Consider the following 72,089-nt stretch of genomic DNA (forward strand, 5'->3'; position numbering starts at 1 on the left):
TCAATTTATATATTAATTGTTTCCTCAAAAGCTCTTATTACTTTGCTATAACAATGACTTACTTCTCAAAATATATTTTTTCATAAAAATGTACTTAATTAATTAAAATTGAAAAATAAAAGGATTACGTATCATAAAAAATGATGATCTTTCAAGAGTGAAAATGCCTTGAATTGAGCAGTACATCCAAGCACGTTTATATGGTAAATTCTTAATCTTTAACATCTTTAATATTTAGTTTAACAAGTATATTGGTAATTATTTAGGAAAATAGTAGGATAATTAGTTCGATTCATACTTATAAGTTTTCCACATTGAATGAGTTATTACTAGCCGTGGTATAAGAAGGGTTCATTTTTTATTTTTTTTCTAGCTGTGGTATATCTTATTTTTTGTTTCATTTTATTTGTTGTAATCTTCTCTCTATAACGCTAATATTTGTATGCATATTACAAGTGTATGCATGTCTTTTCCTTTATTATTACTTTAAATAAGTTTTTTCCTAAAATAAATTGTATTTGCTTTGGTAAATATGACGTGATTTAAAAAAAAAAAGTAAAAGAAGAAGAATTGCATGCAATTAAAACCTATGTGTTCTTGAATGTACACGAGTATATATGAATTAAAAAATTGTAATGGTGATAATAATTTGATGAAAAATATGTCTTGCACGTATGAATATGTTTGTGTGGATTTAAAATCAAGTTCAATCCATCATTTTGCTTCCAATTCCTATCACTCTATTAAAATTACAAAATGAGAATGCCAAATTGGAAATGTGAAGGACTTATATCGTCATTTACAAGGGGAAGTGACATAAAATAAAATCCATGACTATTTGCTGGTCCATTATTGTTGCAAGAGAATAAGCCAATAAGTAAATGTTCAGAGATCATGCAAACTGGAGGAGGGGGATGCAGGGTGGGGGATGAGAGCGTGGGAGTTGGATTAGATGATGTTATTTATTGAGAAAATACGTAAAAAAAAAAAAAAAAAAAGAGAGTGAGAATGAGTTATTGCTCATAAAAACTATATTATGAATAAGACCGCATAACGGAAGACTCAATAAATAGAGCCAAAATTTAAAACATGGAGTATAAAGAAATTCAATTACCACATTAAAAATTTAAAATATAAATAATTAAATTTCTCATGTGGGTAACTCAAAAACATAACAGTAACAAGTTCTTTGCTTTTCAAATAATTATATAAAATAAACTTTTTTTTTATAATCACATGATTTTTTATATGTCATATAACAATAATTAATCAGGATTGTGTAATGAACAAGGTTAATCATCACAAGATGATAATTAACTTTTGTTAAATTAATATAATCTAATGTGTTCAAATAAGTAAAATTCTAATTTAATAGTTCAAAAATTTATTAATTTTAAATATGTCAGTGATATATGATAATTTTTTATTATATCTAACAAATAAGCAAATAATTTTCTATGATTAGCTTTATTCGATACCAACCGCGCATCGCGCGGGTATGAATACTAGTAAGTAAAATAAAACAAAAGACAAAAACTCAAATAAGCGGACAAAAAAAAAAAAAAAAACAGAAGCTTTGCACTTCTTGAATGGCGTTAGTGAAAGGGAAATTAAAGCCCTTTGAATTTAGACTTTAAAGGGAAAAAGTAGGATATCTAAATTGCTCAAGATTTGAATGTTGGAAGAAGGATTCCACCATTGGAGTTATTTATTACTCAAAGTTTCAACTTTTTGGGAACAAGACAGTTCATCAATAACAAGTTTTTTGGGTTTCTTAGGTATCTACAGGTATGTGAAAGCACAAAATTTTGGTTTCTTATATAATTTGATTTGTGTAAACTAGATTATGGATCAATATCCTCCCAGCGGGAAAACTAATTTTGCCTAATTTGTGAATGCTGTGTTGTCTCATTTATTGTTTCATTAATGTGTTTTGCAAATTTATTTGAATGTTTTGAGTGTTACATATATGTAACCAGCAGGTAACACTTGCTTTTTAGGAGTTGTCATTTGCACAAGTCAAAACAACTAACTTTTGTAATTGGTTTGTTCAATTAATTAAGGGCAAAGGGCATATAGGTATTCATCTTCTACACAATAGTTTAATAGACCTACTATTTATTAATGTTCATATATTAAAGTATGATTCTTTATTTATTAATGCTTTTTAACGATCAAACTTGTAGTGTTGTGTATAGTCTGCAGACAACTGTATGCTTGAACAAAATGTACTGTTTTAGCTAGTTAGCTAGTTGTGGATAAGTATATAGCTAGAAATGACTGAAGGACTAAATCTTTCAACTCTAGCGCATTGATTGTAGATATCTCCTGTAGGTGGGAAATGGGAAACATGATCATGTACAAGCTACTAGAGACTAAGGAACACCATATAGGTAAGTTTTTTTTTTTTTTATGAGGAAAAGTAAAACGGGTTCACGAGACTCTTCATTTCCATAAATCTTAGATTCGGAAGTAAAGCAATGTGAGAATTCACTTCAAGCCCTTTTTTAGTTGGGCCTACGCAGTGCCAATTTGGATTAGTCATGCCAGTAGGTTCTGAATATCATATGGTTGTACCAAAAAAAAAAAAATCACTTCAATTATGGAACTACTAGGTGGCTTGAGGGCCATTATCAACCCAACCTGTGAAATCCTCCTTTTCGCTCTCCTTACATTGATGTCAAAAGAAGGAACTACTCGACTGTTAAACATGTGGTCACTTTCCTGTATTCTCAGAGGACTAGCAAGGTTGATGGTTGTCATGGCCATGTTTTTCTTTCTAATGAGCAACTGGTGAGTTTTGCAAGAGAAGAATGTGGCTGCACTTTCTTTCTCTGTCTAATAGTTTGTTGGATAAGTTTTGTTAATCTGTAAACAACACAGCAAAAAGGGGGTTGATCTAGATCCTGAAAGAAGTCATTGGTAAATGATAGTTTAGTTGTTTGTTGTGCATAAGTTTAGGAATGATATATCTGCAACTAATCATGTTCCTCCTTTTGATGGTGCTCTATCTATCTGATCATTTTCAAATGGATAGAATCATGTTCCTCCTTTTGATAGTAACTCTATCTATCTGATCATGTGCATATTGAAATAGCATGTTTATCACTAAACCTCGTTGTTATTGACTTTTATTGGTGGATCCTGTGGCAACCAGATTTTTGATTTCCCTATTGACCTTTAGGAACTAGAATCAGACTTTTGGGTACCATTTTCCCCCATCATTAATAGGAGTAGTTGTTTTTCTTGTAGTGAATCTCAAAAGCCAGCTCATCCTGGGGGTTGTTGGGGGGGGGGGGGGGGGGGAGGGGAGGGAAAGGGATTGTCCTAGACCATATGATGAGACAAACAACTCATCCCTCAACCAATGTGGGACACAAAACACCCAAGCACGCCCATGCCTACCAGCTGGAGCGTGGACGACCATGTGAGCCCAACATTAGGACACGCAATAATAGGGGAATGGGTCACGTTAAGAAAATGGGTTGGGCTTAACTCAAACACAAAAACTAGTTCATGCGGGGAGGATTGTCCAAGACCATGAGACAAACAACTATCCATCAACCAATGTGGGACAGTTAACATTGGAAAATTGTAGGTAAAAATGACCCATTCAAACGAAACAACAACACACACACAATCTGGAACTCTAATTATGAAGAAATTTAACAATGAAAAAGATGCAGCCGTGGAAGGCTGTTTCAAGGAAGGAGAATACACTAATATAACAAATCCAGTGTTTTGGACGGCGCACGGAGACAAAAGCCGACAAGGGCCTGCCTCGCCTTAAGGCGCCGCTTGCCTTTTTGAAGTGCGGTGCCAATAAATACCAAAAAATTAAAATATTTAATTGCATATATAAATAATCAAAATCTCACTAGCAATAACATATTAGTAAATATTTCAATCCAAAAATTAAAAGTAGATAGTAGATACTAAAAGTCTAGAAATTGAATGACTCAATAATTCATAAGTGATAAGACAAGCAATACTAAAATTCAAGCGATAGTGCAATACTAATTCATAACCTACTATTTATAACAAAAGTTAACAATTATTGAACAAAAAAAACAGGAGCAAAGCAGTCACTGCCTCACTGGTGCAGTTAAGAAAAAAAAACAGCGGAGAAAATAGAAAAAGAAAAAAACAGAGGAGAAAGTCGCAAGTTGCGTACAGAAAAAGAAGAAGAAAATAGAAGAAGGTAAAAAAAAATGCAGAAGATAAAAAAAACAGAGGAGAAGTCGCCGGAAACAGAGGATAAAAAAAAAAAAAGAAGAACTTAAAAAAACACTTTAATGTTACCAATTTCAAAAAAAAATAAAAGAAGAAGAAAGAAGAAAAACTAAAGAAGAAGAAGAAGTCAAAACCAGAGGAGGAAGAGAGAAGAAGAACTGAAGAAGAAGAAGGAGAAAGAGAGAAGCGTACCTGAAGCCTGAAGGCAAAGAGAGGAGTAGAAGCAAGTACAAACAAAAAACCCTAGCCGCTGCTATATCATTTAAGTTTCTTCAATTCCTTTTAATTTTTTTTTTAAAAAGGCAACGCCTTCACTGCGTGCCTCGCCTCAGCGCCTTTAGTGCCTTTGGCTCGCCTTTTCGAAGTGCCATCACCTTCACGCTAAATGGCGGCGCTGCCTCGCCTCGCCACGCCTCGCGCCTTTGGCGACGAGGCGCTCGCCTTTCACAACACTGAACAAATCAGTGAGGAGAGATTTTGTCCGAGTTAGAGCTCCATGTCAACAACAATATTAATTCTAAACCTGGTTTTATCCAAGTTGGAGCTCCGTTAGTGGGGAGGGGAATTAGTACTGCACTTGACTAGCGGTGAGGACAATTTTGATCCAAAAACGAAATGGAGGATAAGGTTGTGCTATTTCGAATAGATCAGGGGTATCTTTGACCATTTTCCAAATATTCGACGATTCTATTAAAACAAATGACCATACTAAGGCGTGGAAATTAATTGTCCCTCACTTAGATCTAGGCATCTAGAGTAAAAAAACTGCCCAGGTTAAGAGGCATTGTTATCAAAGAACAATTTCTACCTTGATAAATGAAAGACTTGTATAAGCATGATTTTAATGATTTTAAATAGAAACTATGACATGAAAAATTATGATTACGAGTCAAAAGAAAAAAAGAAAATAATTGGAGTGATGTGCTGAAAGGTAAAGAAACCACTCAGACATACAATTTATTTCATTTGGGAGAAATAGGATTTTAATGTTAAGTTCTTTGCCTATGAATTTGTAGTGCTTGACGTTGTGGTTGACGCGCCAAATTTAAAGGCTGACCTTCTTAGCTTTTCTTCTGTGATACGATCCATTCTTTCTATCATGTTAGGTGTTAGATGATTCTTTCAATCTCCGGGCTTACCCTTCCTGACAAAGGCGCTGTTATCTATCTGGAAAGAGGCTGTTGGCCGACCCTTCCCGTTCTTAATCACCTCCAAATTGCTCAAGTTCTCAAAACTACACAATTTCACAATCCTTTCTGGTACCCCCTCTCTGTCTTCGTCCTTTGAAAATGGTTTCCCCATGAACTCAACTAATTTTCTCACGTAGAACAATGCGTCTTTTGTTAATTCTTCGTATTTGAGAAACAATACTGATTCTGGCTTTTCTAAACTTTCTTTCCAATACCCCAAAACATGATCCCAGTATGGTCCCCACATTGTTTTCCCTTCACAGAACAGCTCGAAATCTTTCTTGAAGGAAAAAAAAAGTTCAGTTGCTCCATCTGACTCTCCTGGCTGCAGCCATGTAAATATTTGCATGAAATTGTTACACCTCGGAAAATTTTCGTTCGTGTACAGTGAATTGACTAGCGAAGGACAGTTACGAGTATCGAATTAATGGTGTCTTAATGAATTATTGGAGAAGAATTATAATTCCCCTTACGTTGGTAATGAAGTGCCAAGTAGGTTTCAAGAAGGACCCATAAGCCAAATATGGGCATAAGCCATCCAAAAAGGGCGAGTTAAGGAAACACTTTCGGAGGATCTGGTTTGGAGGGGCCAAAACTCCATTTTTAAGTCGGAATTTGGGAAAAACACCACATGATGAAAGTTGTAGATAATTGAAATAGCTTTCCAACCATAGGTCGTGATCCCTCACAGAATATCGGTATAAAAAGTTATGGCCATTTTACGACAGACAGTTCATCACGTTCTGCATGACATGCGATTCGCACTTGGTGTCGCATGTTGTGCCAGTGAGAACCGATCGACTGGCAAGACCTGCGACACAACATGCGACTCGCATGTTCGACATGCGACTCGCACATGGTGTCGCATGTGGTGCCAGTCCAGAATTTTCTGGGCAATTATATAAAGACCCAATTTCGTTTTTAACCCATGTTTTCACCATTTTTGGTCCTAAAACCCTCTAGAACCCTCTCTAGCATCTCATCCACAAGAAAATCAAAGGAAACCAAGATTAACAACATCAAATTCAGGAATCAAAGTGTATGAAACTCAAGTAAGATTTATCTTCTTCAAGAAAATCCTAAGGAAGGTGATGATGTAGGGTTTTGGTGCTAGAAGGGGAACTCCACTCAAGACTTGTTCAATCACTATCTAAGGTAAGTTTCATAACTTTCTCATGATGATTAAAGTATTGATAAGTTAAAATGCTTGGATTGAAGAAGAATGTAGGAAATGGGTCATGAAAGGTGAATAGTGTCATGTTAGGATAGTAGTTGGATTGAATCATGAATGATAGGGTGTTGTGAGTATGAATACGTTATAAATGACATGTAAACCATGAAATAGGTGTGATGTATGAGAAAATATGATGATGAGCTAAAACCCATAAACGTGAGTTAATTGGAAGAAAATGGTGGATTTTGCTAAATGTACATAAATTACGATTGTGGATTGTGTTATTGTGAGTGTTGGGAGTTGAGATATGACATGGGAAAAGTAGTAGAAACAAAGGATATGCTACCCAAATTCTCCTAGAAATAGTGGGCACGTTTAAGTAACCGATTGGCTAACGTTCATGCGACTTCTTGTGAAGGTAGAAACGTGAGCATCGAAGGAGAACAAGCGAGTGACATATATGTTAAACGACAAAGGTATGTTAAGGCTCGTCCCTTTCCTTCAAAGGCATGATTCCTATGTTACGACTTCATGAATGCTTCCATAGCTTTCTCATTTTCCAAAGCTAAACGTTTATGATTCCAAGGCATGATTCCTCTCTTGATAACCCGCAAATGTGTCCCAAAATGTCCGTATCTTTCCAAAACAAAGGTTTATGATTTTATAAGCTTTTATGATCATAAGGATGGACACGTTTTGTAATGACAACGATGATGTTGAAGATGAGAATATTTTCCTATGATGACTACGATGATAACAAATTTCATGTTTAAGATTCCAAGTTATGATTTCAATGACGATATAAGAATGTTGAGCTATTTCTTGATTTCTCAATTTTATTCATGGATGACGACTACATTTCCTTAAAGATTTCCAAAAGTATAAAGAATGACTTATTACAAGATTATGACCCTATTTTCTGTCCCCTTTTTATATTAGTCTTCGTTGACAGTCTCGCCTTAAGATGATTGTCCCTTCAAGGTGAGATATGACGATCATGATTAATCCATAATATAATCGGAGGTGTTCGACCTTACGTCACTCCGATGGAGTTATAGCTTTTCCTTGGGCTCTCCTGCATGCTATGTATATATATATATATATATATATATATATATATATATATGATATGAAAATGTTTACAGGGGAAGTGGGGAAAGGTGAGGCGCTATAGACGCATAGCCACCTGTACAGCTAGCATATCATGATTTCATCCCGGACGCGGGATAGATGGGTGATGGATCGGGCTGTACGTTCCGCGGCAATATAATTATATATGATGAGATATGGATCGAGCCGTACGTTCCGCGACAATATAATTATATATGATGAGATATGGATCGGGCCGTTCGTTCCGCGGCAATATATTTATATATGGTGATACAGGGATCGGGCTGCACGTTCCGCAGCGATATATGGTATGAAGTAAATCAGCATGTGTTATTTCTTCTACACGTGACAGTCATATACAGTTGCTCCTTAATGATGTTTCCTTTATCTCATTGACATATTTCCATTGTTATGCCTTACATACTCAGTACAATTTTCGTACTGACGTCCGTTTTCTTTGGACGCTGTGTTCATGCCCACAGGTAGACAGAGAGACGGCGCCGACCTATAGGAGCTATCAGCAGATTTACGGGAGCACTCCACTATTTTGGAGGTGCTAGTCGAGCTATGATTTTGTGTATATATGTATATGTCTAGTACTCCAGTAGAGGCTCGTAGATACGTAGTGTGGGTTGTGTGGTCTCCCAAGGTTGCCATTATGTAGAAATTTATATGCATATATGTGCACATTATTTTGATAGCCTAAAGGCTTATGTTTACAAAAGTATATATGTTTTAAACAGAAGATGATTTCTTTATGATTTGAATATAAATTGATTAAAGGAGTATTAAATTAGCAGGATAAGTCATAGAATGAGTGGTGCTCGGTGGTTAGCCCCGGGTACCCGTCGCGGCCCCTAGCTGGGTCCTGACAGAAATGCCAAAGAGAAATGAAAGTTTCCTTAGGTTCCCTACACAAGTAAATAATCTTTGTACCATCCAAGGATTGGACAGATTTGGGTAAAGCAATGAAGGGCAAATGGGTGGCTATAAGAGGAATGTTTTGAGCGTCCGTACTGGAAGGATGTTTTACAGAATCAAATTCCAAAAGAGGGAAGAGAAAGTGAGGAAGATTTGTGAGCAAAGGGCTATTTTCCATGTCAAAAAGATCTCTGGTTGTAATGGCATAACACAGAGCTTTGAGCCATGTGCAACCGGTTTTAGGAGCACTGCACAGGTATATATCGTTCCGAAAAGGCTTAAAGTTTTCTTGAACGGAAATGATACCTTGAAGGGTTTGAAATGTATACCAAAATCCTTGGTACTGATACAAATCCATGGAATCATTCGACCGTTTTTCCTTTGGAATCGTTGATATAAGCTTCTTGAATTGAGAGTTGACTTTTTGTTCAACAACATCACGAGAGAGGTTTTTGGCCATGTTCTTGATGGAGGAAGAATCCATCAAGGTTGAAGCAAATACTGGCTAGCTAGCTTTTGAGGGAATGGAGAGAAGATAATAGCTGGATGAGGAGCTATAGGGGATTTTGTAATGAATTGGGGTTGAGAGGATCGTTCTTTTCTTTTCAAAATACTCTTCGATTTATTAGTTTGTTCTTGAAAGAATGACACTTTGTTTATCTTCGAAAATTGTTTAACTTTGAACTTTTTATGTTACTCTTAATAACATGCTCACTGATACGCTCAAATGCTCACTGATACGCTCAAATTACACTTATTAGTGGCGTAAAGCAGACGTTGTCAAATATAGTAACCTAAACAAGGTTGGGGTCGATCCCACAGGGAATATGGAGAGAAAAAGGTACTAATTATTTATGTAACTAATCTCTAGAAACTTTAATTTTATTCCGAATAGTGTAGAGGAGAGGTTTGGTTTGTATTCGCTATTTTGAAGTATTTGGAATTTGTTTGGATTGAAAGAACCAAAGTTGTGTCCCCGCTCTGATTAGATGTTTTGCTATGGGTATCAATATGATATATTTCTAATGGGTCGGGGTTTTATATGCACTTAATCTCTAATGCACTTCCTAATATTTTTCAATAGTTAGAAAGTATTTCTTTTCTTGATTTTCCCAAATGTAGAAAAGTTGCAAGTAAGACCGATTAAATATGCCAAGTAGAACTCATCTTATCTCTAAGTGAGTTCATTAAACGAGGGTTAGCGCCCGAGTCCTTGTTATATTATTTCAACTCACACCCTAGTTCATCTTTCCAAACAAACTAGGGTTTATGCATAAGCAAGTGTTTGCAACCACGAACTAACAATGAATATGAGAAATAATAAAACACATCACAACCCATTATATATATATACAATGTTAGACACCCATTACATAACACCCATCATTTGGGTCCACAACTTTGATTAAAGAAACTACTCACACATAATGGTCACAAAAGTAGTAGGCAATAAATGAGACATAAAGCTTACAAAGTGTGATAAAGATTATGGAAAATGGAATCTTATTGTCTTCACTAAGCTCCAAAAGTGGAGTAATCAATGCTCACCCACCAATGGAACTTTGTTCACGTGCACAATAAAAATTGGCTCCCAAAAATAACCTAAAATGTTCTTTAAATAGGCTCCAAAAACGCACAGCAACGACTGACAAAATTGCTCCTGATAGCAAGATCGACGGACCGTCGATCGTTCGATGATCCGTCGATTCCTCCGTCCTTTATTTCTTCAGCGATGTGATCCATTCAACGGTGTCGTCGACCAGTTTGACGCTCCGTCGAGTGTTCCCGTCTTTCTCTCTTCATGTTGACAAATCTTGGTCGACGACACAAACGAGGAAGCGTCGATCAGTTCAACGCTTCGTCGATAGCTCCGTCCTTTGTTGTCTTCAACTAAGGCCATCACTGGAAAATCGAGCTTATCGACGCTTCAAAGGACGGTCCGTCGATTCTTCATTTCTGGCCAATTTTTCCTTCATTCTTTGTTTTTGCTTTTGGGCCATCGTCTTCCTAAAACACAACCAAAACATATTAGCATGAACCAGACTTACTTGAAAACAACCAAAATTCATAGTAAAAAGGCGTCGAATGTGCCCCAAATCCGCGACACATCAACACCCCCAACTTAGGATCTTTGCTTATCCTCAAGCAAGTCAGACAAAATAACTACAAAATAAAACTACAACTATACTAAAAATAAAGTAAAAGTGGCTACAGTGGTGTTTGCTCATCACAACCGGCATGTGCATTTTCAAATCAACTCCCTCTTTCCTCATTCCCAAACAAGGTTCTTTCATAATAACTTATTAGAATTGACCATGATGCTTCAATCAATGACATCACATTATCAGAAGCATTTATGTGTGCGAGCATTCACCATTATGCCCTTACTTAGATCAGAGAATGTCCCACACACAATTTTAAGATGAGAACCGGGACAAGGATGGATGAGAATAGAAAGCACTCGAGCTCACAAAGAAGTTCATGATTTACAAGTGCAAATACCATATGCTTGCCCTTAATTTCAATGCCTAACACTTTCGGATGGTTCAGTTGTGATCACTATAGGACTTGTTCTCGGGTTGTAATGTAGGCTCGGGGACGAGTAGGATACTCATTTGGAAATTAGTGACTCATCCTCCTTGACACTATACATTCTCACCTCACGCCAATTCTATTCATTCTTCAACTCATGGCTAAAATGTGATTTTATTCTTACGAGACTTTACAATCTTTTTATGAGATACTATATATATATATATTTATTTTATTTTTTATTTTTTTATAAAACACTTTTTTCAAATTTGATTCCCTATCACATCCAGTTCTGGGCTATGTAACTCACACACCCCCAGCTTTAGGCTCTTGGCCTCTACTTCACACATATACCACCCCCAGCTTAGGCGATTTGCCTCTTTTATCTAGTAGTGTCAAGGAGGGAACGGGTGCAAAGATGGAATGAATTCATGAAGCGGGGAAAAGATTTGTTACGGCTAATCAAGAAAACAAGTCAAAGGTTGAAAATGGGAACTAATGATATTCATATAGAACGAGCTTTGGGCTTTTTAAGGTTAATGTGACTATTTACAAGGAAAGCCTATGATCACTTCACAATCAATTATCCTAAGCAATATAGCATAACCTACCAGGCAAGTTCTAGATCCACATATGCTAACAATGAACATAAGAAGTTCTCACACGCAGAATGGCATAAGGATTTGAACACTCAACTCATACACGCTCTAATATCTATGATGTCACAAAAAGAACCATACATGTCAATTCATTACAACTTACGATACGCAATAAACTTTCGGAGGGGTCAATTTCAAATCAATCCATTTTCAAGTTCACAAATATCCTTTTCATTCAAAATTCATGCCACAAGTTCAAAATGCAACAACTATAAAAGTCACAATTACTTTAAGCAAGATTTAACACATATATATACCACAAGACACATCAGGTTACCCCACCCCCAGCAAAAAGAGGATGCATTGTCCCCAATGCATCAAAAATCATACTATCAACCCATGGTGAAGGGGCCCGATCTGAGATGCTCTAATCCTGCTGTTGCTGCTGAGGTGTCTCCTCCGTATCAGTGCGAATGGAAACCCTCTCTACTGCTGGCTCAGTGGACTCAAGAGGTGGAGCTAACTGGCCCTGTCACTGCAGGTCCTGAGGAGCTATCGTAATCGACCTGACTGATGCTGTGATAGCACTGGTGCTGGAAGATGCTCCGGTGAACCTCGTGTCCAGGTGCGACCGCCGAATAACCTCCTGAAGCTCGGGGTCCTCATCCTCGTTATCCTCCCCCTCACCATCATCATCAGCCAATATGTTAGGCCTCTTTCTCTTGCGACTTTCCCTAGGCTCATCCTCAGTCACTAAGTCAACTACTCTGATCAAATCTGAAATGCTGGTGACTGGAGCAGGTGGTGTCGGGTTATCCACAATAACCTGCTCTCTTGCACGAAAGGCTTTAATCTCAGCTCTGAGCTGGTTAAGCTCGGTCTTCAAATCTCCCGAAGTGCCGCTCTCACTCTTCTTCTCAATAGTGAGTATCCGCATCTCTAAACTGTCAAGTCGTGCATTCACCCTAGCGTGATGCCTCTTCATAGCCTCCTGAAGAGGCTCTAACTTTGGGCCAATCTCTTTGCAAACAAACCTACCCAACTGCTATAATATCGGGGTAACCTGCTGATCAGCACGCTCTGCCTTGATGGCAAACTCTCTGAAGTTGGCTCTGTTGAGGACAAAGAGATCCTCGGAGGCCGATGCTGCGGCTGAAGGAGGAATATGAGATGAAGATGGGACAGCAGGCCGAGGTGGTGCCTCTGAAGAAGGGGTAGCATCAGCTACAGATGGTGTGGAGGCCTCTGCGGTGGACAGTCCCTCCGTGCCCAGATCAACTGTGCCCTATGGCACTGAATCCATAACATGCTCAGTTTGCTCATTCGTGAGATCTAGCAGTGAAGTACTGGTGGCCTGAGATGTACGGAGGGTCTCATCCTTACTCCGTGTGATGTCACACACTTTTGTTGCGGGGAGAGTGACCGCGAATGTATCAATGTGCCTCACCTGGGCCAACCTACACAACTGTGTGATAAGGCACGGAAATATCGAGGTTGTTGCCTCCTGTGGTACATGTGCCCAAATGACTCTACTGATCAACTCGCCCAAGTTCATTGGGTACCTGGATAGCATAGAAGCCACAACCACTGCTCTGTCTGATGTGACTATGTTATCTGCTCCCGTAGGCAGAACCCGATATATGATGAAATTCCACCAAAATTTAGCTTCCAAGCTGATATTCGCCTTATGTATTTTAGCAGCCAAGTTGCTCACCCATGGGGCCTTGTCCGCCCGCCCTCTAGCCATCACTGTCGCAAACCATTCCCTTACAGATTGCTCAGCTCTTCTTTCAAACTTATCATCATATTCCACTGTGTTCGGTGCCATGAAGTCATCCCCAAAAATAAAACCTGTTGATTGTGCGGGCTGAGATATCAACATGTACACCCCGAACATACACTGTGTCTAATGGAAGGGAGGCTTTCAAAGCTCTTTTGTTCTTGTGTCGCTGCTCTAGCAGCACTCTGTAGGTAGCATAGAATTCCCGAACCATGGTCGGGTAATAATCCCCTGGAGGCTGTGTGAATGCCTCAAGATGATAGTGCTGGATGAGATCAGTAATCCGAGGGTAACTCTCTAATCTGCTCATACTGATTTGTTCTTCTTGAATATTCCTCATCGGATTACCCCCGCTGACTATTGTCGCCCCCTTTATGTAGTACTTTCGACACCCTTCATAAGGGAATCAGATTGCAGCTACCTCTATCTTTTGCAGCCGCGCTTGTTCCTCATCTGAATTAGCAGCTGGTTGCTCTGTTGCTGCCTCGCTAGCACTAGCGGATGTGGAGGATGAAACCCTCTCTTTAGACTGGGAGGAGTGTGGGGCAGGTCATGCTGCGCGGGGAGTGGTGGCCTGTGCACTCATTCTAGTCTTTGGGACCATCCCTTGACGTTCAGAATCGGAGGGTTCATCCCTAAGAGTAAGGGTTGTTTGTCCCCGACCTCGGCCTTTTCTAGGACCACCACCCCGCTTGACTGGATTCTTTGGAGGCATATCTGCAAAAAGAACATCCTTTGTTGTTGAGACAACCATAGAAATATAACAAAACCAGAAAATGGTGCAAAACATGTGATAATGTTAAAGCTACCAGCGGTCCGTCGATTTGCTAAAAGTGTCATCGAACAGATCGACGGAGCGTCAAAGTGTTCGTCAAACCGATCGATGAGCCGTCGATCTCTTGTTAGCCACTGGAAATTGCAACTTAAAGATGGTGGGAAGGACGCCCCGTCGATTGACTCGACGGGTCGTCGAGTCCACCGTCGAGTTTGTTTTGATTCCGACTTCTGAGAGGACTCATTCGACGTTGAGAAGGACGGTCCGTCGAATGAATCGACGGACTATCGAACTGAGCGTCGAATGATTTTGTAGACTGCTGCTAACAAATTCAATACAATCCTTGGGCCGTGGTGCAAATCCTCATGTAGTTTGGGGTAACTCAGACTTCACCCCACGTTGGCTTGGGTTAAAATAGGGGAAACAATTGGCGGGCAAAACAACTCTGTGGTCGTAATGCCTTCCAAGCCAACGTTACAAACAACACCACACTTTGGCATTTTATCAAACAGGTGGCGGGAAAAACAACAACAATCTTATGAATGAGGTGTGTTTGTCATAATGCCCTCCGACTCAGCGAAAGACCAATGAATCAACATCCAAAAACAAACCAGCCCCAGCAAAAAAAAAAAATGAGCATCCCAGACGAAATAATAGAAAAACATGGAGCAATTGGAAGGCAAGCAAAGTAATAGAAAAACATGGAAGGCAAGCAAACAACTAGTATGAACAAGTGAACAAGCAATGCATGATTTATCATACCTTAAAATTTAAAGGAGACTAGAGTGTAGGCCCTAAGGAATGATGAACACAAAATATGCACTACTAGGGTTACACACAACAGAGGGAGAGAGGAAATTAGGGAGGGAAAAATGGTGAAAGCGAGGGATGATGGTGCAAGGGTGTCGGTTATGGGAGAGGGAGAGGTGGAGAGAGAATTGGAAAAGAACTGAATGAGGAGAGAGAGAGAGAGAGACGACGCCGGGTTATATTATTATTAACCTGAATCGATGCGTCAAAAGGACGGAGCGTCGATTGGTTTTGGATTGACATAAAGCCTTTGAAAAGTGATATGACATAAAGTCTTTGAAAAGTGATTTGACATAAAGCCCTTAAAAAAACGATTTGACATAAAGTTTATTAAACTTGAAAAAAGGGAGATAAAACTTTTTTTGACCCTATAATTGGTGTAGTAACACGGTGTAAGAATGTACATGTATATGATATATGTAAAAAATATAAGAATAAAAAAAATGAAAATATATGTAAATGTAAAAATAATGTATAGACAATGTAGAGAAAATATAAAAAACAAAATGTGTAAAAAATAATAATATAAAAATGAGCATGTAATGTGATGATATTGACAAAAAGGTAAAAGAAAATGCTTGCAAGTGTATGAAAAATATTTATAGGGGAGTAAAAAAAATGTATGCAAATTTAAAGAAAAAGTAGAGAAAATGTAGAGACAATGTATGAATAAATATAAACAAAATGCATGAACAAATATAAAGACAATGCATGAATAAATGTAAAGATAAATGCATGAATAAATATAAAGATAATGTATGTAATATATATAAAAATATAAAGGCTATGCATATAATGAATGTAAAGACAAGGTATATAAAAGCGTATAGACAATGTATGAAAAAAAGAAGAGAAAAAAAAATTAAAAGAGAGGAGGAAGATGTTAGTCCTTCTATGAAAAGAAAATATGGAGAGTGTAGAGAGAAGAAAAATATATGTGAGGTAGTGTGAAGTGGTGAAAAAAATGAGAGGGGAAGTCCTCCCTTATATAGGCAAAAGTAAACCACTTTTTATCCAAACCCATGTGCTAAAACCATGGACTTCTCAAAACCATGTGCTAAATCTTATCTGTGTTTAAAATTAGTTCCTCCGACTTTCATGTAATAATAGACTGTAAAAATAATAAAGTATAAAAATATATTTAAGGTAATTTCGTGAATAAAATAAAAAAAGTGATGTGAATTTAGGAGACCTGCTAATTAATTGAAGTAAAACTATATTAGCATGTTGTTTATATACAAACGACTGGTAACAAAATAATTATTTAAAATGAAAAAATAAATTGATAAAAATTCCTATTATTTAAAAATAAGGACAATCATCAATAAATTATATTAAAGTTAAAAATGTATAAAAACAGTATTTTGTGCTATTTAATGACTAAGAAGCCTAAAGAAGTTAATTTTTAAATACAGAGGGCCAAAATTAGGTGTCAACAACTTGTCCCTTTTCGACTGGAGATGATGAAAGAGTTTTCGGACGAAGACGTTCACGTGTAGTCAATTTTGGCTCGGCAAGGGATTGTCAATATAATATGTATAGAGAAAGAAACCAGACGTTGGTAGAGCTTTGACAATACTCTCCGTTCGTCAACGATGTTGTTATAAGAAGAAAAATGAAAATGATAAAGAGGGAAGAATTGTTTGATAACGAAAAGCATTCACGTACCTTTGGCATCGCTTCAAAAATTGTCCCAGTATCGAGTTACGAGACGCTGGGAGGATGTAAGGTTGTATATATATGCTGGGGGGAAGAATGACACTTGCCCTGATATGACCGAACTTTACATAGAGCTTCCTACATATCTCGTCCATCACAAGAATCAGGTCAATGTAGTTCGAAATGTGGTAACTAATGGATGTTGTGGCAAATTTTGATCGTCCGATCAAAATTTTGCCCCAGTGTTATTAGAATGGTCCTAGCAAGTGTAGGACGAAGAACATTCGTGCTCGAATTCGAGCTACCTACGTATCTCTGAGATGGGATTCGGACCGATTGTAGTTCAGGAAAATGATTTATTACTATAGGGGCAACCGAACTCTGAGCCATGGATTGAAATGGACTACAGAGTTGTGTGTCGGGATCCTGATGAAACTTCGGGTTGTGTGCCGAAGCTTTAAATGGAGAGGGGTCCTGGATAGTGTATGAGGACCTTGATGCATACTCCGGCTTGTGTGCCGGAGCCTTGGAATGAAATGATATCTCGTGTTGTTTGCCGAGATCCTGATGCATACTCTGGTTTGTGTGCCAGAGCTTTGAAATGGAATACCTGCATTTGAAGGTGGGCGTCTGTAATTTTTTTTTAAAATACTCGTATTTGAAGGTGGGTGCCTGACTGAAAGTAAAATACCCGCATTATAAGGTGGGTGCCTAATTGAAATTAAAATACCCGCATTAGAAGGTGGGCGCCTGACTGAAATTAAAATACCCGCATTAGAAGGTGGGCGCCTAACTGAAAAATTAAATACCCACATTAGAAGGTGGGCGCCTGACTGAAATTAAAATACCCGCATTAGAAGGTGGGCGCCTAACTGAAAAATTAAATACCCGCATTAGAAGGTGGGCACCTGTAAAAAATGTACTTGAAATGAAATACCCGCATTATAAGGTGGGCGCCTGACTGAACTTAAAATACCAGCATTAGAAGGTGGGTGCCTGACTGAAAGTAAAATACCCGCATTAGAAGGTGGGCGCCTGACCGAAATTCAAATACCCGCATTAGAAGGTGGGCGCCCAACATAAATTAAAATACTCGCATTAGGAGGTGGGTGCCTGAACTGGAATTAAAATACCCGCTTGTGAAGGTGGGCGCCTAACTTAAATTAAAATATCCGCATTAGAAGGTGGACACCTGACTGAAATTAAAATACCCGTATTGGAAGGTGGGCACCTGACTAAAATTAAAATACCCGCATTGGAAGGTGGGCGCCTAACTGAAATTAAAATACCCGCATTAGGAGGTGGGTGCCTGAACTGGAATTAAAATACCCGCATTAGGAGGTGGGCGCCTGACTGAAATTAAAATACCGGCATTCGGAGGTGGGTGCCTGAACTGGAATTGAAATACCCGCATTAGGAGGTGGGTGCCTGAACTGGAATTAAAATACCCGCATTAGAAGGTGGGCGCCTGACTTAAATTAAAATACCCGCATTAGAAGGTGGGCGCCTGACTAAAATCAAAATACCCGCATTAGAAGGTGGGCGCCTGACTGAAATTAAAATGCCTGCATTAGAAGGTGGGCGCCTGTAAAAATGTATTTGAAAATGAAATACCCACATTAGAAGGTGCGCGCGCCTATAATTTTTTTTTTTGATGCATTTTTTGTTGTTTGTTGTAAAGAATATTGGAAAATGAAGAAGTGATAGTAAAGTGCTTGGTATTTGTGTGCTTTGACGCTAATCTGCTTCGTTTTGTTGTCCCTTTCTTTTGTACCTGTGCGACTTCTTTTGCAAGTCGGAGCTTTTTTTTTTTGGAGTTCGGGGTTGTATGCCCGAGACTCTGTGGGGATAAGAGAATTGACCTGGGTTGTATGCCCGAAGTCTTGATGCTAATTCTGAGTTGTATGCCGGAATGTGAAAAAATAAAAAGGAATAACGGATTGTATGTCCGAGATCCCGACTGACTGGTTTTTTTTGTGGGCTCCTTCTTGCTTTGGAGGTCGTTCTTCGTCTTTGTTTTTATGGGAACTGTGTCTCTTTTCGTCGTTGGCAACTTCAGCTTGGATCTTTATCCGCGGTTGCACGTTTTTAGTGCGCTCAGGGAGGTTGGGCCAAGAGAGAGATAGTGCATGTATGCACTCAGAAATTGTATAGGCTTATGAGGTGGTTGTCAAAGAAAAGGCTTTAGGCTCAAAGGGGGAATGCTAGGGAGAATGTCATTTGGTAGGCTAGAAAGGCTCAAACGGGTCAAAGAAGGCATACGATCCTTTCCTATACCAAGTGTTACTCATAATTTCGCCTCAACAGACATTCAGGCCAAATTCTAGATCACAATGCAATGCAATTGAACGTTATCTAAAGCTCACCACACAACGCACATGAAACAATGAGGTTGGTTTTGTTCTTGTCTTAAATACATGCAAGAGAATTTTTCAAGTGTCACTTAAGGTGTGAATGAGAGGTACCAAAAGAATCTATGGTTTACCACGAAGTCAGTCCTCTCCATCATATCGATGGACATTCTTAACTGTGTTGGTACCAACCAAGTCAAAGATATGAATCTAAAAAATATATTTGTATTTTTTGAATAAGGGGTACCGAACCCAAGAAGGGTTGCCTACGTACCTCATCTTTAATGAGAATCAGGTGCACATAGTTCGTTCAGGGAGGTAAGACTAAAGAAAATATTTTTGGGACTCCCAAATAAAGGATTTTCTGATTTTGTTTTTTCAATAAGGAATACAGAACCCAAAAGGGCTGCTTACATATCTCATCAAAGAAGAGAATCAGGTGTGTGTAGTTCTTGCAGATAGGTAGGAAGAAAGAAAATATTTTTGTGATTTTTCAAATATAGGATTTTTTTTTTGTGATTTTTTGAATAATGAATACCAAACCCAAAAGGGCTTCCTACGTATCTCATCAAAGAAGAGAATCAGGTGTGCGTAGTTCTTGCAGATAAGATATAAGAAGAGGTGTCGATTGAAGACAGAGTTTTGCAATTACTCCGACAGACGGCAGAAGGGTGCGTCGATGGTAGGCACGGGGCTTTGAAAATTATTCAGGAAGGACCAATCATAGGATCAGAGCTTGGACAATACTACAGCTAGGTGGCCGAAAGAAGGACCGATCGTAGCCAAGCTTTGAAAATACCTTGACAGGCAGTCGGAAAAAATGAGCCGATCGCAGCCAGAGCTTTGAAAATACTCTAACAGGCAGCTGAGACGAAGGATGTCAACCGCAGATGGAGCCTTGAGATTACTCCAGTACGCTGACAAGATTGTTATGGAGGAGAAGGTCGGACGTCTGCAGAGTTTTGACACTACTCTGCATCAATTGGCATGGTTGACTATGAGGAAATGTCAACGTCGGCGGAGCTTTAAAAATAATCCGCATCCGCTGGCAAGGTGATAAGAGGGGATGCCGACCTTTACGGAGTTTCTAAAAATACTCCGCGCCCATCGGTAAGATTGCAATGATTGGGTGCTAAACTGTTTGTGGAGCTTTGACATTACTCCTTGTTAGTTGGCAGAATTATTGTATAGTTGAGGGGGAAGGATTTACTTGTGACGAACCCTTGGGGTTGAAAAATAAAGGTCGATACGCCAAAGTTCCATGGCCTGCGCTGCTTGGTAGAATAAGAAAAGCTTATATCCCAAATTTTGGGACCAAAGCAAGGTAATGGTTGGGGTAAGGCTGGTATTGGCACTATTGTGTTTTGGATTTCAAGGGGTTGATTGACGCTTTTAGAAGCCTTTTTGAAGAGCGTCTTTGAACTGCTCTAAAATAATTGTCCCAGTTTTTTATTCTGGTGAATTATTCTGAAACAGTGGGGAGACTGAACCCTTATGTAGGGTTGCCTACGTATCTTGCCAGGACAAGAATCAGGTCAGGCGTAGTTCGGGTAGATACGGTGTTGTATGTGATTTGTATGATTTCTATGAATTGGTGATTGTATTGAAAAGAAGTGAGGCTATGAACAAGAATTCGGACCTGGAAAAGTCTGTTCCGGAGATGGAAAGAATGTACAAGGCGGTTTTGTATTAAAAAAGAATGGTAAAGTCAAAATGATGGTAGCAAAGGCCGGAAATGGGTATGAAAAATAATGTGGCTGTGAGGGTAGTCGTAAAGACCAAAAAATGGGGTGAGGGTTTGGAAATGTTCCAAGCTCAACACAAGTCAACCAAAATTGTCCGATAAGGCAGACGAGGCAGAAGAAGGTATGTCTAGTATATATGTACAACTAAAGAATGTCTAATAAATACAGTATGTGAAAAAAAAATAAAGAATATGTAAGATACAAAGAGCATGTAGCAAATAAAGGATATGTGACAAATAAAGAATGAAATTAATCCGGCTAGAGCACTGATCAAATTTCTACGTACAACGGCCTAAGAATTCTAAGAGTAGATTCACCTAAGCTGATAAAGAATATTCGGACAACTGCGAGATGGCAAGTAGTAAGATTAGCCCACCAATCTCTAAAGCTAAGGAGTTTGAAGAAGGTTCGGAGGAGCGCAAAGCACAACATGCGTGCAAAATGTGTGCATGTGTACGGCCAAAGACTCAATTGAAAGTGCGATGACATAAAAAAGCAGTAACATTTAGTGTCGTCAAACAATTAAGGAACACAAGTTTGGCTTTGGCTTGCGTCCTTTCAAAGATATTATTGTAGCAGTTCACGATATATATAACAAGCAATAATAATAAAAACAGATAAATAATCACATATCCCTCAAGTGCTCACTTAAGCTATGTCTGTTAAGGTCAAAGCCTAGGTAATCCCCGGCAGAGTCGCCATTCTGTTACGCCCTATTTTGAACGGATCCAAGATAGTTTGCAACTTCCCGGTTCTTCTAACTGGTTTAAAAGGGTTAGAGTCGCCACCTTATTTTTTAGGAAAATCAGGAAACCTATATGTATTTGTGTGTCTACTCCATTTTAGTCCACGAAACCTATGAGATTCTAGATAAGGGTTTTATTTACCCCGAGGGGAAGGTATTAAGCATCCCTCAGAGCCTCTTCGAAGACAGTCCTTAAACTTAATTTAACTGAACACTAGAGGGGGGGGGGGGGTTATCTATCCGTTTATCATTATTATTACATGTTTTCAAAATGTTATGACTTCATGGAAAGCTACACTAGGTGATAATATACTAAGTATATACTGTGTATAAAAATATATTTATATCAAGTATCAAATATATATATATAAAAAAGGGAATGTATAAAGGAGTATAAAAATGTACATTGTAAGTAAAAAAGTGTATCTGTTGGTATAGAGAGTGTACATCTATTGGTATAATGTTAGTGTAAAGAATATAGACAACTATTTAAAGAATGTATAAAAGAGTATAATAGAATATGAAAGAATATATGTATATTAAACATACAAAGAATGTAGTGTGTATTAAACATATATATATTAAAAAAATGTGTAAAAGGTTGTATAATAAGTATATAAGGAGTGTATATTGTTAGTATAAAGAATATATATTATAACAAAAGTAAAAAGTGTAAAAGATTATGTAGAGTAATGTATCAAAGTATATAAAGATATAAAACGTTGAATATGAGCGAATATAAATCGTATAGTGTAAAGAACTGTAATTAAGAAAAGTATTTGAAAAATGGGAAAGTTAATTTAGTTGTATCTTCTTTCATGTAAAGGGATGATTTTGTTTTAAGAGCTGATCAAAGAATAGAAAAAGCGTATTTGAGAATTAAAAAATATTTATGAAAGAATTACTTGTAAAAAGGTTGACTATTTAAGGAAAACTAAAGATATATGTATGAAAAGTATATTGATAAAGAATGTGCTTTGAAACAAAGAATGAACTAATGTTTTTTTTTAAACGTCAAAAGTGAGTTAATTAACCGAGTGTTTATATCGAGTCAATCTAATCAATTTATGAAAGTGTGGATGGCCTAAGTCTTGCCTAAAGTGACTAACGAACTTTAAAGTTAAACATAGAAGTGACAAGTAATTAAATATCCCCGCCCAACATTAAAGTGAAGTTTTCACTACTCTAAGTTTATGTTTTGTACAATTTTAAATAATGCGCGAAAGTAAATACAAATAAAGATTCGATGAAGTCTTCGAGATGTATTTCCCCGTACCTATATAAGCACTTGGTAAAAATGTTAGTAAGAAAATAAATAACTAGCTAATGAATTAAAGAAATAATAAATGAACTTAAAATAAAAACCCGTCTTTTGTACTTGGGAGCCCTTAGAAATCGACGAAAATTTCTTCATCGACCAAGAGTGTAATATTTGTAATAAATTATAAAATGAAAGAAAAATATGTTAGTTAAAGAAGTTTGAAAAAATTCAAAAAATAAGGGATGTGACATAAAACTTTTAAAAGGTGATTTGACATAAAGCCTTTGAAAAGTGATATGACATAAAATCTTTGAAAAGTGATTTGACATAAAGCCCTTTAAAAAAGCGATTTGACATAAAGTTTATTAAACTTGACAAAAGGAAGATAAAACTGTTTTTGACCCTATAATTGGTGTAGTATACACGGTGTAAGAATGTATATGATATATGTAAAAAATATAAGAATAAAAAAAATGAAAATATATGTAAATGTAAAAATAATGTATAGACAATGTAGAGAAAATATAAAGAACAAAATGTGTAAAAAATAATAAAATAAAAATGAGCATGTAATGTGATGATATTAACAAAAAGGTAAAAGAAAATGCTTGCAAGTGTATGAAAAATATTTATAGGGAAGTAAAAAAATGTATGCAAATTTAAAGAAAAAGTGGAGAAAATGTAGAGACAATGTATGAATAAATATAAACAAAATGCATGAACAAATATAAAGACAATGCATGAATAAATGTAAAGATAAATGCATGAATAAATATAAAGACAATGTATGTAATGTATATAAAAATATAAAGGCTATGCATATAATGAATGTAAAGACAAGGTATATAAAAGCGTAAAGACAATGTATGAAAAAAAGAAGAGAGAAAAAATAAATTAAAAGAGAGGAGGAAGATGCTAGTCTTCCTATGAAAAGAAAATATGGAGAGTGTAGGGAGAAGAAAAATATATGTGAGGTAGTGTGAAGTGGTGAGAAAAATGAGAGGGGAAGTCCTCCCTTATATAGGCAAAGGTAAATCACTTTTTATCCAAACCCATGTGCCAAAATCATGAACTTCACAAACCATGGGCTTCTCAAAACCATGTGCTAAATCTTATCTGTGTTTAAAATTAGTTCCTTCGACTTTCATGTAATAATAGACTGTAAAAATAATAAAGTATAAAAATATATTTAAGGTAATTTCGTGAATAAAGTATAAAATGTGATTTGAATTTAGGAGACTTGCTAATTAATTGAAGTAAAACTGTATTAGCATGTTGTTTAGATTCAAACGACTGTAATAAAATAATTATTTAAAATGAAAAAATAAATTGATAAAAATTCCTATTATTTAAAAATAAGGACAATCATCAATAAATTATATTAAAGTTAAAAAATGTATAAAAATAGTATTTTGTGCTATTTAATGACTAAGAAGCCTAAAGAAGTTAATTTTTAAATACAGAGGGCCAAAATTGGGTGTCAACAATACTAACAAAAGAAATTCAATTTACCACTAGAAATGATAATAATGTTGGGCATCTATTCTTTAGTTTTGTATAATTGGTTTAGAGAGTGAAAATAAATAACTTAAGTTTTTTTTTCTTGTCATGTAATTAATACTTATTAGCCGTACTTATTTTATCATGACTTAGTATTTTTAGATTATGATAATTTTCTTTATGGCTTATTAATTAGCAATATTTGTTTTAACCGATTTTATTATTTTTTGTTGAATATTTTAATACAATGTCATCACTCTTCTCACATTTTGTGTTATTTTCTTACGAAACACCTTAATTGTATAGTTGTATCTTATTAGGACTAAAGAAATATTTGAACTAAATGTTATATGTTTTGTATCAAGACTATTCCGGAAAAAAACCCGAAAAAATCGAATAATCCGCGAAAACCCGAGGATGAAAAAACCGAATTTAATTGGTTTGGTTTGGTCTATAAATTTAAAAACCCGACGTAATTGGTTTGGTTTGGTGTTAAAAAAATCCGAACCAACCCAATCCATGTACACTCCTACTCATAGGCATGATACCGAAACTCATCCATTTCATTCATTTGAAACAACCGCAATTTGGCTGCTTCTTCCCAATCCATGTTCAATTTTTTTAATGCCCACAACGCTTTGTGTTCAAGTTCAACCAGTAGATGGCAAGCTTTGCCGAATACCAACCGATAAGGAGAAGTACCAATGGGCGTCTTGAATGCCGTTCTATAAGCCCAAAGAGCATCGTCAAGCTTTAATGACCAATCGGTTCTATTTGCATTAACCGTCTTGGCTAAGATACTCTTTAACTTGCCCACTAGTTTGGGGGTGGTAAGGAGTTGCCACCCTATGCTTCACTCGATATTTCTCCATGAGATTAGCGAATTGCTTGTTGCAAAAGTGAGCGCCACCATCATTAATGATTGCCCTCGGAGTGCCAAACCTTGTGAATATGTTCTTTTTGAGAAAATTTGGGACACTCTTGCCGTCCTTGTTGGGCAATGCTACAGCTTCGACCTACTTGGAAATATAGTCAACCGCAACAAGGATGTATCGCATACCACATGAACTCACAAATGGGCCCATAAAGTCGATGCCCCACACATCAAATAGTTCAACCTCCATCACAAAATTCATAGGCATTTCGTGCTTCCTCCAAATTGACCCTTGTCGTTGACATTGGTCACAAGATTTCACCATAAAATTTGCATCATGATAAAAGGTGGGCCAATAATAGCCACAATCAAGCACTTTTGCCGCTATGCGGTTCCCACTGTGATGACCCCCCACGGGAGAGTCATGGCAAGCTTTCAAGATTTTCATGGCCCCGGATTCGGCCACACATCGCCGAATGATATTGTCGGTGCAAGTGCGGAACAAATAGGGCTCATCCCAATAGTATTGACGACTATCTCTCAAAAATTTCTTCTTTTGATAAGCCTTGATGTCGTCGGGGATAAGACCCGTCACCAAGAAGTTGGCGATATCTGCATACCAAAGACCAACCTCACACGATACAACCAAAAGTATCTCATCGGGGAAAACATCATTTAATTCAAGATCTCCACTCGATCTCCCAGCTTCCTCAAGTCTAGATAGATGATCCGCAATTTGGTTTTTACAACCTTTTCGATCTTTGACCTCAAAGTCAAACTCTTGCAACAATAATACCCAACGAATCAACCGCGGCTTTGCATCTTTCTTTGTCATCAAATATCTCAAGGCCACATGATCCGTGTGAACAACCACTTTGGATCCAAGTAGATAGGACCGGAACTTCTCAAACTCATAAACAATGGCTAGAAGTTCTTGCTCGGTGACGGTATAATTCATTTGAGCTTCATTGAGGGTCTTGCTAGCATAATAAATTAGGTGCATGATTTTGTTGTGCCTTTGCCCAAGCACTGCACCAATAGAAAATCGCTCGCGTCACACATGAGCTCAAATGGCCATAACCAATCCAGAGAGACAATAATTGGAGTAGAAATGAGCATTTCCTTCAACTCATTAAATGCCTTAAGGCACTTCTCATCAAACACAAACTTAGTCTCTTTTTCCAGAAGCTTACACATCGGATTGACGATCTTTGAGAAATCTTTGATGAATCGCCGATAGAAGCCGGCATGTCCCAAGAAGCTACGAACTCTTTTGACAGAGATAGGTGAAGGAAGCTTGGCTATAACATCAATTTTTGCTTGGTCTACCCCAATACCCTTTTCGGAAATCATATGGCCAAGGACAATCCCTTCCTTCACCATGAAATGACATTTCTCCCAATTAAGTACAAGGTTGGTTTCTTCACACCGCTTCAATACCTTGCCGAGATTGGCCAGCATTCGTCAAAAGAGTCACCCACAATTGAAAAGTCATCCATAAAGACTTCCAAGAAATCTTCCACCATATTCGAGAAAATAGACATCATACACCGTTGGAATGTAGTCGGGGCATTGCATAAGCCAAAAGACATTCGATTAAAAGCAAAAGTGCCATAAGAACAAGTGAAAGTGGTTTTCTCTTGGTCCTCTAATGCAATGTTGATTTGGTTGTACCCCGAATAGCCATCCAAGAAGCAATAATAAGATCTTCCGGCTAGCCGATCAAGTATTTGATCAATAAAAGGCATAGGGAAGTGGTCTTTACAAGTTGCGGTGTTGAGCTTTTGATAGTCCATACACACTCGCCATCCGGTAACTGTCTTTGTAGGAATCAACTCATTCTTGGAATTAGGGACAACAACCCCCTTCTTTGGCACACATTGCACCGGACTAACCCATGGACTATTTGCAATTGGGTATACAACACCCGTATCCAACCATTTGATTATCTATTTCTTGACCACTTCTTGCATAGGAGGGTTTAGCCTTCTTTGATGCTCTACACTTGGTGAACTATCCTTCTCAAGTTCGATTCTATGTTCACAAATACCGGAGGGAATCCCCCTAATATCCGCAATAGTCCACCCAATAGATCTTCGATAAGCCCGCAACACTTCAAGGACCTTTTGAGTTTGTTTCTCATTTAACAAAGATGAGAGAATAACTGGTAAAGTATTATTTGGGCCAAGAAAAACAGACTTCAAATGAGAGGGAAGTAGCTTGAGCTCAAGCTTTGGAGGCTCAATAATCGAAGGCTTAGCCGAAGGAGTGGTTCTTTTATCAAGATCAAGAGATAATTTCTTTGGCTCGTAAGAATACGAACCCCGGCCAATAAGAGAATTTATCGATTCAATATACCCCTCCATGTCATCCGCCTCGATGTTCACCAAAATAGCCGAAAGTGTTTCGTCAATGTGCTCCTGCTCTAACTTATGCTCCACCGCTTCGTCTACCACATCGAAAGAATCAATGACCGAAATGCTCTCATAAACACTAGGCAATTTTAACCCCTTGCTAGCTTGGAAAGTTACCTCTTCATCATTGACCCGGAATTTTATTTCATTCTTTTCCGAGTCCATTAGAGCTCTTCCGGTGGCAAGAAATGGCCTTCCCAAGATAATTGGGACTTCTTTGTCAACAGCACAATCAAGGATGACAAAATCCGCCTGCAATAAGAATCCCCTCACTCTAACAAGGACGTCATCAACAACCCCTACTGGTCTTTTGATGGTTCTATCGGCCATTTGGAGACGCATGCTCGTTGGTCTAGGTGTTCCCAAACCGAATTGTTTATAGATGGATAGTGGCATCAAATTAATACTAACCCCATTATCACATAAAGCACGAGCAAAATCATGGTGACCGATGGTGTAAGGGATAGTAGCCCCGGGATCTCCCTTCTTCTCAACTTTTGATGAAGAAATAATAGCGCTCACACGGTGGGTGACTTCTACCGTATCATGCTTGATTGGTCTTTTCTTCGTCAACAAGTCCTTCAAGTATTTAGCAAATCCCGGCATTTCTTGGAATGCATCAAGAAATGGGATATTCATTGACAACCCTTTCAATTGGTCGTAGAAGCGTTAGCACTTGGCATCCTCTGTTCTTTTCATCAATCTTTGTGGGAACGGGGGAGGAGGTTTATATATTTGAGTCAAAGGTTTAATTTCCCCCGTGACCTTGCTCTTTCGAGTGCTACCCCCGGTGGCTTTTTCAACACTTGGCACCTCATCACCCTCGAGAACAATAGGGTGTGCCTCCTTCTCTTTCTCACCAATAATAGGCACTTCAATTGGAAATAACCTTCAAGTTTCAGCAGCTGATAGATAGAACTATCAATTTTGAAAGTAGCATTTCCAGTCCTAGGAGGGACCACAGCAGAAGCATAATCAGCTTCATTGATGAATTTCGCAAATATATTCTCATCTTCATCCTCTTCTGGTGCAGGTGGGTTCACTTGGAGCCCACCTTGGTTTCCTTGATTTCGATTATGTCTTCCTGCCATGTTCACCTGGTTCACCAAAACAACAAACAAGGTGTGATGGAATAGAAAAAGTTTTAAAGAAAAGTACACAACAATCAATAATTTCAAAACCGTATTCCCCGTCAACGGCGCCAAAATTTGATACGCTCAAATTACACCTATTAGAGGCGTAAAGTGACATTGTCAAATATAGTAACCCAAACAAGGTTGGGGTCGAATCTCACAGGGAATATGGAGAGAAAAAGGTACTAATTATTTATGTAACTAATCTCTAGAAACTTTAATTTTATTCCGAATAGTGTAGAGGAGAGGTTTGGTTTGTATTCGCTATTTTGAAGTATTTGGAATTTGTTTGGATTGAAAGAACCAAAGTTGTGTCCCCGCTCTGATTAGATGTTTTGCTATGGGTATCAATATGATATATTTCTAATGGGTCGGGGTTTTGTATGCACTTAATCTCTAATGCACTTCCTAATATTTTCCAATAGTTAGAAAGTATTTATTTTCATGATTTTCCCAAATATAGAAAAGTTGCAAGTAAGACCGATTAAATATGCCAAGTAGAACTCATCTTATCCCTAAGTGAGTTCATTAAACGAGGGTTAGCGCCCCGAGTCCTTGTTATATTATTTCAACTCACACCCTAGTTCATCTTTCCAAACAAACTAGGGTTTATGCATAAGCAAGTGTTTGCAACCACGAACTAACAATGAATATGAGAAATAATAAAACACATCACAACCCATTATATATATATATATATACAATGTTAGACACCCATTACATAACACCCATCATTTGGGTCCACAACTTTGATTAAAGAAACTACTCACACATAATGGTCACAAAAGTAGTAGGAAATAAATGAGACATAAAGCTTACAAAGTGTGATAAAGATGATGGAAAATGAAATCTTATTGTCTTCACTAAGCTCCAAAAGTGGAGTAATCAATGCTCACCCACCAATGGAACTTTGTTCACATGCACAATAAAAACTGGCTCCCAAAAATAACCTAAAATGTTCTTTAAATAGGCTCCAAAAACGCACAGCAACGACTGACAAAATTGCTCCTGATAGCAAGATCGACGGACCGTCGATCGTTCGACGATCCGTCGATTCCTCCGTCCTTTATTTCTTCAGTGATGTGATCCATTCGACGATGTCGTCGACCAGTTCGACGCTCCGTCGAGTGTTTCGTCTTTCTCTCTTCTTGTTGACAAATCTTGGTCGACGACACAAACGAGGAAGCGTCGATCAGTTCGACGCTTCGTCGATAGCTCCGTCCTTTGTTTTCTTCAACTAAGGCCATCACTGGAAAATCGAGCTTATGGACGCTTCAAAGGACGGTTCGTCGACTGGTCGACAGACCGTCGATTCTTCATTTCTGGCCAATTTTTCCTTTGTTCTTTGTTTTTGCTTTTGGGCCATCGTCTTCCTAAAACACAACAACAACATATTAATATGAACCAGACTTACTTGAAAACAACCAAAATTCATAATAAAAAGGCGTCGAATATGCCACAAATCCGCGTCACATCACTCGTATATGCTATATAGAAATGTTATGGCATATGTATTGCAAGTTTTAAGGGTATTCTTGGTACGTTTCAAGTTGACACTGCATATAAAATGAACGAAACCATTAGTTTTTTCTTTTAAAAAAAAGTCAACTAGTCGAATATTAAAAGGCACAAATAATGCTCTATTAAGTTATATTTACTCTCCATCTCTTTGCACGAATTGATAAAGCTCTTTAGTTATATCTCGTTGTGCTCGAAATGTATGTGTTAAGTTGACTTTGATAATTGAAGTTATTTAATTTAATCATCAGAGTTATCAAACGCTACTATTTCTCTTGCGATTTCTTTTGGTATATCTCAATCAAATACTGAAGTTAATTACTCCCTGCGTCCCAATTTATATGACATTTTTTTTTTTAGTCTGTCCGATAAAGAACGACACATTTCTACATTTAGTAACAATTTAAATCTAAAATCTTCATTTTACCCTTAATGAAATGATTTCTAGTCACACAAGTATCTATGACTCATTTTATACCACAAGTTTCAAAAATATTTCTTTCTTTCTTAAATTTCGTGTCAAGTCAAACACCTTCATATAAATTGGGACGGAGGGAGTAATAATCATTCGAAATACATAGATATTTATTTCATGTCTTTTACTTAAAACATTTGCAGATTCCTTAATCCATCTAAATTGAGAAGATTAATACTAGTAATTGTTTTACAGATCAAGGTCTGTTTCATCTGCCCTTACAATATGGAGATTAAATTAGAAGAAACATCTGCCTTTCAGGCCTAAGTGCTACACTTGGCTAACATTAAGGACAATTTCTGTCCAAAAGCGAAATGGAGGATAAAGTTGTGCGACTCCGAGAAGTCCAGGGGTGTTTTTGACCCTTTTCACAATACTAAATGATTCTATTAGAATAAAGGCCCTGCTATGGCGTAAAAATTAATTGGCCCTCATTTTGATCTAGTCGTCTAAAGCAAAAAATTAATGAGGTTAAGAGACATTGTTATCACAGATAAGTTTCTACAGTGATAAATGGAAGACTTGTATCCGAGTGATTTAAATAGAAATCATGAAATAGAAACTGTGATTGCAAGACGAATGAGAAAAGAAAATAACTATAGTGATGTGCTGAAAGGTAAAGAAACCACTCAGACATACAATTTATTTCAATTGGGAGAAATGGGAGTTTATTGTTATAGGACAAAGAAGTTATTCTCCTATGAATTTGTAGTGCTTGATGCGCCAAATTTAAAGCCTGACCCTCTTAGCTTTTCTTCTGTGATCCGTTCCATTCTTTCTATCATGTTAGATGTTCGATGATTCTTCCAATCTCCGGGCTTACTCTTCTTGAAATAGGCATTGTTATCTATCTGCAAAAAGGCTGTTGGCTGCTCCTTTCCATTCTTAATCACCTCCAAATTGCTCAAATTCTCAAAACTACACAATTTCACAATCCTTTCTGGTACCCCCTCTGTCTTCGTCCCTTGAAAATGGTTTCCCCATGAACTCAACCAATTTTCTCACGTAGTACAACGTGTCTTTTGTTAATTCTTTGCATTTGAGAAACAATACTGATTCTGGATTTTCTAAACTTTCTTTCCAATACTCCAAAACATGATCCCAGTACGGTCCCCACATTGTTTTCCCTTCACAGAACAGCTCGAACTCTTTCTCGATGGGAAAAAGTTCAGTTGCTCCATCCGACTCTCCTGGCTGCAGCCATGTAAATCTTTGCATGAAATGCCAAAGATAAATGAAAGTGTCCTTAGGTTCCTACACAAGTAAATCATCTTTGTACCATCCAAGGATTGGACGGATTGGGTAAAGCAATGAAGGGAAAATGTGTGGCTATAAGCAGAGGCGAATTTAGGTATCAAATTTGGGTCACGTGAACACATGGTCACTCGACTAAACTCGATATATTATGTGTATAATTCTGAAAATATATCTAATACTAACTAAAGGAAAACACATAGTCAAATCAGGCCGAGTAGAACACTGGTTAGAGGCTGTGTTTATTTCCTCAGGGTCTTGGGATCAAACCCGAGCTCCTGCACGTTTTATGCTTTTTTCTTCTAAAGCAGCCTTTTAACTTTCCTTTTTATATTATTCTAAATTCTTTTTCTTCTATAATTCTAATTACCTAAAAGTAAAAAACGTGTTTCTTTTTTATATTACATCTAATGACTTCTTTTTCTCTTTATTTCTAATTACCCAAGTTTCCAAAAAAAAACAAAAATAAACCCATAGGCGCTAAGCTGCGAACCAAAGGCAAAAGAAATAAAAAAAAACCCATATCTAATGGTGAACCCATTCTCTTGAAATCTTGGATTCGCCTCTGGCTATAAGAGGAATGTTTTGAGCGTCCATACTGGAAGGATGTTTTGCAGAATCAAATTCCAAAGAAGGGATGAGAACGTGAGGAAGATTTGTGAGCAAATGGCTGTTTTCCATATCAAAAGATCTAGATCTCTGGTTGTAATGGCGTAACACAGAGCTTTAAGCCATGTGCAACAGGTTTTAGGAGCACTGCACAGGTGTATATCGTTCCGAGAAGACTTAAAGTTTTCTTGAACGGAAATGACACCTTGAAGGATTGAAAATGGATACCAAAAGCCTTGGTACTGGAATCATTCGACCGTTTTTCCTTTGGAAGCATTGATATCAGAGGCGGATCTAGAATTTAAATTTTAAGGGTTCAACATCTTAAACTTTTGACACTAGATCATTATATTTCTAAAGTTATAAGTTCATATCTACTATTTATTGTAATTTAGTAAACTTTTTCACATAAATTTATATCCTGCATCAAAAGTTATAGTGCTCCATCCGCCTCTGGTTGATATAAGCTTCTTGAAATTAGAGTTGACTGCAGCAACATTATAAGGGAGGTTTTTGGCCATGTTCTTGATGGAGGAAGAATCTGTTGGGAAACCAAGGTAAAACCAGTACAATAATAATAATAATAATAATAATAATAATAATAATAATAATAATAATAATAATAATAATAAATATTATTTATCCTAGAAAAATAATAGTATTGAAAATATAAATATTATTACGGTAATAATTTTAGTTAATACACGAATTCACTTGATTCGTGTTAGCACTGTCTTAAGAAACTATTTCAGTAATGTGAAATGTTTTTCAAATTAATTATGTCAGCGAGTCTTTAAGGAGAAATATATAAAAGGGAGAAAGTAAGAAATATTTGTTAACAAAATTCGATCAAAGAAAAAAAAGAGAACTTTGCTGGAGATGTATTTGTAGTAGAAGTTTAGCAATGATTAACTTTTTTCTTGGTCATTCGGATGGATGAAATAAGGGGCTATTTATAGTTGTAACTATGACCCGCATGAGAGACAAGTGGATAAACACTTGTAAATAATTTTTCATGTAAATAATTTTCCATGCAATAGAGACACCTAGCTAGCGTCTAGACACTTGGCTGTAAGTTTTAGAAATTAGGCCACATAGCCACTTTTTAAATTAATTTAAGAAACTAATTCAAATAATATAACAATACACCCACATTTCAAAAGATTTAAAATCAGTAGAAGAGTAAGACTTGCTGGATTTGCATGGTCAAAATGGAGTAGGTTTGGTGCCTTTTGGGCTATGAATCAAATTTAGACCGATAAAATTTAACTTACAGAATTACTGGTGAAATATAAAATTTTTGTGAACCAATAATTCTTATTGTAAGTCAGTGACTTTATCAGTCACATTTCGACTTCCGTAATTTTGCTGTTCAACGCGGTTTTGCGGTCATGCTCGTGTCTAGTTATTTATGAGAGCTCTAGAGACTAAGTCGGAGCGACCCTACTCCACTCTCATATCGGTGAATTCATCAAGTGCACACTGCTATAAATACGCCATCCATAATGACTATGAATCCATTAAGTGTTAATAATTCATCCTCACAATTAGTAGCAGTTCAAGCACTCTCTTTAAGTGCGCAGAGTTAATATCGACTTGTCATTACCCGTATGAACCTACTTCATGGGATCTCCAATCACATAGGTTGGGTTACCATCTCTATTGACAATCATATGGCCTTAACCCCATCTCTTTTGAGGTTTGAAGAATTAATTTTCTTCCCACAGGTTTAGTTAGAAAATCGATCAAATTCATTTCTGACTTCACATAATGAATGGAAATTATTCTATCTCTCAGCAGCTGCTTAACAACACCATGTCTCATTTTCATGTGTCTGCTCTCACAATTATAAGATCAATTTCATTTGTCTGCTCTTACAATTATAAGATTTATTCTTTGCAATAGCTATTGCTGCTTGACAATCACAATGCATAAACACAGGAGACAACTCATCCTTTATTAATGGGATATTCGCTAAAATTTCTTAGCCACTCAGCTTTAGAACCAGCTAACTCGAGAGCTACAAACTCTGAATCCATAGTCGATCTAGCAATGATCGTCTGCTTAGCTGATTTCCATGATATTGCACCCCTACCAAGGGTGAACGCATAACCACTAGTAAATTTTGTCTCATCTGAATCAAAGATCCAGGATGCATCACAATACCCTTCTAAAGTAGAAGGAAATTCACTATACATGATACCATAATTCATCTAATTAAGGCAAACCAATGCTCTTGATTGGGATTATGAGTATATCTACTCAGTTTACACACATCATATGTTATATCAGGCCTTGTAAAATTCATTAATGCATCAGACTCCCAATAATCTGAGCGTATTTAGACTGAGTTATCATTATTCTTTTTCAATTGAGAGTTATCATAAGGAGTGGCCACAACTGTCACCTCAAAACATTCAAACATCTTAAGAAGTCTTTCCACATAATGTTCTTGTGATAGCAATATTCCATCATCACTCCTTATAACTTTAACTCCCAATATCATATTTACTTCACCCAGATCTTTCATATCAAAATTAGTAGGCAAAAATAATTTGGTACTTTCCATAATATTTAAATTTGAACCAACTATGAGCATGTCATCAACATATGAGCATATTATCACATAAGATTTGATCAAATTTCTCATGCCACTGTTTAGGAGCTTGCTTAAGGCCATAAAGTAATTTTATTAATTTACAAACTTTATTTTCTTGTCCAGGAATAACACATCCCTCAGGTTGAACCATATGAATCTCTTCTTCTAAATCACCATTTAGAAAAGCTGTTTTTCATCCATTTGATGGATAAAAAGCTTGTGAATTGATGCAAAAGTAATTAAAACTTGAATAGAAGAAATTCTAGTCACTGGTGCAAATGTATCAAAATAATAAATATTTTGCTTTTGATAAAATCATTTTGCTACTAAATAAGCTTTATATTTATCTATAGAGCCATCAGGATTAAGCTTCTTTTTGAAAATTCATTTACAACCAATAGATTTTGCACTAGGAGGTAAATTAGTTAAAACCCATGTATTATTTTTCATGATGGAATCAATTTCAACTTTTATTGCCTCTTTCCAAAATTTAGCATCAGAAGAAGATATAGCTTCAAAATAATTTGATGGTTCATTATCGACAAGAAAAGTTTGAAGATCATTTCCATATGAAAAACATTCTCTCCTAGGCCTTTTGCTCCTTCTCAGTTCCTCATTAGAGGCAATCTCATTATTTCTTTCAATAGGTGCATGAGAAATTTTATCAGAGTGTGGAAAAATATGTTCAAAAAATTCAGCATTCTTTGTCTTAATTATAGTATTACAATCAAGCACATCACTTTTTCAAACAAGAAATTTGTATGCAGCACTATGTTCAGCATATCCAAAAAGCATGCAATCAGCAGTTTTAGAACCTATTTTCTCTTTTTAGGCTCAGGCAAAAGAACTTTAGCAAGGCATCCCCCACTTTTAAATATTTCAAATTAGGTTTTTAACCTCTTCACAATTCATAAGGATTTTTGTCAGTTCTTTTATAAGGAATTCTATTTTGCAAGTGACTAGCATATAAAATAGCTTCACCCCACAAATTATCAGGTGCATTAGAACGGACTAACACGGAGTTCATCATTTCTTTCAAAGTTCTATTTTTTTATTTCAGTTACTCCATTAGACTCAGGTGAATAAGGCAGCGTTATTTCATCAATAATTCCTTCTTTTTCACAAAAAGCATTTAGAGACAAATTAATATTCATGTCCTCTATCAGATCTAATTCTCTTGATTTTTCTACTAAGTTGATTTTCAACCTCAGTTTTAGAAATAAAGGCGTTAAAAGCTTCATTTTTATTTCTAAGCAAGTACAACTTAGTACATTTAGAAAAATCATCAGTAAAAGTCACATAATATCTTTTACCACCTCTAGTGATAGTCTGTTTCAAATAACCTAAATCAGCGTGAATTAAAGATAATAATTCAGTTTATCTATTTACTGAAAAACATAAGTTTTTAGTAATTTTAGCTTCAGTACATATTTCACACTTGTCAAAACTATTTGCGTCTAAGCCAGATATTAAACCCAATGACTGCATTTTCTTTATATAAGAGGTATTAGCATGTCCAAGTCTAGCATGCCACAAAGAAATAGACTCAACCATATAAGCATAATTAGATGCATTTCTACTGATATCATCAGAAACATTAAGCATAAATAGGCCATGGTTACAAGATCCTTTGCCCACAAAAATATTATTTTTGGTCAACACTTTTTTTTTTATGACAAGGGAACCCGAAGTCTAACACTTTTTTTTAATCAATCTCTTCCATCTTCAATGAAGAATGGAAGCCATATATTATTGATATAGTATAGTACACAAAACAACAGAGGATTTCCTCAACGGTATCCCAAATGTACCAAGAAGGTTGACAAGTCTTAAGGAACCATTCTGTTAAAAGTTTGGAGTCAGTCTCAGTCTCCAGTTTCTTGATTCTATTTCTATAGCACCATTCAATATCAATTTTAAGAGCCAAAGTCTCAACCATATTGTTAGTAGAGATACCAAGGGGAGCAGCATATGCTTTGATTAGTTTCCCAACTTCAATTCTGATAACTCCTCCAGCACCACTTAATCCAGGACTGCCTTTTGAGCATCCATCTGAGTTGAGTTTCATGAAGCCTGGAGCTGGAAATGCCTATTTGATAGAGATAGTAGTAATAAGAGGCTTGGCATTGTCCATCAGATGACAAAATTGTTCCCAAGGCATAAAAGGATGAATACCGGGAAACTGCTTGTGAACTGTCACTGTAGCCTGATGATAAATCTACTGAAAAATTATGGGAAGAAAGATCTTGATGTTGTCGAATCTGTTTCTACATCTAGCTCTCTATATTTGTCAAATGATGATACCAGGGGTAATTTGTACAATCATACTCTGAATATCATTGGTTCCTCTAGTCATCCACGATTTGATTATCATAGCTCTTATTTCAGAGCTTCCATTATTTATACCAAAAATTTGATTAAAGTGATACCAAATTATTTTACTTACCATACTGTGAAGGAATAAATAGTCTTCCTCTTCTTGTGGGTGGTTGATACAGCAGACAACTGGAAGGTAGATTGAGACCAAACTTTCTCATATTCAGATTCACTGAAATCTTATGTCTGAGGAGTTTCCATAAAAAGAAGGAAACCTTAAAGGGGCTCTTCTTATGCAAAGTCATTCTGTTAATCAAAGAGGTACTTTTATGTTCCCTAATAGCATTCCATTCCCTAATAGCATTCCAGACAGACTTACAATAAAATTTCCCATCTGTTGTCACTGTCCTCATGGGATGGTCAGGTAAATTAGAACATTTTATTGTAATTCCAAGAATGTAGAAACCATCTCATTTGGAAGAACAACTAGTTTGTCAGAATTCCATTCTCCATTTAAAAGATAGTGAGCTACTGTTCCTTTGATGGAAGTGGAAGCTGATTGAAATTGTGCAAGTCTTCCTTCGCCAATCCAGTTGTCCCACCAAAAACTTGAATTGCCACTCTGAAGTCTCCAAGTAATTAGATGTTCAACCTTGTCTCTGCTTCTCATAAGTCTTCTCCAACAGTGAGACTGATTATAATTCCACTTTCTAGCTACTGGTTGGACTATTCTGCTATTTTTGACTTTGAGAAAGTTAGTCCAATTAGAATCTCTAGTTCTGAATTGCCACCATCGTTTACTCCTGTCCCCCTTTCCTCAGTAGGATAAGTCATCTTATTCCAAGCTACGCAGTGATTATTGTTTTTGTCATCTTTGTTTCCCTAGAAGAAGTTAGCAAAAAAAAAAAAAACAATTTGTAGAAGAATTGTCTTGGCATATAGTAGAATGAGTATGATTCGTCACTCTTAATCGGAGGTCTCTAGTTCGAGCATTAAGAACTGATTTTTTTTGTTAGAAAGCATTTTCTCCTTTTAATGAGTCCTATACGATACAGATCCGAATTAATCAGGTCAGCGGGTACTGATCATATATTATATTCGATGTATATATATGTACAGCATTGTTCACGGTCTTTGATTCCCTGATCAGTACTTGCCAATGTTGACATCCAATTTTGTCCCTCCTTTATTTAATTTTTATTCACTCGGACATCTAAATTTATTGACGAACTGGATACTTTATTTTCACTGCTATTAATATCGCTACTTTTATTTTTAACATTACAAGTGTTACTTTACTACAAATTTTAGATGATTCGTCATCATTTCATTTTTTCGGGTTTGGACTCGTTGAATTAATTACAATACAACATTTGATAAAATATATTTTTTACATACTAATTATTTATTGCCTTTTCATAACATATATTATACCAGTTATTAAATTGGAAGCTCAAAAATAATTAAATAGTGGAGGAAGGATCAACAATTTTCAGCCAAATTAATGACCCAAAATACAAATACAATATTATTTCCCTACCCAAATAAACAACCCACATTTTAAATATCCAACCCACATTTATATCAGCCCATATTTAAATTAATGGACCGACCCAAACGAATTATTGGCCAGCCCATTACCCGACCCGGTCCGGCCCAACACACATTTTTCTTACCCTAACCTCTCTTTCTCTTCCCTCATTCTTTTCTCTTCTCTTCCGCCTCCTTTCCTTTTCTTTCTCTCATTTTTTTTCTCCATCTCTTTTCTCCTCCTTCAACTCACCATCGCCGCCCCCTCATCTCCACGCTTCTGCACCTCCACTATCCCGTGTCCCCCATGTTTCCCTGTCCCCCACTTCGTTTTGCCATCTCCACCATCACTGCTCTTCACGTTCCACCCCACTTCACCCGACACCCTTCCACTTCTCCTCTTTCCCACGCTCTGCCATCTCCACGCCTGTCCCCCGCTTCCTCTCTCTCATACGCTCCTCCCCTTTATTCAATACGAAGAAAAACCCTATAAAGATGGTCGAAGTTGAATGGAAAAAAAAAGGGATCCGAACATCAGAAGAGGATTTGGAACCCAAAAAACAAAACATCAATTTTGATCAATAATATAGCCACATATTACTCTATTTTTACTTTCTAATCTGAAGCCTTAATTACTTTAATCGTTTTCGAGTTCGAGTAGATTCGACGACCTCGACATCCCAGTTCATTGCGCACAAAACAGGTAAACTTCGATACGTTTATTACTTCTAGTCTTTAGTTTCTGCTTTTAGTTAAATTTTAGCTGATTTTGCTACTTTTAAGTTATGTAATTTCTTTGTCGTCATATTATTCCTTTGAGGTTTGGGAGCTGTTAGGATAGAATTTTAGTCGCCAAAATGAATCTGAAAGGTGTATACTGTAGTTTGGATGTTTAGACTGAATTCCCAGAACTTAGAACCCATTTAGAGCCGAATATACATGTGGTACAAAATGAGCTAACAAGATAAGAAGAAGATATACATTCGGTATACACCCGATATACACACCCTGATACATATTCTAGGTATACTGTGTATATGGTTAAAACAGTTCTAAACTATCCCTCTTTCACTTTGTTTATTCAAGTAATATACTCCGACATGAATGTGATTTGTTTGGGTTAGATGTTATATAACCTTGAATCTGTTCAGCTTTTTACTGGGATCTAGTATGTTTTGGTTAACCTATCCTAATTATAGCAATACATCAGGCCTGCTAGGTTTACTAAGATTAATCAACTTATTCCCTGCTCTGATTACGCTATTGTGACTGTCGTCTGGCTAAGCGTAAGCTAATTTGGTCTGAATCTCGTTGCGATATACTTGACGATTCATAAGTATGATTAAAAGATGTTATGTTTGGCCATATCTATGCTTATGAGTGTGATAACATGAACAATGAGGCTGTCAATTTGTTTTACAAATCAGTAGGTGTTACTTGCAGATTTTAGGACAAATATGCATAACTGTAGTTCGAACTATTAAAAATAACAATTTCTGTTGGTCTGGTTCTGTTTTAGCCTCATCTGAATCAAATTCGAAGCTTTTGAATGATTGTCCTCAAATGAATCAGTCACTAACCAAATTTACTCCTTAACTTTACAAAGAATGCTTCTCTTTAGGTCCGTAACAAGTGTTGTTTACTGGATGCTTTCACTTCATGAGCTGATAAAGTTCTAGTCAAGTTCATGCTAGTTTCAAATCTGCAGTAGTGATGCCTCTCCAATCATGATTCACAGATATTTTCTTTCTCGTCTTGCCTAGGAACCAAGGAAGTAGTTGCCCCTTTTTAGTTTGAATGAGAGGTTTGTTGTTGTATTGCTTATTTGACAGAACATTAATATATGTCTTCTCAAAGTTCTGTTTTTTGGTTAAGCTCTTATCATTACCTCAGCTAGTCTTAAGATTCATATTGCCAAAAAATAGTTTCAAGTCCAAAAGTTCAACCTGTGTATCTTCAGCATTATATTAGCCTTTGGAACCAGAATTTGATCTAGTTGGTTCAGGATGATCAGGTGACTGTTTTAGGTATCAGCAGTCTAAAACATCCTGTAAGATGTATATGGATGTCTGGCAGTACTAATATGTTCATATGTGACTCAAATCTGTGAAGTATACCTCTGTGTTTGACTCTATTTCCCTGCTGGAGGAATATGTTTTGTGGTTCTTCATTTGATGAATAAGATCTATGCTATATGTGTGTGAGTATTAAACTGAACTGTTTTCAGTTTCTGTGCGCAAAAGATAAAACTGGTTCCGGAAAAGACAAAAAGAATAAGTATAAATCCAGTGTTGTCTAAGAGAGAATGAAAAGGTGTCTTAACTTGAACTTTGCAAGATCTCCTCTTTCAACTCTTTAAAATCTGTATGAGTGGTATTCGTCTGTCCTTCGCCATTTGTTAAAATTGAGTTTACCCTCTTTTAGAACTAAACATGCACTGGTTTCTCTTAAATACGAATTGATGATAGACATTTCCTTTCCAGCCTTCTTGTTAAATTATCATTTTCCTTTTGTCCCTGCAATGTTAATAGAACGGATAGGGATATCAAAACCCATCAGGGCGTGATGATTTTTGTCGATGGAAATCTCTCTGATGGGAATTCCTGAATGTTTGCCTGTCTCATTGATTTAGTTTGTGTTCCGTAAATGATGTAATATACTGTGATAAGAAGACACGAATGAAATTTTCTCTGAATTTACATTATATACGTTTAATCTTATTTACTGATTATGTACTAATCCCTTTTCATTTCATTTTATGCATGATCATCTCGCATACGAGTCCGAGGGACTCGTCACTTTCCATATTCGGTGTTGGGCTAAAGCCCAACGTATTTCTCGAGTCATCCAATCCACAACTGTGCAAGAAATGATATTGGGTCGAGGCCCATATGCCATACAGTATCAGGCAGTCCGCAACAACACATATAAATTATTACTGGGCCGAAGCCCAGTTGCAAACAGATGGCAACAGTCTAAAATGGGATGAGCCCATTCTCATTATATCTACTCCTCTATTTTTATTTTGTATGTATTTAACATGTATTGTATGACTAACATTCGTGCTTGTTAATTAAACTTTAGTAACATTAAGGGTTTTAGTTTAGTTATGGGTAGTTAATTCCACAAAATCACATTCACTTCTATTTATGTTCTAAACTACTTATATAGTATCTATAACATTTATTTGAGTAATTGATTTTCAAAATAGCATGATTACATCTTTTGGCTTAGGGAATAATAATCTATGCTTACTATTTTAGAAACTTAAAACATCGCAAATCTTACACTAATATTAGCTTACTCTAAGGAACAAAAGGTAACTAATTCAACGAACAAACCCTTTCGCTTTTAGTTCTTTTTCAACACTTAGAAATACACATTGAAATACATATTTATCTATAACAACTTTAAAAACTTTATTAAATAACTCTTTTAAATTTTAGTCATTTCCTCCATATATAAACATTACATGTCCCGCTTTCTTTTAGTTTATTCTTGACTAAACCCTTTTATGCAATTGCTATTTTCTACAAGTATTACTTTAAACAATGCTATTATACTTTCATTTTAAAACTTTAATAACATTTATAAGTCGTATTTCAAAATAGCATTAAAAGTACTCTTTTATACAAATTATTATTTTCTACAAGTTCTATTTTAAATGACATTCTTATATGTCTATCTATAACTTCAGTCATATTTACAAAACTACTTTCTTTTTCTATAATACTATATATACACTTAGCCTAATTAAATTTTAATCCGGTCGGTTAACCATTGTTAATGGGTCTTAAAGGGTGCCTAATACCTTCCCTTTAGACTAATTGAACCCTTACCTAGAATCTTAAGTTTCGCAGACCTTAAACAGAGTTAACTTTAAACATAACTTTAATAAACTTTAGGTGTCCTAATTCACCATAAATAATTAGGTGGCGACTCCTTAAAACAAACACAAACAAAAAATAGGAATCCCCAATATGCCGTACTTCTAATTTAACCCGGGTTAAAAAGGGGTATGACAGCTTGGCGACTTCACTGGGGACTTTACCTAGGTTCTAACCATAACGGACTTAGTTTAAATGGGCTTTGTGTGCTTATTGGAAATTACTTTATTTGTTAACTGTTTTTACATGCTATTAATTGTTTGTTTGATATAAACTGTTTGTTCGATATAAACTGTGTATGTGTTACTGCTTTGATAAATTGTCATTCTGTTCATATTTCTTCCACTTCTGGAAACTCACACTATCACACGTACACGCGAGGTGTGTTTTGCGCACCCGCAAATTTCTTTCGTAGAATTCAAATTTTAGGAGAGTTGGCATATGCGCGGGGTGCCCGAGTAACGGGGACCGCGTAGCCTTCTCACTCGAGTTGTCCGCTTGGGAACCTTGCATCTAGTAAACTCACTCCTAGTCAACCTAGGATAGAGCTAAACCAACACCTTTTATTAAGAGCATACATTTCATATCCTAGGAGGTTTAATACCCTTGGTGTATTAAATCCATTAGATGACTTTATCCAAACGTCCAAGTGGGTTCACAACCCCGAGCGACAATAATCATACTTTATATGCATATTTCAAGGATAACTGTGCATAAATATTGACTGTTTGCTCTAATTAATTAAACTTTAGGAGGGCGGGAATGACTAACGTTTCTATGACAGGTATGGATTTTCATTGGAATACAATGAATGCCGAAGATCAATGACACCACCAAAACGGAGCTGATATTTAGACATAGGAAATTGTACTTACTTTACTTAGATTAGGAAACACTTTATGTTATATTCATTTGACATGTAATAAATATTACACTACCGTTGTACTTTATTTTGGGGAAATAGAATTTGTTTAATTAATCAAAGCAACGGGATGACGTATTATGGCACACTTTACCCTTCAAACAAACGTTAGGCCTACCTCTGGCACGAAGAGGTCACATGCATATTAGGACGCGTTATTGTTTGATATAATCGTTTACATTTGTTTGACAACTTGTTTGACTTTATTTGATGATTATTCGCTACATGACTTACTTGACTCTAAGTGATCATGACTTTACCTAGATATGTTGTGAGACTGACATCATTTTGCATTTTTATGTTCTTATATCCCCAAAAAAGTTGATTCGGGTCGACACCGACCATTCGAGATGCCCAACCAGGAGAGACATTGGAGAATTGGATTCCTACTCCAGGAGTCTTGGTAGTTTGAACATGTAGAAAACTTTAGAAATAGCTCAATTTTAAAATTGAGGCTTAAATTGTGCCTCAAAACTTTTGTTTGTTTTGCTTCATCTTTTGGAAGCTTAAATTGCAAAAAACAATGAATGCATTTCTGATTTTCCTTAATCATCCATTATTGTTATTTTCTACTTTATTTATCAAAACTGTCAACTCTACGATTGTGACATAAAATGAACGAATAGACAACATACATCCCGAGAGAGTAACAAAGAAACTAGGGGACAAGACAAGATTCCACTAAAAAAGAATTGAAATAGCTGATAGGTGATGACATAAGCCTGAAAGCTAGCAATCCAAGAAGAGATCAACGGACGACATTAGTTTAGACAACCTAGTTTGCAACCTTTCCTTTAACAATTGGTGTGAACTACGCTTGACCTGATTCCTTGGTGGATACGTAAGCAGCCCACATAGGGACTCGGTCATACTAGGTTAGAATTTTTCCCATTTGCATGCATACGAACTACGTTCTGACCTGATTCTAATGGTGAGATACGTAGGCAGCCCACATAGGGTTCGGTTGCGTTATAACATAAAATCCAAAAAATCCTTATACAAGGAAAACCACATAGGGCCTGATTCCCTCGGCGGGATTCGTAGACTATCAACATACAGGTCTGTCACACTTAGATAAAAATCCAACAAATCTTTTACCATTTATATAACAGAACTACGCTGACCTGATTCCCATGGCGGAATACGTAGGCAATCCAGATCGGGTTCGGTCCCTTATTAGAAAATTTTAAACCATTCTTATATACTTTACGAACTACGTTCTGACCTGATTCCCTGGAAGTATACGTAGGCAACCTATATAAGGTTCGGTCACACCACAACATAAGTTTAGCATACCCTTCTGAACCCAAAACTGGGGAATATTTTGAAAAGATATAGACGAAAGAACGGTTGGACATCGACAAGATTAAGGCTATCAGACAGGAAGTATTATAAACCAATTACTTTAGAAGTGTCACAATCCGAAGTTGGCAGAATATGTTACAACTTACATACATATATTTATATATATATCTTTCCTTACATACATACATTTACATATACATATTTCACAACTTATATACATACATTTCCTTATATATATACTTACATACCTACCTTTCAAATGAAATACTTTTTTTCAATTATTTCACTACTGTTCATCTACCGAGGTTTGAACGGAGATCACAAGATCCAAACAAACAAGACAAATGGAACGCCAACAACGTCAAGCTTCGAGTCAACACGAATCAACTTCCCCCTCCCAAACTAAGAATTTTTCTTTGAGTGCAGGAACCTAAAAGCGCGAGATCAACAGTCAAGTCTATCAATCATGGCAGAAAAACATCCTTTGGCACATTGTGGCCTTGCCTCAAAAAGCCATACGGCTTTACTTCCAACCTTATCTTTTAATTTATTTTTATCAAAATAATTTTATAACTTTATATACCTGTTTTTGTAGGTTGACGAGATTGAAGGCGAATCAAATCAGGATTACGTGTCATCAATTCAGCCTGTCACGATACTGAATCATTGTTAAGTTTCCGCAGACAGCTGGAGGCATCTCCCAAGACAGCTGGAGGCATCAATATCGCACTCCGAAGATAACTAGGACATTTTAGGCTCGTCCGCCTTTAATAGGACATTTTAGGCTCGTCCGACTTTAATAGGACATCATTTCTTCAAATACACGCACTGCATATGCACTACTGCTTTCAAATGCCAGCACTGCAAAGGCACCGCACCGGCATTGCATTATTATTTTCAAATGCTCCGCAAAGGGACAATATCATTGTTCGCAAACGCACAACACTTTAGGCTCGTCCGCCTTTAATAGGACAATTAGGCTCGTCCGCCTTTAATAGGACACTTTAGGCTCGTCCGCCCTTAATAGGACACTTTAGGATCGTCCGCCTTTAATAGGACACTTTAGGCTCGTCCGCCTTTAATAGGACAACTTTAGGATCGTCCGCCTTTAATAGGACACTTTAGGCTCGTCCGCCTTTAATAGGATATCATTTCTTTAAATGCCTCACACGGCATATGCATCAAGTCCCCGAAGACAACCGGAGACACAGCATCAAGTCCCCGAAGACAACTGGAGACACAGCATCAAGTCCCCGAAGACAACTGGAGACACAGCATCAAGTCCCCGAAGACAACCGGAGGCACAGCATCAAGTCCCCGAAGACAACCGGAGACATAGCATCAAGTCCCCGAAGACAACCGGAGATGCATCATCAAGTCCCCGAAGACAACCGGAGACATATCATCAAGTCCCCGAAGACAACCGGAGACATCGCATGGCTACACGGCCTCACCTGCATAAGCCGAACGGCTATACACTTATTTTACTCCTTACTTCATTCCTTTATTTCATCATCTACCTTACCACTTTAATGAATTTACCTTAAAATTCGCAGATATCATTTATCATCGAGTCCCGGAAGACAGCCGGAGATCTTATCACTATCATTTTCAAATGCAACTAGAGATATTATCACATCCTCAGCATACGCGTCACACATTCATTCAAGTCCCTGAAGACAACCAGAGACAACATTGGCCATACGGCTTCATCTTCATTCTCACACTCATATTTACTATCATTTACACTCTTTGTAATTTTACACTTTCAACTTTAGTACTAATGTTGACATGAATTTCAGTTTTGGCAGAAAATACAACCTGCAGAGACGCAACACAACGTGGAACTTTATCTTACGCAGTGAACTGGGGCAAACATGCTGAAGAGGAATACCAAACTCACAAGCAAAGGTCATGGATCTACTCTCGAACTCAATTCCGCCTATGTCCACAAACACGTGATACATAGGTTATTTTCTCTTTCACATCTCCCGCTAAAACTCTACTGAATCTACTCTTTTCATAATCTCATATTCCTTTCTACATCCCCAGCGTTTCCATAACTCAACACTGGGGCATCTTTGAAGGATTTATATCGTGCCTAGTAGAGTCCTACTTAAAGGTGTGTTGCGCGCCACATTTATAATTAGGAGGCTATAAGCACATGTTCTATTCTTGAACGTTCTCGTCACCCGTCTACAACTCCCGCAATATTATGAACCCACAAAAACTTCCGAACTACACGTGGCCTGATTCTCGTGCAACCCGAGATATGTAGGCAACTCGAAACTGAGATTCGGCCACAATTTTCCATAATTCCTTCGGTCCCCATAATATTTTCCATAAATTTTCCAAAAAACGTACTTTCTTACAAACTCATATTCGTCGGTCCAAACAAAATTGGCTACTACGTCAACTTCTTCGCCCAAAGATTCTTACATCACCTCCGGTCGAAGAGAGGCATCTGTTGACATCCAATTTTGTCCCTCCTTTATTTAATTTTTATTCACTCGGACGTCTAAATTTATTGACGAACTGGATACTTTATTTTCACTGCTATTAATATCGCTACTTTTATTTTTAACATTACAAGTGTTACTTTACTACAAATTTTAGATGATTCGTCATCATTTCATTTTTTCGGGTTTGGACTCGTTGAATTAATTACAATACAACATTTGATAAAATATATTTTTTACATACTAATTATTTATTGCCTTTTCATAACATATATTATACCAGTTATTAAATTGGAAGCTCAAAAATAATTAAATAGTGGAGGAAGGATCAACAATTTTCAGCCAAATTAATGACCCAAAACACAAATACAATATTATTTCCCTACCCAAATAAACAACCCACATTTTAAATATCCAACCCACATTTATATCAGCCCATATTTAAATTAATGGACCGACCCAAACGAATTATTGGCCAGCCCATTACCCGACCCGGTCCGGCCCAACACACATTTTTCTTACCCTAACCTCTCTTTCTCTTCCCTCATTCTTTTCTCTTCTCTTCCGCCTCCTTTCCTTTTCTTTCTCTCATTTTTTTTCTCCGCCTCTTTCCTCCTCCTTCAACTCACCATCGCCGCCCCCTCATCTCCACGCTTCTGCACCTCCACTATCCCGTGTCCCCCATGTTTCCCTGTCCCCCACTTCGTTTTGCCATCTCCACCATCACTGCTCTTCACGTTCCACCCCACTTCACCCGACACCCTTCCACTTCTCCTCTTTCCCACGCTCTGCCATCTCCACGCCTGTCCCCCGCTTCCTCTCTCTCATACGCTCCTCCCCTTTATTCAATACGAAGAAAAACCCTATAAAGATGGTCGAAGTTGAATGGAAAAAAAAAGGGATCCGAACATCAGAAGAGGATTTGGAACCCAAAAAACAAAACATCAATTTTGATCAATAATATAGCCACATATTACTCTATTTTTACTTTCTAATCTGAAGCCTTAATTACTTTAATCGTTTTCGAGTTCGAGTAGATTCGACGACCTCGACATCCCAGTTCATTGCGCACAAAACAGGTAAACTTCGATACGTTTATTACTTCTAGTCTTTAGTTTCTGCTTTTAGTTAAATTTTAGCTGATTCTGCTACTTTTAAGTTATGTAATTTCTTTGTCGTCATATTATTCCTTTGAGGTTTGGGAGCTGTTAGGATAGAATTTTAGTCGCCAAAATGAATCTGAAAGGTGTATACTGTAGTTTGGATGTTTAGACTGAATTCCCAGAACTTAGAACCCATTTAGAGCCGAATATACATGTGGTACACAATGAGCTAACAAGATAAGAAGAAGATATACATTCGGTATACACCCGATATACACACCCTGATACATATTCTAGGTATACTGTGTATATGGTTAAAACAGTTCTAAACTATCCCTCTTTCACTTTGTTTATTCAAGTAATATACTCCGACATGAATGTGATTTGTTTGGGTTAGATGTTATATAACCTTGAATCTGTTCAGCTTTTTACTGGGATCTAGTATGTTTTGGTTAACCTATCCTAATTATAGCAATACATCAGGCCTGCTAGGTTTACTAAGATTAATCAACTTATTCCCTGCTCTGATTACGCTATTGTGACTGTCGTCTGGCTAAGCGTAAGCTAATTTGGTCTGAATCTCGTTGCGATATACTTGACGATTCATAAGTATGATTAAAAGATGTTATGTTTGGCCATATCTATGCTTATGAGTGTGATAACATGAACAATGAGGCTGTCAATTTGTCTTACAAATCAGTAGGTGTTACTTGCAGATTTTAGGACAAATATGCATAACTGTAGTTCGAACTATTAAAAATAACAATTTCTGTTGGTCTGGTTCTGTTTTAGCCTCATCTGAATCAAATTCGAAGCTTTTGAATGATTGTCCTCAAATGAATCAGTCACTAACCAAATTTACTCCTTAACTTTACAAAGAATGCTTCTCTTTAGGTCCGTAACAAGTGTTGTTTACTGGATGCTTTCCCTTCATGAGCTGATAAAGTTCTAGTCAAGTTCATGCTAGTTTCAAATCTGCAGTAGTGATGCCTCTCCAATCATGATTCACAGATATTTTCTTTCTCGTCTTGCCTAGGAACCAAGGAAGTAGTTGCCCCTTTTTAGTTTGAATGAGAGGTTTGTTGTTGTATTGCTTATTTGACAGAACATTAATATATGTCTTCTCAAAGTTCTGTTTTTTGGTTAAGCTCTTATCATTACCTCAGCTAGTCTTAAGATTCATATTGCCAAAAAATAGTTTCAAGTCCAAAAGTTCAACCTGTGTATCTTCAGCATTATATTAGCCTTTGGAACCAGAATTTGATCTAGTTGGTTCAGGATGATCAGGTGACTGTTTTAGGTATCAGCAGTCTAAAACATCCTGTAAGATGTATATGGATGTCTGGCAGTACTAATATGTTCATATGTGACTCAAATCTGTGAAGTATACCTCTGTGTTTGACTCTATTTCCCTGCTGGAGGAATATGTTTTGTGGTTCTTCATTTGATGAATAAGATCTATGCTATATGTGTGTGAGTATTAAACTGAACTGTTTTCAGTTTCTGTGCGCAAAAGATAAAACTGGTTCCGGAAAAGACAAAAAGAATAAGTATAAATCCAGTGTTGTCTAAGAGAGAATGAAAAGGTGTCTTAACTTGAACTTTGCAAGATCTCCTCTTTCAACTCTTTAAAATCTGTATGAGTGGTATTCGTCTGTCCTTCGCCATTTGTTAAAATTGAGTTTACCCTCTTTTAGAACTAAACATGCATTGGTTTCTCTTAAATACGAATTGATGATAGACATTTCCTTTCCAGCCTTCTTGTTAAATTATCATTTTCCTTTTGTCCCTGCAATGTTAATAGAACGGATAGGGATATCAAAACCCATCAGGGCGTGATGATTTTTGTCGATGGAAATCTCTCTGATGGGAATTCCTGAATGTTTGCCTGTCTCATTGATTTAGTTTGTGTTCCGTAAATGATGTAATATACTGTGATAAGAAGACACGAATGAAATTTTCTCTGAATTTACATTATATACGTTTAATCTTATTTACTGATTATGTACTAATCCCTTTTCATTTCATTTTATGCATGATCATCTCGCATACGAGTCCGAGGGACTCGTCACTTTCCATATTCGGTGTTGGGCTAAAGCCCAACGTATTTCTCGAGTCATCCAATCCACAACTGTGCAAGAAATGATATTGGGTCGAGGCCCATATGCCATACAGTATCAGGCAGTCCGCAACAACACATATAAATTATTACTGGGCCGAAGCCCAGTTGCAAACAGATGGCAACAGTCTAAAATGGGATGAGCCCATTCTCATTATATCTACTCCTCTATTTTTATTTTGTATGTATTTAACATGTATTGTATGACTAACATTCGTGCTTGTTAATTAAACTTTAGTAACATTAAGGGTTTTAGTTTAGTTATGGGTAGTTAATTCCACAAAATCACATTCACTTCTATTTATGTTCTAAACTACTTATATAGTATCTATAACATTTATTTGAGTAATTGATTTTCAAAATAGCATGATTACATCTTTTGGCTTAGGGAATAATAATCTATGCTTACTATTTTAGAAACTTAAAACATCGCAAATCTTACACTAATATTAGCTTACTCTAAGGAACAAAAGGTAACTAATTCAACGAACAAACCCTTTCGCTTTTAGTTCTTTTTCAACACTTAGAAATACACATTGAAATACATATTTATCTATAACAACTTTAAAAACTTTATTAAATAACTCTTTTAAATTTTAGTCATTTCCTCCATATATAAACATTACATGTCCCGCTTTCTTTTAGTTTATTCTTGACTAAACCCTTTTATGCAATTGCTATTTTCTACAAGTATTACTTTAAACAATGCTATTATACTTTCATTTTAAAACTTTAATAACATTTATAAGTCGTATTTCAAAATAGCATTAAAAGTACTCTTTTATACAAATTATTATTTTCTACAAGTTCTATTTTAAATGACATTCTTATATGTCTATCTATAACTTCAGTCATATTTACAAAACTACTTTCTTTTTCTATAATACTATATATACACTTAGCCTAATTAAATTTTAATCCGGTCGGTTAACCATTGTTAATGGGTCTTAAAGGGTGCCTAATACCTTCCCTTTAGACTAATTGAACCCTTACCTAGAATCTTAAGTTTCGCAGACCTTAAACAGAGTTAACTTTAAACATAACTTTAATAAACTTTAGGTGTCCTAATTCACCATAAATAATTAGGTGGCGACTCCTTAAAACAAACACAAACAAAAAATAGGAATCCCCAATATGTCGTACTTCTAATTTAACCCGGGTTAAAAAGGGGTATGACAGCCAATATATACCTCAAGTTTTAGTTTCTACTATTATGTTTACCTCCCTTCTTCTAAATTTTGTATGACAAAGTTAATATGTTCGTATATATAAACATACTTGCTCTTTATGCTTCAATCTATATTTTCAATTAACAAAATTATATATGTTCCCTTATCTTATTGGAAAAATTCTTACTTTCACATTATAAAAACTTGTAGGCTTGTATAGCAGCCGACATATTAGGATATTTTATAAGTTGTCTATTCGAAATTGTGGGTCATTATAAAATTATGAAATTGAAGCTTATCAGAGAAGCCACGCAAATCGAAGCTTAACGAGGAAGCTTTGATCTTACGTATGGACTGGGTTTTTTGGATGTATATATGTTGAAATTAAAGACTCAGACATATGCTTCTCAATTTGTCGAAGAAACAGAGTGCTTTAATCAATCAATTTCATTTTATTTGACACTGGATATATACTATATTTAAGAAACACATTATTTTTGATACATATCAAAATGTTCTTAGAATTTGTGATCTAATATGCTTTTGGAATTTGACATTCATGTGATTATAATTATATACTATTAAGAAATAAGATAATGGAAAATAGTATCAAGAAATATTCTTATCTATATTATTATAAAAGCATGAATATAAATGTTGGTTGACCAAAATATCCTTCAAATATTGAACGACTTTTATACGAACTTTAATCTTATTTCTTTTGGACATACTTTTTAAACCTAAAACTATAAACCCACGTGACAACCCTTTTACTACTAGGAAGTAGGAATTAACTATTTCATTAAGTAGTAGGAACTTATCTTATTCTATTTAAGTTAGAAAATCTCGTCTATTAAAATATATACTCCTTTCACTATGTTTTTGTTTCTGTAAATCATTATATTAATTTTTGTAAGATGAACACTTAACATACTATCTATCGCTTTGTGCACATATTTATATCCTCTGTGAGCATTACCATCTATAATTTCATATGTTTCAACGAGTTAAATTTTTGTTGTTAAAAAGCAAGAACTTAACTTTTAGGTTCGGACAATATTCAACTATGTTAAATTTAGAATTAGATGACCACATGTAAGTACAATTTATCATTTTAACATAAATTTTATAACGGAAATGGCTTATTTATGCCACTCGTCAATAGTTTGGTTCATTTATGCCATCGTCGTTACCAAAATGGCTCATCCATGCCATTTTTCATTAATGCTGGTTTTACAATACCAGATATGACATGTGGCTTCCAATCAGAGGTCCACGTCGTTTAATTAAACCAGCCCAAGTTTAAATCCTAAATTGATAAAAAATCTAACACATACACCGACCCACCTACAACTATAATCTTATTTCCCCCATCTGTAACATTGTAGTTTTACACTATTACTTGATACCTTTTGGTAACTAATGTTTGTAATTAGTGAAAATGCAGTAAATAATATACAACTTACATTAACTTGAGCACTTTCTTGGAATTTGACTTGACTACACATTTTTATCATTGCACATATATCCAAGTAATAAGCACATTGATTTGGGATTTAAAATCGGGCTGATTTAATTAAACGACGTGCACTTCTAATTGGAGGTCACATGTCATACATGCAAAACCGGTGTTAATGAAAAATGATATGAATGAGCCATTTTGGTAACGCTGATGGCATGGATGAGCCATTTTGGTTACGGCGATGGCATAAATGAATCAAACTATTGACGAGTGGCATAAATGAGCTATTTCCGATAGTTCAATGACATATTTGAGCCTTTTCCGTTTTTTTAATAATAACTCTACCCTCGTATGTTGCTTTTCTTTAAAATATCGTAAGTTTATTCTTTAGATTATTAATGTGTGGCATTATGTAACGATAAAAAGCGATACAATCTATCCAAACAATGTTTCATCAAAATAATATAGCACAACACAATACGATATATTATGAAATTGTGTGTAACAACCATCCAAAACAAGCATGACTGTCATAAAATGAAAACAAAGAAAGTACTGTAGTAGGTTTTTCTTTTTAAAAAAGGTCAACTACGTCGGGTCTTAAAATGTTTAAATGAGGTTAAGGCTTGACATCATCTTTAACAGTTTAACTTTAAAGGGAGAATACTAGTAAACGACAAAAGCTGTCCAATAAAGGCTTGATTTGTTATACAATAGCTTTAAAAAAAATTGTTATACAATCCTTCTAATATGTCATTTGAATTACTGAATCACGAATTGATAATAATTTTTCAATTTAATAATTAAATTTTAGAAAAATCTTAAGTAATATAATCAAAAAATTTGCCAGCTGATTGCTTTTTCAATCATACAAACAAAAAACTAACGTGTATGAACTATATTAGATTGCAAAATATTACTCTTGCATTTGCAAGTTGCAACTTGCAACTATAGTTGAAATTGCCCATCTTCACATTTAAATTATATGTTTTGAAATATCAAAAACAAGAAAAAAGTCAAGATGAATATTTGAAAAAAATAATGAACCGATTAGTACGGCATACGCCTAAAACTAGTTAATTTGAATGCGCAAGGTAATCAATCCTTCAGTACACTTTGTAAAGTCCAATCACAAGTATTACTGAGCGAGTCAGTGCTTCTTGTTTGTATCCATATCGCAGGTTTGACCAATAATTATGAGAAAGATATTTGAGTTAGTCAGTCTTATTATTCGCAATACATACATCAAGCAAATATTTTTTGAATAAAAAATATAATCATTTATATTTGTGTAGTTGTTCTCATTTTAAAGAACTCTTTATTTAGTTAAATCCTCTTTGTGGTGGCACCGGATCTTAGTGTTGATCCCAACCTACCTTATATATATGCGATATTTTCACTGATGTTGAATGGGGTCCTAATGTGTTTAGGGTGCATAAATATAAGTTAAAGATACACATCAATTAGCCTTACAGAAATATTAGAAATATGTGTACATTCTCATTCTAATGAACTATTGATTAAGTTGCAATCAGATATTTTGCAGCTTGCAGGTTTGAAGGTCTTCGCTTTTCTGATTTTGAAAGAAGGAAAGTGGAGTGTATCCATTATCCTTAATTTTTCATTACAGTGATTACTCTCCCTTTACAGCAACATTCAAGAGGCAAAGCATTATGCATCTCTCTTGGTTTTACATATTAGATCTTAATTTATTGACTGGGGCTCCTTAACCCACCATATTTAACACTACTATGATATTTGTTTTATCATATTGTGCATCAATACATTAACAGTTTGTTTGGATGGTTCTTGCATGTAATTTCATAATGTATTGTATTGTTGTATGTGATATATTGTTTTGATGAAACAACGTCTGGATAGATTGCATCATTTTCATCGATACATAATGTCACACATCAATAAGCTGAAAAATAAACTTACAATATTATAAAGAGAAGTAGGATATACGGCGTAGAGTTATTATTAAAAAAATTAAAAAAAAAAAAAGGTAGAATAAAGGATAAAATAGGATAAAAGATAAAAATAGGATTATAAAATAATAAACAATTAAAGTCAAAATGAGGAAAAAAAAAAAAGATAACAATGCAACCACACCAAACTAGTCATTTCGTAAAATAGAACTTTTCGTTGTTACGTAACTATAAATTTAACAATACAATATAATAAACTTAAAGTAGTAATCAAAACACATATTGTATTTAAAATAACAACATGATACAATAAAATAGGTAACAACCATCCAAACAAGCCGTAAGATCCATTATATCTCTCTCACAATAATTTAAAAAAAAAAAAAAAAAGCATCACAGAAATTGACACATAAATTAAAGTATAACATCTGTTTCAGCTTCATCGCCTTAGGGACCAGAAAGGACAACCTTATTTCCAGCTTTAGGCGTACAGCTATTCCTTATCCTGTATTATTAAGGGAACCATATTATACGTATGGTGCTCTTTTTCAAGCTCGCGAAAGAGCCCTTTATTCACACATTACATGAAATAAAATAAATAAAATCATAGTTCTCATAAGTCATAATCCTCGCGATCCATAAGAAGCCAAGTTCCATCTTTTTGCTGAACCATTGCTTTGTTCTTCTCGATCCACCAAGCCCCAGGGACAAGATATTCATCTTTTAGAATGTCCCATACCCTGTTGATAAGTGCGAGATCGCGATACACCTCTAGTTTAAAACCTGCTGAAACACCTATTCCTTGAGTACCATCAATCCCGTGCAAGTAACCCTCCAAATTATGCTGTGTGTGGGGGTCCAAAGGATGATGCTTCAAATAGGTGGATTTTGTGGTGTCAATCATTATTACCTTCCCAACGTCGAAATAGCCAATGGCCGGATATGCCGGAACAATATCGAATACGTTATGAATTCTCAAGATGTGAAGGTATTCCAGTTTGGAAACTGCATTCTGAAAAAGAAGTTCCCCAACTTTAGGACTTGCGAATACAAAAGCTGTCACTGGGAACTCTTTGCCACTGCTTGATTATACCATTGTAAGCTATGTCAACTGCATTTAGTGTTGCAAGTGATGCACATAGGCTATGCCCAGTCACACTTATGCTGACCTCTTCATGCTTATATTCCTCAACCAATCTTTTCACTTCTTCAAGGACCTGAAAACAAATATATTAGCATGTATGACGATAAGCTATTTATTTTTTTACTAAAATATGCGTAAATTTTTTACAAGAAACTATAAATTCAAAATGTAATCTAATAAAGAAAAAGAGGAACATCATATAACAGAATGAAGAATAAGTTATCAGTTTGCTATTTTGAGAATTAGAAAAAAATATTAAGATGTGCTTATAAGCTGAAAATCATAAGTGTGGATGAATAAATTATGACTTTTTGCTGAATTTGACCTATAAGCAGCATTTTTTATGTTTATTAAACTTATAAATAAGTCAAAAAGTACCTACAAATCAGTTTAACCAGCTTATAAGCCTAGACAGGCACCCTCTAAATATGTGATGATTATATACTTCAACAATCAAAACTAAGAAAAACATGCAAGTAGCAAATTAATATGTACCTGGTCTCTGGCACTAGTTTGATTAAACCTTGATTTTGGATCTTCTGATGTATAAATGTTGTAGAAGCCATGATGCACCAAAGGTGTGAAATGAAGCCATGATGAACCAAATATTTTTGTTCCTTTGACAAGTGCAAATTCAAGATCACCCACCCACTCCAGTGTCTGAATTGTTCCTCTCCAAGCAATTACAATATCCCTCCTTCCTAGTAAAACTTTGCCCTCATCGGTAGCAACAGCAGTGTACCCCATAAAATTCGATTCCTTACTCCATGCTTCCCTTGATAATGATTTCACAAGAAAAGCACTAGGAAGTGGAATGGATGAGGTAGCATAGAAGTATTTGGTTACTTTATACTTGAGCGGGTCAAGTCCAGCTCTAGAAAGAAGATTTTCCATCGAGTATCTGCTAGCTCCTGCATTCTTAGATTTTGGATCCGAAATGAAGGTGTCATAAGTTACATGAGCCAATTCTCCATATTGGATGATGTACCTACGGAGATCAACATCCAATGGATCGTCTAATAGCCCATCCCAATTGTTTTTGCCACTAAGTTCCTCCCATTTCTCAGCCATGTCAGCCATTCTTTTTCTTTTATGCCTTTTTGCTCTCTTTATCTCTTTGTTTTTTCTTCGGTATTCTCTTATCAATTAGACCATGTATTTATAGTGAAGCAAAATCGTTTCTCTCTTGGGTTTTTTAATGCATGAAACATGCTTTCAGTGCCCAATAATTGAAATGACCAAGCAAAAGTGCTAATAATTACTTCATCTCCATATTTAAAATTCACTCACATTTTTTGAAGTTTGTTAGTTTTGGATTCTAACAAACACAGCATATTGGATTTTTAATAAATTATTTATACACTGATTTTGGGACGGAGGGAGTAAATGCTTAAATATGACGTGATCCTACTTAGCTCATCGTTTGTTGTCATCAATATGTAACACTGAATTAAAGTTGAAAGTCTACGCTAATTTTAAATGTATTACCGAGTGGTTCCACGGACATGAACTATTATTTAAAAAGCTGAAATCATTAAGTATTTTTTTTCCCAACGAGATGCGCAGTACGTGAATTATAAAATTGTTGATCAAGTTTGGTTACAACTAGGGGTGTCACGGTTTGGTGAAAATCGAACCAAATCGGTTAGAAAAACCGATATTTACTTTTGCTTGGTTTTGAATTTTAAAAATTGACAATATTTAGTTAAGTTTATGTTCTATTAAAAAATCGGGAAAATAACTTAACCAAGTCGATAAATTATATATACAAATTGTATAACTATTTATATATATGATATTAGTTTTTCATAAATAATTATAAATACTTTATACTTTTTAATCATTATTTTGGTTTTAGTCTACTTATTTCTGCAATGTGAAAGCTCATTTCTTAAAAAATAAGCCCAACATAGTTGAAATACGAAGAAATTGCATCGTTTGCCCTTCTAATGGGCTGGTTATTAATTTTTTTTTTCCGGACAAAATTGAACATATGTCTAGTGAGCATAGGTTTTTAAGGGCACGGAGCATGACTTATTAGATATTATGATGAGAAAATATAAACTTATAACGCGCGAAAAAGTTATTTGCCTTGAGAAGCAAAAATTAGAGACCAACACAAAAAGGGACAAAAGTGCAAATCTTTGTGGAAAAATGGAGGAACTAAATTTATTATTTATGATTTGTATAGTTTTTTTGGCACTCAACTATTTGTACACACTTAACTGCATCTTATGTGTATATGAGCAACAATTGATGATTATGATCTTATTATTTCGACTGATATATTACTCTCTTAATACTTTATTCTCCTTATCTCAAATTTTACATTAGCTCTTATATTATCATTTTCTATGTTGTATTATGGTCTCCAACATCTACATTAATTTATGGTACCATCTCCAATATTCACTACTAAAACAATAGCAAAAATCAACGTGAAAAATCGACCTCGGGAGGTTGGTGTTATTGATGGGTAAAAAAAATTGACCTCCGAAGGTCGGTTATTAAAATTAAAAAAAATTAAAATGCACCATCCGGGAATAGACTATTGGTGCTTGTAATTAGTTTAATACTTTGATTTTTTTATTTATACTCTTCAAATTCGTTTTTTTTTTCCGAAAAAAAAAACTACCTTTGGAGGTCGGTTTCTCTTTTTAAGAAAAGTTCTTTTTTTGCAAAGACTAACCTCCGGAGGTCGGAATTTTGCCAAGAAAATTATTAAAAAACAAAACCAACCTCCAGAGGTCGATTTTTAAAAATATCTTTGTTAAATTTAAAAAAAGGATCTCCGGAGGTCGGTTTACACTTTTTCGATTTTTCCGCTAATAAAATAGACCTCCGGAGGTCGATTTTTTCCTACTTCTTGTGGAGGTCAGTTTTTGAGATTGATTTTACGCGTTTTTTTAGTAGTGACTCTTCTTCAAACATGAGGTGGCGAATAGTTTTGAGTTTGCAAACTATAGTCGAGTATGCCAAGAAAGTTACAGTTCGATTTAGTAATCGCTAAAAAATGAACGATCAGAATAGTTCTTCGGAATGGTATTATTGAATATGGTAGTCGGACCAGTACTACTAAAGTAGTGTCACCTTAAATAAAAATGGTCATTTTCTGTGGACGCAACTGTGGGTTTGCTCATTTGAAGTAGTTGTCTCATGTCAGTTTTGTTGTTTTACTATTATCAATTTATCATTTAGCTAGTTATAAATTGAAAAATCAAACCAAATCGACAAGAATTAAACCGGCGATTTTTATTTTATTTGGTTTGGTTTTAAAAATTTAAAAACCAACTACATTGATTCGGTTTTGATATTAATCCAAAACCGACCCAAATCGAATCATGAATGCCCCGAATTACCGACTTACCGCGCCTTTATATATCTGCTTCAAGCTTCATCATTATTGAAGAATTACTAAGAACTTATGTCTTGTCACCAAGAATCTCTCCACGCCTTATTTTAGATATTAAATATATACTTTGCTGCAAGTTTTTTTTTATTAAGGCAAAAATATCTCATGGGATTAGCTTCCATCTTCTATATGGGATAACAAGTAACTCACTGATTTAGTATAAATGATGAGATAAAATATTCCGGGACGAATTAATATCTATAAACCAATTAATGCGAGATAATTGCATTTTGTTTCGGAATTGTTATCTTTATCCCGCATCTTTATTCCGCGTACCAAACGAAACGTTATATATCTAAGAGTATTCTTGGTGCGTTTCAAGTTAGACACTGGCATATAAGATGAAACAAAGAAAGTAGTGGGTTTTTCTGTTTTAAAAAGGTCAACTAGTCGAATCTTAAAATGTTTAAATAAGGTACATGATATAGAGAAGACAGAAAATGCACGAATAATGTTCTATCAAATTATATCTATTGTCCATGTCTTTGCACGTATCTATAAAGCTTTATAAATATATGTCGTTGTGCTTGGGAATAATTGTGTTAATAGACTTTGATAATTGTTGGAAAAAAATAAGGTGACCGTGATAGTTGAAGTCGTTTAATTTAATCATCAGAGTTTCCAATATCAACTAATTCTCTTGCGAATTTATCGTGTATATGTCAATCAAATACTGAAGTTAATCAAGAAGCATTTGAAAAAATAGATATATACTTAAAGTCGTTTACTTCAAATATTTTCAAATTCCTCAATCCATCTAAATTGAGAAAACTAATACTGATTATTTTTATGGTTCAAGATCTGTTTCATCAGCCCTTGCAATTTGGAGATTGAATTAGATGAAACATTTATTGTTTGGTACTGTAAACGACAAAAGGTTGTCAACTCCTTTCTTGAACTACTACTAAGGTTTTTGCTTTAATCTTCTCTTTTTATTTTCAGGTAGGAAATTATTATTTCTTAAAAACGATCTCTAGTTATTGCTGGCCGACAGTATTTTGTCTCAAATTTTCTAAGCTAAAACAAGGTCTTCATCCTTGTTGTTTCTCTTTCATCGAGATTCTTCTCTCTTTCTAAAGGCTTGATGAGTGCTTCAATTCCATTATTAATTTTATAGCATCTACTCTGTCACTATGCATAAAATATGTTTTGCTCAAATTTGACTTTCAAATGTTAACTCTAAAGTATCTGGTTGCATCACTTCTATGTCGGAAGGTATTTGACGTAGCCACATCACACATGTAATTGCAATAATTGTTTCCTTCATGATTTCCTGGTGATAGTTTTATGGCCATTTATAATGTTAATTTTTCTTAAGTTATATAATCATTTTCAACAAGAAATAAATAAAATATAATAGATGAGATTGGTAAATAAAACGTAATATTGCAAATCCTTGTAGTAATTTTATTGTAAATTTACTTGGTTCATAAGAAATCATTTCCTCACAGTTTTCTTCATTGTCCGTCACAGTGCACGTATGATCTTTTAAAGCTCAATAAAATTATATTGAACTTAAACCAACTCCATGATCAACCATGCATGGAGGATCTTGAAAGAAGAAGAAAACAGTTACGATATTGAGAGAAGAAGAAGAGAATGAGAGGAGAGAAGAAATGTGTATTCAATCATTGAAAGTGTTAATCAATACAAAGAATTAGATGTGATAGAACCAGGCCTTGTATGCAAATTGACTAAATCACTCTATGGTTTGAAGCAAGCTAGTAGACAATGGTATGTCAAGTTGACAGAAGCATTGGCATCGAGAGGGTACACCATTCATTGCATGACTATTCACTACTCTACAGGAAAACAGAACCATTGGTAGTGTTTGTAGCTGTTTATGTGGATAATGTGATACTTACTGGAACTGATGACCAGGAAATCACAAATTTGAAGCACTACTTGCATGACAGGTTCAAAATCAAGATCTTGGAACACTGAACTATTTCTTGGGAATGGAGATATTGCAGACAGATGATGGAGTCATTATCTCTCAAAGAAAGTTTGTCCTAGACTTATTAAAGGAGTATGATTGTTTCAATTTTAGCAGTTTGTCATCACCCCTTGATCCCAATGCCAAGCTTAAAGCTAAGGAGGGGGTTCCACTTTCTGATCCTAAATTTTACAGAAAACTGATTGGCAAGCTGAATTTTCTCACAAATACAAGAATGGACATAGCTTTTAGTGTTCAACACCATAGTCAATTCATGCAGAATCCCAGAGAACCACATTTGCAAGCTGTTTTCCACTTGCTCAGATATTTGAAACAAGATCCTACCTTGGCCATCTTTGTTTCTAGAAATCCAGACTGTACTGTCAAGGCTCATTGTGACTCGGACTAGGCAGCTTGCCCAGACTCAAGAAGATCTGTGAGTAGTTAATTAGTATTGCTTAGTGATTTCCCTGTGAGTTGGAAATCTAAGAAATAAGAAACTGTCTCATTATCTTCAGCAAAAGCTTGATATAGGTCATTAAGAAAGGTGGTAAGTGAGTTGGTTCGGCTAGATAGATTGTTTACAGAACTGACCCTCACTTATTCTTCACCTATTGCAGTGTATTGTGATAGTCATTCAGCTATACATATAGCAAGGAATCCAGTTTTTCATGAGAGGACAAAGCATACAGAAGTTGACTGCCACTTTGTCAGAGACAAGCTCCAAGAAGGTCTTATTTCAACTGCACCATATTGCCACTACTGATCAACTTGCTTATGTACTCACAAAAGCTCTCACTGGTTTGAAACACTCAACTGTGATGAGCAAGTTGGCTGTGAGTAGGGGTGTTCACGGTTTAGTTAAAAACCGATCCAAACCGAAAATCAAAATCAAACCGATTGAATAAACCGATATTTACTTGGGTTAGGTTTGGTTTAGTTTTGAATTTTTAAAAATCGATAATATTTGGTTTGGTTTTGGTTTTACTAAAAGCAAACCAAAGAAAAAACCGAACTGAACCAGACTGACAAATTTTATACATAATTTTTATAATTATATATATACAATATATTAATTTTTATAAATACTTTTAAATAATTTATATAATTTTTAAGAAAAAGTTTATTTTATCTCTAATAGGCTAATGAACTGTATACCTTAAGCCAATTTTAAAAAAGAAATCCATGAATTCAAACTCATTTATTCAAAGAAACAACTATATGAGTTTTACCTAGATTTATTTTTTGTATTTCTTATAAACTTTATTCACCTAATTTAAATCATAAATCCTATGACATTTTCTCCATAATGCAAGAAACTATAGCTACCACAATAAAAGGGTAATAATGGATTATAAGTTGGAAAAGGATAGAAAATTTTCTCTTAATTGTAGGGAAAAAACATGAAAGAGAGAAATACCGTTAATTTTCTTAGAAACCGAAAAACCGACCCAAACCGACTACAACCAAACCGATGGATATGTATTATATTTGGTTTGATTTGGTTTTAATAATTTTAAAACCGACTAGATTGATTTGGTTTTGGTTTTAACCAAAACCGACCCAAACCGACTCATGAACACCCTTAGCTGTGAGAACCTCACCTCCAACTTGAGAGGGATATTGAGATTTAATGTATTTATACATTACTCTTCATTAGTTAAATTAGATCCAAGTCAGCAAAGTAGTTAGCTTATTAGTTTGTTAGGTGGTTGGTTAGTTACAACTTTAGTTAGTTAGTTGTAGGATTGCTTGGCTGTCAATTAGCTGGATATTTCAATTTGTAATTGTATATAACGCTTTGATCAATGCAATAGAAGATGAGCATTTCATTTACTCACTTCTCTTCCTTGGATTCTCTCCATTGCTCCGACCACCATTAATGGTGTAATTGAGGTTCTTCACCATTGTTCTTCATTCTTTCAATCTTAATAAGATCTTAATTTATTGACTGGGGCTCCTTAACCCACCATATTTAACACTACTATGATATTTGTTTTATCATATTTTGTATCAATACATTGACAGTTCGTTTGGATGGTTGTTACACGTAATTTCATAATATATTGTATTGTACTAAAAATTTTTGATGAAATAACGTTTGGCTAGATTGTATTGTTATCCATCGTTACATATATCAACAATCTAAAGAATAAACTTACAACATTTTAAAGAAAACTAGGGCATGGGGTAGAATTAATTGTTCTAAGAAAAATGTAGGACCAAGAATAAAAACGGGATTATAAAATAATAAGCAAAGTCAAAAAGAGAAAAAAAAGTGTAATAACATCATGGCCACACCAAATCATTCTTTACATAAATAAATCAATACCTTGAAAAATCCAAGCCAACGATCAGACTTAGCGATTCGATATAATAAAATTAAAGTAATAATCAAAATAAATATTATATTAAAATAACAATGCGATACGACAACCATCCCAACAAGCCGTAAGATCCATTACATATCTCTCAAAATAATAACAAAAACAAAACAGAAATTGACACATAAATTAAAATTAGTTGACAAGTTTAGCAAATAAATTGACTATAAGGTTGACCACCTCAGGAACCAGAAAGGATCGGACAACCTCATTTCGAGCTTTAGGCGTACGGATATTCCTTATCCCGTATTATTAGGGTAACCTTACACGAAAGAGCCCCTTTATTCACACATTACATGAAAAGAAATAAATAAAACCATAGCTCTCTCTCAAAAGTCATAATCCTCGCGATCCATGAGAAGCCAAGTTCCATCTTTTTGTTGAACCATTCCTTTGTTCTTCTCGATCCACCAAGCCCCAGGGACATGATATTCATCTTTTAGAATGTCCCATACCCTGTTGACAAGTGCGAGATCGCGATGCACCTCTAGTTTAAAATCTCCTGATCCTTGGGTACCATCAATTCCGTGCAAGTAACCCTCCAAATTATGTGGTGTGTGTAGGTCTCCAGGATTAAGCTTCAAATAGGGGGATTTTGTGGTGTCAATTATTATTTCCTTCCCAACTTCGAAATAGACATCTAGATTTGGTAATTTCGGAACAATATCAGGTTCGTTACGAATTCTCAAGATGTGGAGGTGTTTCAGTTGAGAAACTGCATTTTGAAAAAGATAATCCCCAACTTTAGGACTTGCGAATACAAAAGCTGTCACTGGGAACTCCTTGCCAGTGCTTGACTTGTTGATTTCATTGTAAGCTATGTCAGCTGCATTTAAGGTTGCAAGTGATGCACCGAGGCTGTGGCCAGTCACTGTTATGCTTACCTCTTCGTCCTTATATTCCTCAACCAATCTTTTCACTTCTTCAATGACCTGAAAACGAGTATATTAAAATGTATGGTAAAAAGAGTGACAATAAGCTATTTATTTATTGCTAAAATATGCGTAATTTTCACAAGAAACTATAAATTCTAATAGTAATATTTTAAAGGAAAAGAGGAACAACATATACAGAATGAAGAAAATGTCAGCGGTTTGTTATTTCGAGAATTAGAAAAAATATTAAGTATAAATTAGTTTAAAAAAATTGATCAAATTAAAAGTGTTTATGAGCTGAAAAATCATAAGTTGGGGATGAAAAACTTACTATGAGTCTGTTTGGATGGGCTTATGCCTGTAAGCTGCAAACAGCTTATAAGCTAAAAAAAAATAAGTTGGGGTAGTCTAACTTATTTTTTTTGGCTTATAAGTTATTTTCAGCTTATAAGCTGCTTTAGATAAGCTAAGTCAAATGGACCCAATTATTTTTTTGAGCTTATTTTAAGCACAAAATGACTTTAAGTTGGCCAGTCAAACACTCAAAAAAGCTGAAAACAGCTTATAAGCAACTTATAAGCCAATCCAAACGGGCTCTATGACTTTTTCATGAATTTGACTTATGAGCAACAATTTTTATGTTTACCGAACTCATAGATAAGCCAAAAAGTGCTCATTAATCAGTTTGACCAGCTTATAAACTTAGCCAAACACTCTTTAAATTTTAAGTGTGATGGTTATACACATCAACAATCAAAATTACAAAAACATGCAACAATACCGGAAGAAAAACATGCAAGTAAGCAAATATATATGTACCTGGTGTCTGGCACTAGTTTTATTAAACTTTGATTGTGAATCTTTTGATGTATACATGCTGTAGAAGCCATGATGCAACAAAGGTGTCGAATGAAGTGCTGATGCACCCAAAAATACTTCTATTCCTGGAATAAGTAAAAATTTACAATCTTCCCACCACTCCAGTGTCTGAATTGTTCCTCGCCAAGCAATTACAATATCCCTCCTTCCTAGTGAAACTTTCCCCTCATCAGTAGCCACAGCAATGTACCCCATAAAATTTGATTTCTTCCACCATGAATCGCATGACGATGATTTCACATGGAAATCACGAGGAAGTAAAATGGATGAGGTAGCATAGAAGTATTTGGTTACTTTATACTTGAGCGGGTCAAGCCCACACCTAGCAAGAAGATTTTCCATCGAGTATCTACTAGCTCCTACATTCTTAGATATTGGATCCGAAATGAAGGTGTCATAAGTTACATGAGCCAACTCTCCGTATTGAATGAGATATCTACGGAGATCAACATCCAATGGTTCTAATAGCCCATCCCAATTGTTTTTGCCACTAAGTTCCTCCCATTTCTCAGCCATGTTAGCCATTCTTTTTCTTTTATGCCTTTTTTCTCTCTTTCTCTCTTTGTTTTTCTTTGGTATGTGCTTATCATTTAGACCATGTATTTATAGTGAAGCAAAATCGTTTCTCTCTTGGGATCTCTCATGCATGAAATTAACATGCTTTCAGTGCCCAATAATTGAAATGACCAAGCAATAGCGCTAATAATTACAGCATCTCCATATTTCTAATTTGGCTTAATACCTGACATGTTTTGTAAGATAGACATATAAACTTATAAGGTGACCAGCTAGACACTTAAACTTACTCAAAGTGTATTTTTCAAGTTTTTCAGTTGTTTTGAAAACAAAAACTATATTTTTCAAACACTCACAATTTTCATGGCCAAACAAGCCCTAAATATATCACAATTTTTTTTTTTTTAAAATGCAAAAATAAGGCAAACGCATATACATGAGACTATAAATGTGCACTTAAACCAATAAATACTCGCTAATCGCAATTTTGCAGCTTTCAATTAACTCGGTTTTTTTTTTTTTACACTTGAATAATTAAAAAACAATAACTTTAACCAATAAAAATCCTTAAAAAAAAGAAATTTCAAATTAAGAAATTTCGAAGTTCAGTATTTCAAGTGTAAAAGAAATTTCAAATTAAGAAAACTGTAAAGCCGAGAAGAAAATCCTTAAAAAAAAGAAATTTCTTAATTTGAAATTTCTTTTTTTAAGGATTTTTATTGGTTAAAGTTATTGTTTTTTAATTATTCAAGTGTAAAAAAAAAAACCGAGTTAATTGAAAGTTGCAAAATTGCGATTAGCGAGTATTTATTGGTTTAAGTGCACATTTATAGTCTCATGTATATGCGTTTGCCTTATTTTTGCATTTTAAAAAAAATATTTTGTGATATATTTAGGGCTTGTTTGGCCATGAAAATTGTGAGTGTTTGAAAAATATAGTTTTTGTTTTCAAAACAACTGAAAAACTTGAAAAATACACTTTGAGTAAGTTTAAGTGTCTATCTGGTCACCTTATAAGTTTATATGCCTATCTTACAAAACATGTCAAGTTTAAGGGTCCATCTAGGTATTAAGCCTTCTAATTTACTCAAATTTTTTAAAGTTTATTGGTTCTGGATTCTAGAAAACGCAGCTTACTGTATTTTTAATAAATTATTTATAGCCTGATTTTGGGAAGGAGGGAGAAAATGCTTAAATATGACGTGATCCTACTTAGCTCATCGTTAGTTGTCATCAATATGAAACACTGAAGTAAAGTTGAAAGTCTACGCTAATTTTAAATGTATCAAAGAAGGATTCCACGTACATGTACCATTATTTAAAAAGCTGAAATAATTAAATATTGTTTTTCAACGGGATGCGCAGTAGGTGAATTCTATAATTGTTGATCAAGTTTGGTTACAACTAGGGGCGTTCATGATTTGGTGAAAATCGAACCCAATCGAAAATCGAACCAAACCGGTTAAAAAATCCGATATTTACTTTTGTTTGGTTTTGAACTTTAAAAATCGATAATATTTGGTTTCGTTTATGTTCTATTAAAAACTTGGAAAAATAACTTAAGCAAGTCGATAAATTATATATACAAATTTTATAACTATTTATATATATGATATTAGTTTTTCATAAATTATTATAATATTTTATACCTTTTAATCATTATTTTGGCTTTATTCTACTTATTTCTGCAATGTGAAAGCACATTTCTTAAAAGATAAGCCCAACATAGTTGAAATACGAAGAAATTGCATCGTTTGCCCTTCAAATGGGCTGGTTATTAATTTTTTCCGGACAAAATCGAACATATGTCTAGTGAGTATAAGTTTTTAAGGGCGTGAAGCATGACTTGTGAGATATTATGATAAGAAAATAAAACTTATACCACGCGAAAAAGCTATTTGCCTTGAGAAGCAAAATTAGAGACCAACACAAATAGGGACAAAAGTGCAAATCTTAGTGGAAAAATGGAGGAACTAACTTTATTATTTATAATATGTATAGTTTTTTTGGCACTCAGCTATTTGTATACACTTAACTGCATCTTATGCGTATATGAGCAACAATTGATGATTATGATCTTATTATTCCGACTGATACATTACTCTCTTAATACTATATTATCCTTATCTCAAATTTTACATTAGCTCTTATATTATTATTTTCTATGTTGTATTATGGTCTCCAACATCTACATTTATTTATGGTACCATCTCCAATACTCACTACTAAAACAATAGCAAAAATCGACGTAAAAAATTAACCTCCGGTTGTTAGTGTTATTGATGGGTAAAAAAAACGATCTTCGGAGATCGGTTTTTAAAATTAAACAATTTTAAAATGCACCATCCAGGAATCGAACTCCATTTTTACCGTGGTAGGATATATTTCTAAAACTAGACTACTAGACTATTGGTGATTGTAATTAGTTTAATACTATGATTTTTTTATTTATACTCTTCAAATTCCGTTTTTTTCCAAAAAATAAATCGACCTCCGGTGGTCGGCTTCTCTTTTTAAGAAAAATTCTTTTTCTGAAGACTAACCTCCGGAGGTCGGAATTTCGCGAAGAAAATTATTAAAAAACGAAACCAACCTCGAGAGGTTGATTTTTAAAAATATCTTTTTTAAATTTAAAAAAGGATCTCCGGAGGTCGGTTTACAGTTTTTCGATTTTTGCGCTAAGAAAATAGACCTCCGGAGGTCGATTTGTTCTTACTTCTTGTGGAGGTCGGTTTTTGAGAGTGATTTTACGTGTTTTTTTAGTAGTGACTCTTCTTTCAAACATGAGGTGGCGAATAGTTCTGAGTTTGCAAACTATAGTAGAGTATGCATGCCAAGAAAGTTACTGTTGTCACGCCCCAAAACCCACCCTAGATGTGACCGGCATCCGACATCATGAACAATATCGGAAGAACCTAAACAACACAATAATAACACTTGAACCCGCCAAGTTCAATATTCGCCTCCAACAGTTTACAAAATAAATGTAACATCAAGTTCCTTTTTAATAATCTTAATTTCCTTATTAAATTAAACAAAGTTATAAGTAACTGCATATATCAGGAACACAATTATGAAATAAGATCAGCGGAAGTCTAATATAAGTAAATAGTCATAAACGTGGCAAACACCCATTAAGTCGTACGAGACTTTGACAATCTACCCACAATTCCTACAACTATCTATGGAGCTTCTAAGAGACACAACAATCATCTAACTTCGGGACGCAGCCCGAAAATCTAGAATAATAAATGAAACAGGAAGTGTCCCACGAACAAGGATGTGGGCTCACCAAATCAACAACAGCAGCAAGTTCTCCTAAGCGTCGAGAGTATCACGAACCTGCTCTTCTCTGTTACCTAACATGCCATCAAAAACAACAATGGTATGCCTGAGTACTTTCGTACTCAGTGAGTGCTTCGGGGACAACAAGTAATATAAAAATAAAATATAATAATACATAAAGAAATCAGTTCTGAAACGATAGTATAAAAACAGTCACTCCACTTTATGATTCGTAATATCATTTGTTAAACAGTTTACAAAGCCATTAATCAATATAAAAACAGCTATTCAGCTTGTGTATCTCAATAACAATTATGAAAATCGATTATAAAGCCTTTTGTCTAGTTACAACTTTCAATTATGCCTTTCAAATTGATCATGATCGTCAACAACAGTTCCATGAGAGAATAAGAATATCACACATGCCAATACAGGCCCAAGAATCAATCACATCGAAGGGATGACCGTAGAGGTTCCCTAAACACAGCGCACCACACCGGAATATGTAATTCTCGGTGGCTATCCTTCCTCCCGAATAGCTAGGCATAAACCACACTCCAGGTAGCGAACCCGGTAGTGGCCACTCTTCCTCCCGAATGGCTAGGCAATTACCACACTAGGATCCATAGTGGCTACCCTTCCTCCTGAGTAGCTAGGCCAAACACAACAACAAAGTTCATAGCATAGAAGCCGATTCACAATTTGTCTCAAAGTAGTCACACCATCAAATATCATTAAAGTTCATGATGCCATTACGAAAATCCATAACTTCATAGATAATCTTGAAAACGTTTCCACTTCTTTAAACAAGATTCCTTTGTCATAGTTCCTTTGTAAAAATCATCAATACCAACAATTAACCATCATCACTGATCATCTCTTATAGAAGAAAACGATTATGATTTCATATACGTATGTAGAGGATAATACAATCAAGGTTTAATGTGGGCTTGTCCCCTCACGCACATTAATCATTAATCAAAACATGTAATTAATTTCAAGAGTGTAAAACCAATTCATCATATCATTCAAAACATACTTTTATGAAGAATCAATCTTTCAAGAGAGTTTGCAAAAGAGACATATAATTTTAACTTTGTATTCAAAAGGATTTTATTTTTAAAGAGACATCCTTAGATCCCGTTAAAATATCTCAAACATAAGCTCCATACTTCAAAGAATCATTCTACATCTATTTGAGGTTTGTATGACCAATAAACTATAGATATTCACCAAATTCACAGCTCCTGTTCATAGCTTGAAACGCACGGTTACAGACCCCGAAATCCGATCTTCACCGTTCACATTTAAGACCTATATGTTGGGACAACTCAGTTAAAATTTGGGCTCGATCCCATGGTTATATTCGCGGGAAAAGTGAATTTAATATGGCTGTTCGGAGGAAATTCTACAGCAAAATACTAGGGTTTGTTACAAATTAGGTTTAATGTGGGTTTGTCCCCTCACACACATTAACCACTATTTAGACATGAATTAGAGTTCAAGAAACATGAAAAAATTACTTTTCCTTTCATTCGTTAAAGAATCTTGAATAAAAATTTATACTTCCAACAATAGGTTCAAAAAGTTATTTTCATTCAAAATAAGTTTTCATAAGAGAGACATACAAATCACCTTTATAGTCAAAAAATGATTTTTAAAAAAAGACATACAAATCACCTTTATGGTCAAAGTGATTTTTAAAAGTGACATACCTTAATACGTTAAACAAAGTTTAACAATTCACTTTTGTAATGAAGAACACCCAAACCCTAGCTTTAATCACTTTGGGAAGAATTATGTTGTTAAACCCTAAGTTTTGGTCACAAGAATCATGTTAAGAATCATGGGTTTGATGTTAGAATAGATTAGTAATGTTAATGGTGTTCTTACCTTTGATTTGAAGACTTGGAGGGATGATTTTCGTCCTTAGGGTTTGGAAGAATGAAAAAAAATGGGAACAAAATAAGACCATACCCATTTTAAACCCCATTTTCTGCTAGAAATGGAAGAAGTACGTCCTAAAAGGACGTCCCGTACTTTCCGGGCGTACTTTGGGCGAAATCTCCAGCTTTTGCGCCCTTCAGTAAAACGGACATAACATTTTGTACACAACTTTTCTCGGGTTGGGCGACCTACCATTGGAAATCTATTTCAAAGATCTACAACTTTCATCAAGGAAGTTTTTTCAAAT

At 35.5% G+C, this 72,089-nt stretch overlaps 2 protein-coding genes and 3 pseudogenes across 2 annotated transcripts; all 5 read right to left on the reverse strand.

Moving 5' to 3' along the window:
• Positions 1-9,181, reverse strand: part of LOC132624560 (flavonol sulfotransferase-like) — a 12,820-nt pseudogene extending 3,639 nt beyond the window's left edge.
• A 22,198-nt stretch (positions 9,182-31,379) lies between these two features.
• LOC132622462 (flavonol 4'-sulfotransferase-like) lies at positions 31,380-33,575 on the reverse strand (annotated as a pseudogene).
• Positions 33,576-36,966: 3,391 nt separating this feature from the next.
• On the reverse strand, positions 36,967-38,247 carry LOC132624561 (uncharacterized). Its single transcript, XM_060339321.1, has 2 exons — positions 38,044-38,247; positions 36,967-37,350 (listed from the first exon to the last, which is right to left on the reverse strand). The coding sequence occupies exons 1-2, from the start codon at positions 38,245-38,247 to the stop codon at positions 36,967-36,969; spliced, it is 588 nt and encodes a 195-aa protein (XP_060195304.1).
• A 17,133-nt stretch (positions 38,248-55,380) lies between these two features.
• LOC132623373 (phospholipase A1-IIgamma-like) lies at positions 55,381-57,716 on the reverse strand (annotated as a pseudogene).
• Positions 57,717-64,344: 6,628 nt separating this feature from the next.
• Positions 64,345-66,762, reverse strand: LOC132624845 (phospholipase A1-IIgamma-like). Its single transcript, XM_060339576.1, has 2 exons — positions 66,035-66,762; positions 64,345-65,272 (listed from the first exon to the last, which is right to left on the reverse strand). The coding sequence occupies exons 1-2, from the start codon at positions 66,617-66,619 to the stop codon at positions 64,670-64,672; spliced, it is 1,188 nt and encodes a 395-aa protein (XP_060195559.1). The 5' UTR covers positions 66,620-66,762; the 3' UTR covers positions 64,345-64,669.
• Positions 66,763-72,089: the final 5,327 nt, after the last annotated feature.

The sequence above is a fragment of the Lycium barbarum genome, chromosome 12 (genome assembly GCF_019175385.1).
Source record: "Lycium barbarum isolate Lr01 chromosome 12, ASM1917538v2, whole genome shotgun sequence".
NCBI lineage: Eukaryota > Viridiplantae > Streptophyta > Magnoliopsida > Solanales > Solanaceae > Lycium > Lycium barbarum.

Coding starts and splice junctions, on each gene's coding strand:
- LOC132624561 (XM_060339321.1), bottom strand. CDS start 38,247: ATGAGAAGCAGAGACAAGGTTGAACATCTAATTACTTGGAGACTTCAG. Junction 37,351..38,043: donor TTGTTCTTCCAAATGAGATG/GTTTCTACATTC, acceptor TCTATCAAATAG/GCATTTCCAGCTCCAGGCTT.
- LOC132624845 (XM_060339576.1), bottom strand. CDS start 66,619: ATGGCTAACATGGCTGAGAAATGGGAGGAACTTAGTGGCAAAAACAAT. Junction 65,273..66,034: donor AAACTAGTGCCAGACACCAG/GTACATATATAT, acceptor ACTCGTTTTCAG/GTCATTGAAGAAGTGAAAAG.